The following is a 72,089-nucleotide window of genomic DNA, read 5'->3' on the forward strand; positions in this document are numbered from 1 at the left end:
AAAATTAAAGAAAATTTATTAAAAGCAACAAGGGAAAAGCAACAGATAATATACAAGGGAAACACCATAAGATTATCAGCTGATTTATCAGCAGAAACACTATAGGCTAAAAGGGATCAGCATGACATATTAAAATAATGAAATGAAAGGCCCTAGAAGAAAGAATACTCTAACCAGCAAGGTTCACACTCAAGTTTGATGGAAAAATCAAAAGATTTACAGACAAGCAACAGCTAAGGCAATTCAGCACCACCAGAACAGCTTTGCAAACAAATGTTAAAGGAACTTCTCTAAGCACACACAAAAAAATGATCACAACCAGAAACAAGAAAATTACAAATGGAAAAGCTCACCAGTAAAGGCAAACAGAGTTGTTGCCATTGTTTAGTTGCCAAGTTTTGCCTGATTCTTTGTGACCTCATGGACTGCAGAATGCCAGGCTACCCTGTCCTTCACTATCAGTCAGAGTTTGTTCAAACTCCTGTCCATTGAGTCAATGATGCCATCCAACCATCTTATCCTCTGTTCCCCCTTCTTCTCCTGCCCTCAATCTTTCCCAGCACCAGGGTCTTTTCCAACAACTTGGTTCTTTCCATCAGGTGGCCAAAGTATTGGAGTTTAGGCTTCAGTATCAGTCCCTCCAATGAGGGATTTCCTTAAAAATTTCCTCTCCATTCCCCTGCAATGAGTTGATTTCCTTTAGGATTGACAGGTTTGATCTTCTTGATGTCCAAGGAACTCGCAAGAGTCTTCTCCAACACCACAGTTTGAAAACATCAGTTCTTCGGCGCTCAACCTAGATTATGGTCAAACTCCACATTGCTACATGACTACTGGAAAGGTGTGAAATCATTTGCACACAAATATAATATGAAAAGCAGCAACCGAGATAGAGGAGAGCAGAAATGCAGTATATTGGAAATGCATTTAGAATTAAAAGACAAACAACTTTGTTTATATGCAGACTGCTATATCAAAACCTCATGGCAACTTGAAACCAAAAATCTATTGGGTTGGCCAAAGAGTTCATTCAGGTCTTCAGACAAACCCAAATGAACACTTTGGCCAACCCAATACAACAGATACACACACAGATAAAGAAAAATGAACTCAAACATGACACTAAATGTAGCCACCAAATCACAAGAGAAGAGGACAAAAGAGGAAGAAAATAGGCCTACAGAAACAAACCTGAAACAGTTACCAAAAATGGCAATAAGAACATGGATATCAATACTTACTTTAAACATAAGTGGATTAACTGCTCCAACCAAAAGACATAGACTGGCTGAATGGATAAAAACACAAGACCTGTATATATGTTGTCTTTAAGAGATCCACTTCAGTCCTAGGGACAAATACAGACTGAAAGTGAAGAAATGGAAAAGTGTATCCCATGCAAATGTGAATCAAAGGAAAGGTGCAGTGCGGGGAGCGAGCTCCGCCCCTGGCAAAGGTCATGAGGAAGGAGGCTTGGCATATGCAAAGGCGGGATCAAGCCTCAGGAGTCTCCCTGGAAATTCTCGAGCAATCTACCCCCAAAACCAGAGTCTGCCTACTTTCTGCTTTGTGCTTTCACCTGTCCCCCACTACCTCTCTCTGAAAAAAAGAGTTAGCTTACAGCTCCAGTTAATAATTCCTGGGTGTGACAGTGTTTCAACATACAAACTCCCTTGGAAGTCCTCTAGCCTGCCTGAATAGGTTTTTCCGGCCACATGTGATTGCTCAGAGCCTCCAAACTGTGAGAGGCATGAGATGTTCTAAACTGTTTAAATACAGATTCCTTTGAGCAGTCAAAAGATTGATTAGAAATTGTATTGGTGAAGGGATTTTCACTTGTTGGGCCAATATTTGCTGCTAAGTCTCCATATCCCTTACCTGCTGTGTCCCTGGCAGTGTATTGATTAATATAATTGGTGTAAATAGTAGCTTTAATGTTTGTAACCTGGGACCCTTGAGTTAATTATTTTTCTTGTTATAGCCCACCACACCTTTGCTCTGTAGGCATGCAACTTTATCTAATGCTTTTTGGAGGCTGGCGCCTGACTTTAGAATAATCACCTTTAGAGGAAAAGGCCTCCGGGCCAGAAGATGATGCAAATCACCTAAAATTTGCATATGATAAGTTTGCAGGAAGAAAGCCTGGCTTACTGCATGACTCTACCCCTTCCCCCATTATCCTCTATGCATAACTTAAGGTATAAAAACTACTTTGGAAAATAAAGTGCAGGCCTTATTCACCCAAACTTGGTCTCACCATGTCGTTCTTTCTCTTACCTTCTGGCTGAATTATTCAGCCTCTTTTCTCCACTGAATTTCCTCACTGAGCTATCCTTATTCTATTACTCTTTATATCCTTAATTAACGTTTAATTAAGCAGTTGTTTCCTGATCCTCGCCAACGCCGTCCCCGCTTCGAATTCCCTGGATCCACCGGGGCTGGACCCCGGCAGTGCAGTAGCAATACTCATGTGAGACAAAATAGACTTTAGAATGCTGCTGCTACTGCTACTGCTACTGCTAAGTCGCTTCAGTCGTGTCCGACTCTGTGCGACCCCATAGACAGCAGCCCACCAGGCTCCCCTGTCCCTGGGATTCTCCAAGCAAGAATACTGGAGTGGGTTGCCATTTCCTTCTCCAATGCATGAAGGTGAAAAGTGAAAGTGAAGTAGTGCAGTCCTGTCCGACTCTGAGGAACCCCATGGACTGCAGCCTACTGGGCTCCTCCATCCACGGGACTTTCCAGACAAGAGTACTGGAGTGGGGTGCCATCGCCTTTTCCGAGACTTTAGAATAAAGACCATTAAAAAGACAAAGAAGGACACTACATAATGATCAAGTGATCAACCCAAGAAGAAGATACAGTAATTGTAAACGTATACACACCCACGAAATTAAAAGACGCTTACTCCTTGGAAGGAAAGTTATGACCAACCTAGATAGCATATTCAAAAGCAGAGACATTACTTTGCCAACAAAGGTCCGTCTAGTCAAGGCTATGGTTTTTCCTATGGTCATATATGGATGTGAGAGTTTGACTGTGAAGAAGGCTGAGCGCCGAAGAATTGATGCTTTTGAACTGTGGTGTTGGAGAAGACTCTTGAGAGTCCCTTGGACTGCAAGGAGATCCAACCAGTCCATTCTGAAGGAGATCAGTCCTGGGTGTTCTTTGGAAGGAATGATGCTAAAGCTGAAACTCCAGGACTTTGGCCACCTCATGCGAAGAGTTGACTCATTGGAAAAGACTCTGATGTGGGGAGGGATTGGGGGCAGGAGGAGAAGGGGATGACAGAGGATGAGATGGCTGGATGGCATCACTGACTCTATGGACGTGAGTCTGAGTGAACTCCGGTAGTTGGTGATGGACAGGGAGGCCTGGCATGCTGCAATTCATGGGGTCGCAAAGAGTCGGACACGACTGAGCAACTGAACTGAACTGAACTGACACACCCACTGTAAGAGAATCCCAATACATAAGTCAAATACCGCCAAAATAGGAGAAGGGAAAATGACAGTAACACATTAATGGACAGATCATCCAGAAAACAAATAAGGAACCACAGACCTTAAATAACATGTTAAGCCAGATAGACTTAATTGATACTTATAGAGCATTCCACTCAAAAGTAGCAGAATACACATTCTTCTCATGTGCACAAGGGAACATTCTCCAAGATTCACCACATGCTGGGCCACAAAGCAAACCTCAGTAACTTTAAGAAAATCAAAATCACATCAAGCATCTGCCCCAACCACAATACTATGAGATTAGATATCAACTACAAGAGGAAAAAAAAAAGTGTAAAGCAGGTGGAGGCTAAGTAATATGCTACTAAATAACCAGCGGGTCACAGAAGAAATAAAATAGAAAATCAAAAAACACTTGGAGACAAATGAAAATGAAAGCACAATCATCCAAAACCTATAGGATGCAGCAAAAGCAGTTCTAAGAGGAAAGTCCATAGTGATATAATCTTACCTCAGGAAGGAAGAAAAATCACAAACCTAAGAAAACCTGACATTATACTTAAATGCACAGAAAGAACGAGCAAAACTCAGTTAGCAGAAGGGAAGAAATCAAAAAGATCAGGACAAAAATAAATGAAATAGAAATGAAGAAAATGATAGGAAAAAACTCAGTGAAACTAAAAGTGGTTCTTTTAGAAGAAAAACAAAATTGATAAAACTCTAGCCAGACTCATCAAGAAGAAAAGGAAGTGGGCTCAAATTGATGAAGAGATAAATGAAAAAGAAGTTACAACAGATAACTTAGAAATGAAAAGAATCATAAGAGACTATTGCAAGCAACTACAAACAACATGCCAACAAAATGGACAACCTGTAATAACCGGACAAATTCATAGAAACAAACAATCTCCCAAGACTGAAGCATGAAGAAACAGAAAATATAAACAGACTAATCACCAGTATTGAAATTGAAACTGTGATTATAAAATTCCCCCTATATGCCACATTTTAATCTATTCATCTATCTATGGATGGGCATATAGGTTGCTTCCATAGCTTGGCAATTATAAACAAGGTTGCAGTGAGCATTCTGGTGCATATATCATTTTGGAATTAGTGGTTTTGTTTTCCTTGGATATATACCCAGGAGTAAAACTAATGGTTAATGTGGTAGTTCTACTTTTACTTGGTTTTTTGTTTTGTTTTGTTTTGTTTTCCCATAGACGTCAGAAATTGAAGAAAGATTCCTTTCCGAAATATCCAATGGCTCTGCTCAAACTCAGGGAGAAAGTTGGAGGGCCATTAGGATGCAGGTTGACAATAAACTGGTATGTAACAAAATTAGTCATAGTGGAATAACACTGTGTCAAAACAGAAAGGGCTTCAGCTATGAAGCCAACCACAACCAAGTTCAAATCCTAATTGAGTCACTTTCCAGCTATGTGACTTTGAGCTGTTCATATCTATTCTGAAACTCATCTGCAATGTGGCTAAGGATCAACTGTTAAGACTGACTGAGAAATTGCAATTAACATTTTGGAACACAGCAGTTGTGCAATAAAAGGTAAAAACATCTATGAGAATCAGAAGATCAACTGCAGTACTGAATGCAAAGTCACGAATCTGCCACTTGCAACAGCAAATACTTCTTAGAAAACCATAGTTAGGGTCTTTAGTTTTTCACTTGAAGAATTTGTTAGACATTCAGAAATCACCTTTTGCCCTTCATGAGAATTTACTTAGCAGACTTTGCAATTATCACCAGACTTAAATATTATGTAAATGATATAAGAATGTAAACAGCACATCAAAAGATAAATGAGTGCACCTAGAATTAAAGACCTAAAGACACTTATCAGGTGAGAAAGAACAATCAGGGATAACACTGAAATCAGGCACAAGGCTTGGCACTGCTAAGGTGAGATAGGAGCTGGGGGGTTAGTTTAAGTGGGGCTTGCACTCACTCCCTTCACCTCCATCACAGAAAGTATATATGACAGAGTAGAGCACACACAACTCGGGGTCTTAGCTATCTACTGAACCAGTCATTCACTCTGTAAGCAAATACTGAACACTAGTTAGTGCCTGGTTTGAAAAATGCAGAAGTGGAAAAGACATGCTCCCTGCCTTCAAACAACTGATGATCTAGAGGAGGAAAGACGCAACAGTGGTGACAGCAACACAAACGAGACGTGACCAAAGCAGTGACCTCACCGAGCCGCAGGAAGAGTGAGAACACAGATGAGGAGCTTCAGGTCCATCAAGACTGAGCATGAAACAACAGAAGCATGTGCTTAAACTGAATTCTGAAGAATGGGCGGGAGTACCCTAGAAAGGCAGGATGGTGGGGACTGACATAGGCATGGTGACTTTGTGACTTCACACATAGACCATAACAGGAGTGCAGAAAGTATAAGAGGGTGGCAGATAGGAAACCACTGTGAGCAGAGATCACACACTCTGTCTTTCTTGCACATCATCTAAAAATGCCTAGCAGGATGATTGGCACACATGTTCACAGGAGATAAATATTTATTATGAAATCTCATATTATCTGAAGATTTAATCCCATACGCAATAGAGCAGAATCGGAAGTACACTTTGTCTATGGTTAAGGGAGAACAGTGAAGACCTAACTTTACCAGAGCAAGGAAAACAGACAGGGCTTCTTTTCATCTAAGAGCTGGAAAAAAATCTCAGATATTATCCAATGCAATGTTCAATGATCAGCCAAAAAATAGCTTTTGACTTCTAATTCAGTATTCTTTGGGATCACTGAGTTTTTGAGAACAACATTAATGCATCATACAATGTGATATGAAGACATGGAGACACCAAAAAGAAAAAATGGTTGTGCAATGCATCCAGCTAATCAGCAATGTTCAAACTACTGTGCAATTGCACTCATTTCACAAGCTAGCAAGGTAATGCTCAAAATCCTTCAAGCAAGTCTTCAGCAGTATGTGAACCAAGAAATTCCAAATGTACAAGCTGGATTTAGAAAAGGCAGAGGAACTAGAGATCAAATTATCAAAAGCTGTTAGATCATAGATAAAGCAAGGGAATTCCAGAAAATATCTACTTCTGCTTCATTGACTACACGGAGCCTTTGACTGTGTGGATCACAACAACTGGGTAATTCTTAAAGAGATGGGGATACTAGACCATTTTACTCGCCTCCTGTATGTACAACGAGAAATAACAGAACAGGATGGGGAGATGGATTGGTTCAAAATAGGGAAAGGAGTACATTAAGGCTGTATATTTTCACCCTGCTTGTTTAACTTCTATGCAGAGAATATCATATGAAATGCCAGGCTGGATGAATAACAAGCCAGAATCAAGATTGCCAGGAGAAATAACAACCTCATGCATGCAGATGATATCACTCTAATGGCAGAAAGAGAAGAGGAACTAAAGAGCTGATTGATGAAAGTGAAAGAAGAGAGTGAAAAAGCTGGCTTAAAATTCAACATTCAAAAAATGAAGATCATGGCATACAGTTTCATCACTTCATGGTAAATAGAGGAAGAAACAGCAGAAACATTGACAGATTTTATTTCCTTGGGCTCCAAAATCTGCAAATGATGACTGCAGCCACAAAAGTAAAAGATACTTGTTCCTTGAAAAAATAGCTATGACAAACCTAGACAGTGTTTTAAAAAGCAGAGACATCACTTTGCCAACAAAGGTCCATATAGTCAAACTATGATTTTTCCAGTAATCATGTATGGATATGAGAGTTGGACCATAAAGAAGGTTGAGCACCAAAGAATTGATGCTTTTGAACTGTGGTTTTAGAGAAGCCTCTTGAGAGTCCCTTGTACAGCAAAGAGATCAAACCAGTCAATCCTAAAGGAAATCAGCCCTGAATATTCATTGGAAAGACTGATGCTGAAGTTGAAGCTCCGATACTCTGGCCACCTGATGTGAAGAGCTGACTCATTGGAAAAGACCCTGATGCTGGGAGAGATGGAAGGTGGGAGGAGAAGGGGATGATAGAGGATGAGGTGAGACAGAGGATGGCATCACTGACCCAATGGGCATGAGTTGGAGCAAATTCCAGGAGATAGTGAAGGACAGGAAGCCGGGGGTGCTGCAGTCAGTGGGGTCACAAAAAGTTGGACATGACTGAGTGAACAACAACAATCAATAATGAGGGTTAGAACCCAGATGCCTTGATTAATATTTGCTTTATCACAGTTTAGGCACCACCTGTTTGAATAGGCAACCACCAGCACCATGACTCTCAGGATCTCTAATTACAGACCCATTCACAATTCACAACGGTACAATTTATGTTTATGGGAAGAGTTTCAGCTTCCAGTTTATCTTGAATAAAACTAAGTCTGTGGAAAGCAAACAGAAAGTGTCAGGATAAATGAGGCCAGCTTACAATGATGAAAAGATGGTTTTTGAAAAACCCACATTCTCTGGCCTTGTCATATTACTGATTCATGCCTTCACACATAAAAGTGGGGTTTGTCTTATATTCTGATTAGATGGTACCTTGAAACTTCTGAGCCAAAAGTAAGAATTGTTTTCTTCATTGAAGGATGGTGGTAACTGATTTTTCACCAGGAAATTTTAAAAGCAGAGCAATCATGTTCTTTACATATATTTGATCCTTTCATCAGTAGTCCCTGATAAATGGCAAATTGATATTATCTAAAACACACTTAATGGAACAAAGAGTCTAGTACTAGAACTGGGAGATGAATGAATCATAAGGTGTGGCAATTCAAGAAACTCTAAAAACCTATTTGTTCAGTAAAATCATCTGGGAGACGTAGAAAATGCAGAATCTGGAAACCCCATCTTGAACCAACTGAATCAGAATTTCCACAGGCTGATACCCAGAATTCAACATTTACAAAAGCTTTCCAGGTAACTCATAATTATCTAACCACCCAAGTAAATGTTTGCAACATTTTTCAGAACATAAGATTCTAAGTTCAATGATGGCATCAACTATGGCAATCAATCACAATCCTGCATGAGATATAAGAACTAGACCTGCTGTGCTTTTCCTTCCTCCAGGTATTTCATCTTTATAGGACCCTGCCTACTTATTCATTAAACAATAATTATTAAATGCCTATTCTGCTAGACTTGAGAATATGATAGTGGACACAATAGAAATGATTATTTTCTCATGGAGCCTGTTGCTGGAATACTACAAGAGATCCATCCAGGAAATTTTCCTGAATTTATATCTTGACTTTTTTTAATCTCACTTTTTGCACTTGCTACAGATAAGCCTTTGGGCTTCCTGGTCCAAGTGGTGGAGACCAACTGTGGTCAATAGCTCTTAAATTTACATATCCTCCATTCAAGATAATAGCTAATTCCAAAAGAAGTTCTCTGGCTCAGCTGGAGTTGAGTAGCTCTCCTTAATCATCCTCTGTGGTTTAGAAGAGAAGAGTCACATTACAGAGACAGAGTTGCTCCAACTGAACTACATCATCAGAAGCTGGGGCAATTCTATTAGAAAGAGATGATGGATAAACAATTAAATACATTTCAACAGCACTTCTCTGAGGACAATTCATTTGGGCTGCTTACTGTCTGAATTTTGGCTCTGCCCAAATAATTAAGCTCTTATAGTCATTCTTTCATTATTCACTCATAAAACATTTATTATGCATAGACCTGTCCCAAGGATTAAAGAAGCAAGAATTGTGTAGAGGTTAGCAGTGAACACAAACAGGCACATAATGAACATTAGTGTGTAGCGAAATATTCTAAGTGCCAAGAAAACACAAGAGACTTAAAGAAATCTCCACATTTTCCTTAAATGAGTCTTAATAGATATATAGACTTTGTCCTGGCCAGGTAAAGTAAGAAGGTTCCCAAACAAGTCATACAATAGAAACAAAGTTTTTGTGCAGCAGAAGGAAGTTTCACAGTTGAGAAGTGTAACTATGGCTAGAAGACTAGTCATTGTGTAAGTGATTTTCCAGTCCTGCCACCATAAGCTGTGAAAATAAGGGGAAGTTACTAAAGCTTTTAGTGCTTGTCCCATAGGAGTGTTGTGAGAATTAACTTTTCTAATGCATGTGAAGGGTTTAGAATACTGCTGGCACATCTTTGGTGCTTAATAAATGTTTTATTATTGTTACCATTGTCAAATCATTATCACCATCATTTCGAACAAATGTGCTGTTTCTGGGGGTTTTCTTTTACTTGTGAGAGGAGAGCCCGTTTTGTTTATCATCATACCACAGATATTGTGGTTTGGACGTGGCCCACAGTGCAAAGGAATAAGTTCAAAGATCACGTACATTCGGTTACTGATAAGGTAATGGTAGATGCCATAGACTTAGCTGAGGAAAAAAAAAACACATGCTGTTTTTACAGAATCATACACTCCCACCATGAATTACCAACTCTACTTGGTTCTACTTGGAGTGTATAAACCAGAATCCAACTTCATTTTTTCAGAATAATGTTCCAAAGCATGAATCAATCTCAAAAACAGCACCACATCACAGAGACAGCTAAATTCCAACTTTAGAATTATTTCCTGTGTATTCTTAAGACTTTGGCTCAAGAGATGAGACCAATGCTCCCTTGTTTTAGTAGGAGTTAGAGAATTTTTTCTATTCCTGCCAATCCTTTATCTCTTCCGTCAATTACCAACCATGAGGACATTATCATTTTGAACCAGAAAAAGCCATCCCCAAACCACTATCTTTATGGATTCTTTTATCGCTAGCTTTGCCAAAGACCCCAACCTTGCTTCTTCTGTACAAATAGGGCTCTTTCTATTAAATTTTGCCAGTCACTGTATAGGTGGTTAGACATAAAGGTCATGATCCTTAGTAAGTGTCCCTGGGTGAAACTCAGATGATTAAAATGAACACATACAATGTTGTAGGAAACAGCACAAGGCGGGCACAAAATAGATGCTCATTGTGAGCATGTTCAGATGAATTTTGTCTCTTACACTGAGCCATAAGACACTAATTATATTTGACTGGCTTGATGTTTAAAAAACAGCAATTATATGTGATTCAACCTAATGAGGGTTCTGATGGGATTAATCATTGGGTATTGTTGGAGTATGGGGAAATAGCTACATGGACTAAAGACCTGGCTTTTAAAAATTCAACTTTTTTCCTTGTTAGAAAAGCAATATATCAGAGAAGAATCTTAAAGAATAAGTTCATTTGCACAATCTCTCCACTTTTACTGCCACTCCTCATGGGCAATCCATCATCACCTCTCCTTTGGAGTACTGCAAGAGCTTCTTAATTGCCTTCTCCGCTTTCATTCTTCTTGAACTTGGGCATAAACTTGGGTGAGCATACATGTACACATGTACACACGTACAATGGGCATGAGTTTGAGGAAGCTCTGGGAGACATCAAAGGACAGGGAAGCCTGGTGTTCTGCAGTCCACGGGGTCACAAAGAGTTGGACATGACTGAGCAACTGAACAGCATAAAAGAAATAAAAGCAAAACTAAACACATAGGAGACTTCCCTGGTGGTCTAGCAGTTAAGGGTTCACCTGCCGATGCCGGGGACACAAATTCAATCCCTTGTCCAGGAGGATCCCACATGCCATGGAATAACTAAGCCACAACTACACCACAACTACTGAGCCCACACTCTAGGGCCTACAAGACAACTGCTAAAGCTTGTGTGCCTAGAGTCCATACTGCACAGCAAGAGAAGCCACTTCAACAAAGACTACCCCTTGTTCACTGCAACTAGAGAAAGCCCATGCTCAGCAATGAAGACCAAGCACAGAGAAAAATAAAATAAATAAACAAAAATAAACCAATGGGACCTACTTAAAAGCTTTCCACAGCAAAGGAAACCACAAACAAAACAAAAAAGACAACTCACTGAGTGGAAGAAAATATTTACAAATGATATGAGCAAAAAGGGATCCAAACAACATAAACAGCTCATATAACTCAACCTCCAAAAAACAAGCAACCCAGTTAAAATATGCGCAGAAGAAATGAATAGACATTTTTCCAAAGAAGATATGCTGGTGGCCAACAGATATATGAAAAGATGCTCAACATCGTTAGTCATCAGGGAAATGCAAATGAAAACCACAATGAGAATTAAAGAAAAGGAAAAAAGAAAGAAAAGACAAAACCCCAAATTGTAAATAGAAACAAGAACAAAGTAATATATACACAAAAGAAATGAAAACAGAACCAAAAACAAAGCAAAACACAAGAGAACAACTAAAGAAACCAAAAAATAAATCAAACAATTGTTAAAATGCTAAAAAAAAGTAAATAAAACAAAACCAAAGCAGAGTGCCAACTGAAGAACAAAACAAAGAAAACAAGAGACAAAAATTATCAGAAATCATTAAAAAATAATTAAAATGATTGAAAGATGAAATCTTCACACTTTTGGAAATAGGGATGGCCCTTGAGAATTTGGGCTTCCCTGGTGGCTCAGATGGCAAAGCATCTGCCCACAATGCAGGGGAGACCCAGGTTCAATCCCTGGATTGGGAAGATCCCCTGGAGGAGACGGAAACCCACTCCAGTATTCTTGCCTGGAAAATCCCATGGACAGAGGACCCTGGTAGGCTACAGTCCATGGGGTTGCAAAGACTTGGACACAACTGAGCAACTTCACGTTCTTGAGAATATTATACTAAGTGAAAAAAATCTAGCAGAGAAAGACAGCTACCATATGATTTCAGTCCTTTCTGGATGCAAACGTGAAATGTTAACAACAAACATACAGTGCAGAGGCTACTCGAGTGGACGTGTTGGGAGGACGGTAAAACAGGTCAAGAAGGTCATCTGTATGCTGACTAATGGAAAATAAAACTTTTGGTGGTGAGCATGCTGTACTGTTTCAGAAGTGGAATTATAATTTTCCACACCTGAAATTTACATAATGTTATAAACCAACGTAACCTCAATAGGGTGCTACAAACATTTTAAAGTCAAAAATGCTTTTTTCAGAAATGTAAAGCCCTTAGGGAGAAATAACAGCTGTCAAAAGAACAATTTGCTGTATGACTGAGGGAATTCAAACAGGGGTTCTATGGTAGTCTAAAAGGGTGGGATGTGCACATGTATACCTGTGATGGATTCATTTTGATATTTGGCAAAACTAATACAATTATATAAAGTTTAAAAATAAAATAAAATTAAAAAAAAAAAGAAATGTAAAAAAAAAATAAAATAAAAGGGTGGGATGGGGAGGGAGACGCAAAGGATATGGTCATACCTGTGGCTGATTCTTGTTGATGTATGACAGAAAGCCACAAAATTCTGTAAAGCAATTATCCTTCAGTTCAAATTTTTAAAAAAAAAAAAATTTTTTAAGTAATCTGAGAAAAGCAGAATAAAAGGAAAATTTCCAATCTTAACAACAATAAAGAAAGAACATTTCCCAATTCCAGGAGGCGTTCATATCCTCCTAGAGGTTTTGCAAGCTTCTGCTTATGTGTTGAATTAAAACAACTCTTCCTTTCAATGGGGGAGAGCTAATGAGCCTGACCCAGAATGATGCCAGTGCAGGCAGTCAGCAAAGAAGGAGCCCAGCCCCTCCTCCCAGGGGTCAGGCCACACCATCCTCTGGGCTGTGATTGGCTCCAGCTCTTGACTAAGAGACACTTGATGAATAAGAACTCTGCTAAAAGATCAGCCAGCAGAGAGAGAGAAGAGAGAAAGGTAGACTAACATTCTGGGGTGCGGGGAAAGGTAGTACAGTCTTCATCAGGACAAAAAAAGACTCAGGACAGAGAAGTGAGAAGCTGGGAAGGAGTTTACTATCAGGTTTGCCAAGAGTCAAGTAGGCTAAAAAGTTTTCTGTGTAGGCTTCTTACTTCATGGAATAAAAGGAGAGGGAAAAGGTCATTCTGTAGTTCAATCAGGTGAGAATTAGAAATTCCAGGTGTCAAGTCAGAAATTCTAAAAGTACAAAGACAATGACGTTTGAAGAAAAGCCTGAGGGCAATGGGAGCCTTGTGGATGAGAACCAGCTGGACCTGAGTGCGAAGCATCAGGCAAATGGGAAACCAGCAGCAAGTGGGAGAGCCAAGCTCCCTGCAAGGCAGGAGGCAAACGCAAAGTGCGGCTTGCCCAGCAAAAGCCTCAGCACGTACACCTGGCAGGAGATCCAGAGACACAATCAGAAGACTGACAAGTGGCTGGTGATCAATCGCAAGGTCTACGATGTTACTGGCTGGGCGGACAGGCATCCCGGTGGGCGGCGGGTCCTCAACCACTGCGCTGGGGAAGACGCCACGGTAAGGAGCTCAAAGTCTGCCCTCTCTCTCTCCCTGTCCCAGCTGCTGGGTGGCTGGGACCTTGACTGTCTTTCCAAAAGCATTTCAAGTACACGTTCAAGTTCCATGATCACTCATCTCCTCCCAAACCAATTTTTCAGGATTCCTATCCAGAAAAACCTTGAAAGCTAATTAAGCCTCAAGATCTAGCTATTATTTGCACTAGGTTGGGGGTGGGCTCAGATGCTGACAGTAGATACTATGTGTATTTCAGGTTTTAGTTTTTGTTCTTGGCATTATGTTTTTTTGTTTTGTTTTGTTTTGAAATGTAGTTATTGTCTTATAAGAAGAAAATTACAAATAGGTGAGTAAAATCTGGAAAAGACGTCTTCACCCAAGTAGAAATTTCTCAGACTCCTACAACTGGAGTGCATGAAACAGACAGCAGTTCATCTGGCAAGCATCAAAATGTTGGACAATGTTTAAAGCATACAGTGACACAGGCTTTTAGACTTTGTAGAGTTCTTTTTTGTCCTGTAGTTCATTCAGTGTGATACAGGTAATACAGCCCACTTTTATGGAAGAAGTAACTGAAATCAGAATGGTTAAGTGACTGACCCAAGTTCACCCAGCCAGCACATCTCAGGTTCAAAATACTTATCTTTCTTAACTTTCAGTCTTAACCACTTTCCTTCACTGTTTTTTCTCATAACTTTCCTCCTCCAAAATAGCTGAAAAAATAGACTTTCAGTGGATGCCTAAAATACCACGCATCACATATGTTAAGTAGCTTTCAGTTCAGTTCAGTTCAGTTGCTCAATTGTGTCCGACTCTTTGCGACCACATGAATCGCAGCACACCACGCCTCCTTGTCCATCACCAACTCCCGGAGTTCACTCAAACTCCTGTCCATTGAGTCGGTGATGTGATCCAGCTATCTCATCCTCTGTCGTCCCCTTCTCCTCCTGCCCTCAATCCCTCCCAGCATCAGGGTCTTTTCAAATGAGTCACCTCTTCGCATCAGGTGGCCAAAGTATTGGAGTTTCAGCTTTAGCATCAGTCCTTCCAAAGAACACCCAGGACTGATCTCCTTTAGAATGGACTGGTTGGATCTCCTTGCAGTCCAAGGGACTCTCAAGAGTCTTCTCCAACACCACACTTCAAAAGCATCAATTCTTTGGTGCTCAGCTTTCTTCACAGTCCAACTCTCACATCCATACAGCCACATTCAACTCTTTGCAACCCTATGGACCACATCCCGCCAGGCACCTCTGTCCTTGGGATTCTCCAGGCATGAATACTGGATTGGGTTGCCATGCTCTTTTCCAGGGGATCTTCCTGACCCAGGGATCGAACCTGTATCTCTTACCTCTCTAGGAATGGCAGGAGTGCTCTTTACCATTAGCACCACTTGGAAGCCTTAAGATACCATAGACACATTCAAAGGCATGACCTCACTTAAACCTCACCATAAGGAAAGTGAATGGTGTTCCCATATTAAAGATGAAAAAAACTGATGCTAAAACATGAAAATAATGTATCTCACAGTCCACAAATAACAGCGACAAATTCTTAAATCAGATAGTTTTTTTTTTACCATAAAGCCCTTTATAGCTGATCTTAAAAATAAAATTCCCATTTAATATTGAAGAGGGATGTTTCTCAATCCTTAAATACATTTAGGAATCCCTTCTAAAATATTCTATAAGAAAGTTGGTTTTAGCCCAATTAGGAACTTTTTCTCCATATTATACACATGAAGAAATGGAGAATAAAAGGTGTTAAATAAACTAATTCAAGATTAGAAAATTAGCATATTATAGAAATTTAAACAGATTATTTTTATGTTACCCTGGCTCCGAGGTTAAAGCGTCTGCCTGCAATGCGGGAGACCTGGGTTCAATCCCTGGGTTGGGAAAATCCCCTGGAGAAGGAAATGGTAACACACTCCAGTATTCTTGCCTGGAGAATCCCATGGACAGAGGAGTCTGGTGGGCTACCGTCCACGGGGTTGCAAAGAGTCGGACACGACTTCACTCTCACTTTCACTTATTGTTTTCATGTTAGTATATAATTTTTCCAACTGGTTTCGGAGCATAGGATTAAAAATACTGATTCATGAAGCTCTGCTCTGTGAGTGTTACCTGACTGATAAAAACAGAATACACAAACATATGGCAAGTTTGCAAAGTAAGGAAGATTTTGTTTTTTGACACTAACAACGTCTTCTTTCCCCAATTCTCATTTTCCCCAAATTTCTCAACTTCTCTGTCTAATCAGGGTCTTCTACCATCTTCTTGTCTTGATTATGCAGTCAGAGGAATGCCTTTATGAACAGACCCTTCCACATCCCCACCACTCCAATCTGATCTGATATTTTTAAACCAAAGCTCAACCTTTTCCTGGGAAAGTGTGCATGAGCTTGTAGTCCATGGTGGGAGTCTCACATGTGTCAGGAAGACCCTAAGAAGCCAGAGAGCTGAGGATAGAAGAAGCCAAGTTACAAGCATTTGTGTAAGAATTGGGAGAAAAATTAACAAAAATAAAGGGGAAACATACTTGTTGATGAATGACAGAAAACCACAAAATTCTGTAAAGCAATTCTACTTCAATTAAAAAAAATAATAAAGTGGCAAAAAAGAGGAAAAAATACCACAGATCTCATCTCCACAACACAAAGGAAATGTGGACGATGCTTTTCTAACACAAGTCACAGAATCAGCTCAGAAGCTGTGTTGGAAAAATATGTACCTTCAACCACCTTGCATATAACTGGTAGACATAGCTTGCAGAAAGCAGCTCAGCTGATGAATTTGCAATTTGCTGGTGAGTTTTTATCTTCCAGAAGTTAGAGAAAGACCATGATTCTGCATCTAATTCTAGTCAACAAGAAATAATTAATTAATAAAATAGAAACAATCAGAACCTTATGGGAAAATACCCACAACACCTCAGGATTTGTGTCTTAAGGACGAACACCCTAAGTGTGGTCAGTCATGTACCCTGGACTTTGAGAAGGCAGATCCAGAATGTTCAGAGAAAAGTCTCCAGAGGATGGCTAGAGAAGAATGGAAGGGTGCCAGGAGAATTCTGACAACCATGGTATTCCATGGCCACTCAGAGTACATGGAGCCTGAGGTGCAGTATACTGGTTATACAAGCCTGGGAAAGTCCCTGAGATGCTCTGGAACTCAGCTTCATCATCTGTGTAACGGGAACGGCCTTACCCATCTAATTAGGAAATGAGACTAAAGCTTGTAAAGTGTTTAGCATAATACCAGATGCACTTTTCATTAAATCATAGCTATTGTTATTCATATCACACCTCCATAGACTCAGATGTGTAAGTCACATTTCCTGTTTACCACCTGCTTAGAAATCCTGATTGTTTGTTGCCAACTGGGAACAGAGGAGTATGTGGTGGAGAAACGGCATGATTCTAAGGAAGGAGGGAAGAGCATGAAGTCAGAGAACCTGAGGTCAGACGCTCTCTCTCTACAGCCCAAAGTGTTTGCAGGCTGTGCCCTGAAAGGCAAATGTGCACCAACATATGATCTCTATGCACAAGCCCTGGCCCATAGCTACACCTTCCCAGAGCGGGGCATCTTTCCTTATTTACACAGAAACTCTTCTCCAAGCCTCCATCCTTCTCAAGAAAAGTACCTAATGATACCAAGATAGCTTGTTCCATAGGGTCACTATTCATTCATTCATTCATGTGGTCAATCATTCTAAAACTTTTTTAGGTGTCCAGTCTAATGACTAAGAGTACAAATTTGAAAATAAAACTGGTGTGGTTTGCATCTGGGCTCCACCACTTACTAGGAATGTGCTGAGGAGCTTGCTGAAGCTCTTGGAGCCTCAGCTCCTTTATCTAGAAAGTGGGATAATGATACTTCTATCTTAGTATGGTTGTCAAAGTCAGCAGAGATAAAATAAAGGTTTTCTTCTTATACCTGGCACAGATTAAATATTCAAAAAACGGTGTTTAGTATTACTTAGATAAGTAATTACTGAGATAAGTTGTCATTTTGTCCAAGGAATTTTACTAGGAAAAATAAGTATTATACAAAACACAGGCACATCAATTCCTGTTATTGCACACATTATTTATCTGATATTTTCAAATTATATGGTTTAAACCTAATGTACAGTGCTAATAACTAAAGTTGAGGCTCAGATCTTCTCACCTAGAAAAGCTTACCTAGGGAAAGCCAGAAACAACCTATAAGCCCAACAAGAAGAGTTAATTATATAGATTACAATATGCCCATATGAAGCATGCTGCATGCTAAGTTGCACTAAGTTTCTTCAGTCATGTCTGACTCTGGGCAACCATATGGACTATAGCCCACTAGGCTCGTCTGTCCTTGGCGATTCTCCAGGCAAGAATACTGGAGTGGGTTGTCCTGTCCTCCTCCAGGGGAATCTTCCCTACCCAGGGATCGAACCTGCATCTCATATGTCTCCTTCATTGGCAGGTGGGTTCTTTACCACTAACACCCACCTGGGAAGTCCCAAGTTTTATAAGTAAGTCAACAATATTTCTGGGCTCCACAAAAGAAGCAAGCACAATCTTATGAGGTGTGGACAAGAGCAACATGTTCAGAACAAAGAAGTCAGGGTTATTATCCAACGTGCACAGTCAGCCACCTCCTTGTGTCTGAACATCGTGCTCTGAGAGGGACACTGAGAAACTTGAACTCTTCATCAGAGTAAAAATCCAATATGACAGGAAAAAGATGACAAAAACTTAGAGGAAATACAGCAAAATGTGTTTCAACTGCTTGGAAGACTGCAAGGTGGAAGACGTTAGAGCTGTGTGCAAGTCCAAAAGACTCATATGGAATCAGCAGAGGCAAGGCTGGGGCGGGGCAAGAGAGGATGTGTACAGAGGTGGCATATAAATCAGGTTCACGTCGTGAATAAGCACGAGCAGAATTTGTGTCCCAACTTGGCCACATCCTTTGCTTAGCACAATCCTGGTCAATATGATGGCTTGAGGATGAGAAGAGGGGAAGGAGGAAGAGAGGATGAAGGGTGTGGGAGGTAAAGAAAGAGACAAGAGAAGGAGAAGAGGGAGAAAGGGTCTTGAGTTCTGAGCGAAGGACTCTGGATTTTACCATCACTGTAGGTCTTCCTCTCCTCCCACTGCAGGTAATGACACTTCTCTAGCCCAGCATCCCTCCCTACACCCAATCCTACAAGGAAACCTAGCTGTTTGTAAAAGGAAAGTTGTCATCAGTAATAACTGCATCTTTTGTGGGCTGTCAACATTTTTTTACTTTAAAATTAAATTTTAATTTGATTCTCATTTGAATGATGGTTGAAGTTGAAAAACAGTTACAAGAGCAAAGAGACAAGTGCACTTAAAGTGCTAATGGGTGACAATGGCCATGAAGAGGGACTCTTTTTCAAACATCAGCCTGGTAGTTAAGTAAAGGTTGAAGATCAAGAAGAGTTAGTCAAGGCAGAATGGATACAGGTATCCGTATGGCTGAGTCCCTTTGCTGTCCACCTGAAGCTATCACAGCATTGTTAATAGGCTATAGTCCCATGTAAAATATTTTTTTTTAAAAAAGAGTCAAAATGAAGGAAGGAGTCCAGGGAACATGCTGAAGTCCTGAATAAGGCACTGACAACAGAAATGAGGAAGAGAGGATGGATAACCAGGAGACATAATTTATAATAGGGGATAAGTGGCTGGGTAAGTAAGCAGGAGTAAGGAGTCTAAACTGTCTGATGGATGCCTTATGTAGGTAGGTGGGTGGCAGTTGCCATTACGAGATAATGAAGCCAGGAAGATGAGCAGGTTTGGTGGGGACAGTGGAGATAGAGAAAGTCTGGCCTGGAGCTTAGTTAAGTATATCACAGGAAAAAATCTCAACTAAGGAAAGTTCTCAAATGATAGAGTGAGTTATTACAAATAATAATAATAACCCTCTGTTTATCCATGTAGGTGGAGGGGAATCTTGGTGACTTCATGTAAACATTCTCCACTCCAAAGTGGCTCTTTTCCACAACGAAGGCAAAGACTATATTCTCCCCATAAATTAGCCTACTCAAAACTTGTGATCTCCCAGAAATACGAGGGACCTTGATTTAGCATTTGCCTTGAAACAGGTGAGATCTGAAAAGGAACCAGAAAAGGAACTACCCAAAGGTGTAGGAATGGGTGTCTGTGGCTGGGTATTGAATATTCTGGTGAGTTTTTTATTTTTATTTTTTTGGCTGTGCTGCAAGGCGGGTGGGACCTTAGTTGCCCAACAGGGATGGAACCCACACCCTCCATTGGAAGCATGGAGTCTTAACTACCAGACTGACAGGGAAGTCCCCTGTGAGCTTTTTGAGATAAGTAAATCAAAATCTATGTTCTAGTTATATTGTTTTGTGACTATATACATATATTCACCATGGGTGGGTGTTTTATTTTTCTGAATTTGGGGAAGTTTCAACCCACTTCAGATGAACCAAATAATAATAATATAAAAGTATCATCATTTAATGGCATCTGATTCCAAAGTTTAAGCTCTTTGATGCTAGGCTAAGTCTTGAGCAAGGTTTTGTAACGACTGAATAAATGAGCCTATGGAGCAGACTAAGTAGTGTCCACAGTTAGAAAACAAATCGAAGCTTCCGAGATTAAGCAATTTTCCCAATATAAACAACATACTGCACTGCTCCCTATACTGTATTTTGGTGTAAATTTAATGGGCACACACTTTGATTGATTGCAGAACAATATTTGGCAAATGGAGTGTCTCCTGAATTTCAACCCACACATGCCCTCTAGGCCAAGTGCCTTGATGCGGGGCACAGCCTGTATACAGTAGTTAAGATGTAAGGACATGATCCTTCTCAGGCCTTCTCACTTTACATACTTGTCTCTCCCACTAGGGATCATACTGCTCTTCCAATAAAGGACATCTTTCCAGCCCCCATTAAATAACAGCAAAAAATCAGCAGGATTTCCAAAGTCACTGTGAAAGCAAAGATAATCACATCTTTCCTCTGTGTTGATACTGTTTGGGAAATAATCAGTGTTAAGAAGAGCTACAGTATAAATTTATGAATAGGTTAGGAAATAGAGATGATGGTTGAGAAGTGAATCAAAAGATAACAGATGAAAATGAGAAATGATAAAGTAGTTAAAAGTCAGAAAATAGAGATGCTGAGAGTGGGGAAGAGACAGCAATGCTTAAGACCCATATCCTTTGAACTCAATACTTCTCAACTTTCTCCTTTTTAGAGAAGTCATATACTGCTCTATTCATTCACCCTTTCCTTGTTCATCAGACATCTCTTGATTACATGTCATATTCCAGGCACAGCGAAAAACATCAGGTATAATTTAATCAATAGTGCATGGTCCCAGTCTTCCAAAAAGTCAAAAGGCACTGGAGAAGGCCTTTGTGAATACAAAGATTCACTGCAACATCATTTGAAAAACTTTAGGAACAAAGTGTAATGGGAGCCCAGAAGAGATCATAAATAACTTTCCTGACTGTGTTAGGAAGGCATATTTCATCTGGATGTTCAAGAATGAGAAGGAACTTTTAAGCAGAAAAAAAAAAATGGAGGAAAGCAGTCAAGGCAAAGGGAGCAGTATGTATCACAAAGCTTCAGAACTATACAGGGTCATGGAATGTTTACTGAGTAGGGAGAGTTCCATTGGACAGGATGAGGCATGAAGGGTATGGTGAGAGGTAAACCTGGAGAAGTAGGTTGGGGCCACAGACAAAGTGATGCACGTCGTTAAAACCTAAGATGGGGAAATACTTTACTAACTGCCTAGCATGCATATACTGATCTTAACATCCTCCCAAAACAATCTTGTGTCATCCTTCTTTCAGGAAAAGAACTGTACATATTAAGGCTGGAATGGACCTTTATGGCTTCCTGGCTTTAAAGCCACATAGCCTTGAGTTCAAATCCTGGCTCTCCCACTTACTGTGGCAATGTTCTGAGATTTGGAATCTTTATATGTATAACAAACATGATGGAACCTCACAGAAGTAAGTTGATATTTATGAATTGGCTCATAGAGCACCTTGTACACAGGATACACTAAAAAAAATGGTATTACTCCCTCTCCCTTTCATTTACCCCTGGACTTTCCTCAGGAGGAACACACTTGCCAAATAATGTTAATTGAAAAAAAAAAAAAAACAATAACTCATTTTTGAAGGTCTTTTGAGAAGGAGATTTCACAACGTACTCAAGTATCTAGACTCTAATAGGGAATTCCTTCAAACAATATTCTAAGACTACCTAAGCCACTTTTGTACTGCCCATTAATACAATGAAAAGAGTTCCACACAGCAGGGAAATTCTTATTCTTCTGGAAAACTCTGTAGGTCTTCAGGCTCTGTTGTCGCAGTATTGACCTGTGAATCTTGCTGAAGAACAGAAGAAACAGTGAACCCAGAGGAATATTAGCATCAGCACACTGTTCCAGGGCTCTGGATGACTGCTCAGAGTAAGATGCAAATGCAGGGCCTCACACCTCCTCTACACTCTGATCTTGATCCCTCAGAATGTTTCTCACCCTCATCTCTTCCTTAACAGCAGGCAGAACATGATTTTTCAGTATGGGCCACCCTGAAATGTTTTAGTCACATAGTTAATCACCGAATGACTCTCATCCTGGTTAGGTAAACTAACTTTAGGGTCATTGAATGTGACAATGAAAACACATCTTTGAGAGCAGCATTTCCCAAGGCGGTCAGAGAAAGTGTACAAAGGCAGAATGAACAATAGAGCCTGGACTGGTTCTAGCAGATACAAATCCCTTCTTACATCACTGAATCTAGAAAAGTGATTCTAAAGAGTTGATACTGCACCCTTCTGAATAACCTCATTCATTATATATATACACATACAAGCCTACACATATGGACATGCTTTATGTGTCGGCTTGTATGTAGTTCTAGATATATCTAAAGTTGCTTTAGATTTTGAAGATGGAGGGTTCATTGTATTCACTAAAACAATTCAGAGCTCACTCTGAGTGGAGTATGGAAAGAAACTCTCTGAACAGTTATATTTTACTGAAGAGAAGGAAGGCAGGTAGCTCTTATCGAGGTGTGTCTTAGTCACTCAGTCATGTACAACTCTGTGCAACACCGTGGACTGTAGCCCACTAGGCTCCTCTGTCCATGGAATTCTGCAGGCAAGAATACTGGAATGGGTTGCCTTTTTCTTCTCCAGGGGATCTTCCCAACCCAGGGATCTAACCGGGGTCTCCTGCATTGCAGTCAGATTCTTTATCATCTGAGCCACCAGGGAAGCCTAGAGGTATATATATAGGAAAGAGAACTAATATGTTTGAGAATTTACTATAAACCTCTCAGATTCTAATCAATTCACTTAATTTTTATAATAACTTTATAAATTGAGTAGCTATTACCTTCACTCCCGTGTTAGGGAAGAGAAAACAGGAGCATGGGCTGGTCAAGAGACTTGTCCACAATTGCACAGCAAGTGTAGAACTTAAGTGTAGGAAGGCTGCTCGGGGATCCAGTTTCCTAATCAGCACTATGCAACACCACCACTCCAGGGTATTGTGTATGGATTCCACATATTCAAATTAAAACCTTGGTTATTTTTCTTCATATTAGTCATTCCTATTCTCAAAGCCATAATAGCAAGAAGTCCAGTATCTTACACTTGGGGAAGCCTCCTTCCCCCTAAAGCAGTTTAAATCCCTGGAGAAAAAAAAAAGTCTATCTCTTATTTCCAAACTTAAGCAGGACATGAGAACCAACACTGCTTCTCATAGCCACTTGGAGTTACTACTTAACATGGGAATGGAGTTGGAAAAAATATAGTTGGTCAGCTCTATTTTGTGCCTGTCTCCAGCCCCTACAGAGAATGCCATGGTGTTTTTTGTTTGTTTGTTTGTTTTGTTTCTGTTTTTTTTTTTTAGAAAGAGTGCTAAGGCTCCTTCAGTGATAAACTTAACCAAGAAAGTGCCACTTTAGACAACTAAGGATTCGAGGGCTTTGCTCCCATGCTCTCTTAGATGTTTGTTATCATCAACTTTAACTTGTCTTTCCTTGGAAATAACTTAATTCAAGGACCTCTGTCCCCTGGTCCTTGACCAAGAACCAAAAGGGAAACTCTGAGAGATGTGATTTGCATAGGCAGTCTTGGTTGCTGCATGCTCCAAACAATGTGGGCAACTCCCACACCAAGCCTGAGGTTTGACTCTAAAGATTCACCATGGCCCATAATCTCAAAGCCAACTACTGCTTCTGGGCTCAATAAAATAAACAACGATCTCTTCCAATGCTTGGAGATCAACTTTCTACCCAGGACTTGCCTAGTAAGCCATGTACTCAGTGGGTGGATCTCCAGTGTGAGGCTTTCATAGAGGAATTTCAAGGGTAATTCTGATCAACGAACTGGAAGTGTCAACCTAGAGTTAGAAGTAAATGCTCTATAAGATAATCTTTGCTGATTCGTAAGATCGGTACAGAATGAGGTAAGAAAGGGGAGATAATCTGTGTGTAAGCGTGTCATTTTTAAGCCTCTAACAGTTCTCTCTGATTCACAGGACGTCTTCAGAGCCATGCATCCAGACCCTGACATTGTGCGGTTGTACCTTAAACCACTGCTCATTGGAGAGCTTGCTCCAGAAGAGCCCAATCAGGAGAGAAACAAAAACGTGAGTGAGGTCTCGGGACTCAAGAGTATGTGGAGGGATGGGGATGAGGTATATTACAGGGCCAATTTATCATTTTCTGTGGGAAACCAGCCATCCTGCCTGGGAGGGCCTGCAATGGCATAAATGAGAGGATTCCAAGTATTTCAAAGCAGTGTCATCCTCCTGAGATCCTCAGAATTCTTAAACCTCTGAGAAACAAAGGAATGGGATGCGTGCCCTGTGCCAAACAGTAATTCCATGTTTCTAACCACCTACTTCTTGGCATGAAACTTACACATAACTTCTCTTTTTCCATGACTGCTTATAATTCTTTGATGTTCCCTGTTAAACCAGTTTCCATGAGAGCAGAAACTATGTCAATTCTGCTCATCCCTGAGTCCTCAATACCTACTGGCACAGGATTGGACCTGCAGTAGGAATTCCATAAATAGCTGTTGAGTCAATGATGTGACTATATCCTAGCTATAGTTCTTTTTACAATTGGAGAAATTACAGTTCCAGGAGAATAAACTACCCTCTGAAAAGCAAAGAACAGGAACTCCAGTTCACCTCTCTCTGGCTCCAAACCTTTGGGTATTCCCCACGAAAAGCACCACTTTTCTTTTGCCAAGACTTTGGTTGACTGAAAAACTGTCTTCAGAAGGCAGGGCCTCCATAAGACTAGACTTCACTAGAATGGTTGCGCTTAAAGGGATTTTAGCTAATATTAAGCACTGTGGGGGTTTTTTTGTGGTTTTTTTTGTTTGTTTGTTTGTTTGTTTTTTGCACTTCATGTTTTAAAACAGCTTACAGTTGTACCATTCTTTTGAAATATTTTGTACAAAGTGGTGAACCAGATATCACTGTGCGGCAGAAAGAATAAGAATTACATTTCCACTTAAAGAAATGAAGAAACAAACTCACAAGGGGATAGGAGGAATCTGAGGAGAGAGGACTGGTTACGTGCAGGCCCAAGACGAATACTTAGGCTGACTCCTGGGGCCCATGTGCATCCCTCAAGGCTGTGTGTCAGGAAGCAATGCACTGTACTGAGACGAGTGGGCCACCAGGCACACAGCCTGGACACATAGCCCTGTTCCTATGACAAGGTGTAGGAGCCGAGCTGCCGTTGTTCGGTCAGTGAGTCATGTCTGACTCTTTGTGACCCTGTGAACTGCAGCATGCCAGGCCTTCATGTTCCTACACTAGCTCCCAGAGTTTGCTCAAACTCATGTCCATTGAGTCCATGATGCCATCCAACCATCTCATCCTCTGTCTCCCTCTTCTCTTCCCACACTCAACCTTTCCAGGCACCAGGGTCTTTTCCACTGAGTTGGTTCTTCCCATCAGGTGGCCAGTGTATGAGCTTCAGCTTAACCATCAGTCATTTCAATGAATATTCAGGGTTGATTTCCTATAGGACTGACAGGTTTGATCTCCATGCTGTCCAAGGGACTCTCAAGAGCTATGGGGAGGGAGGAGGGAGGAGGGTTCAGGATGGGGAGCACATGTATACCTGTGATGGATTCATTTTGATATTTGGCAAAACTAATACAATTATGCAAAGTTTAAAAATAAAATAAAATTTTAAAAAAAAGAGAGTCTTCTCCAACACCACAGTTCAAAAGCAACAATTCTTTGGTGCACAACCTTCTTTCTGGTCCAACTCTCACATCTATAAATGACTACTGGAAAACCCATAACTTTGACTATATGGACCTTTGTTGGCAAAGTAAGGTCTCTGCTTTTTAATATGCTATCTACGTTTGTCACCGCTTTTATTCCAAGGAGCAAGCATCTTTTAATTTCATGGCTGCAGTCACCAGCTGCAGTGATTTTTGGAGCCCAAGAAAATAAACTCTGTCACTGTTTCTATTATTTCACCATCTAGTTGCCATGAAGTGATTGGGCTGAATGCCATGATCTTCATTTTTTAAATGTTGAGTTTGAAGCCAGCTTTTTTACCCTCCTCTTTCACTTTCATCAACAGACTCTTTAGTTCCCCTTCACTTTCTGCCATTAGAGTGGTATGATCTTCTTATCTGAAGTTGTTGATATTTCTCCCAGCAATCTTGATTCCAGCTTCTGCTTCATCCAGCACAGCATTTCACATGATGTACTCTGCATATAAATTAAATAATCAGGGTGACAATATACAGCCTTGATGTACTCCTTCCCCAATTTTGAACCAGTCCATTGTTCCAAGTCTGGTTCAAACTGTTGCCTCTTGAGCTGCATACAGGTTTCTCAGGAGGCAAGTCTAGTACTCCCATCTCATTAAGAATTTTCCACAGCTTGTTGTGATCCACATGGTCAAAGGCTTTAGCATAGTCAGTGAAGCAGAAGTAGATGTCTTTTGGAATTCCCTTGCTTTCTCTATGATCCAACAGATGTTAGCAATTTGATTGCTGGTTCCTCCGTATTTTCTAAATTGAGCTTGAATATCTGGAAGTTCTCAGTTCATGTACTGTTGAAGCCTAGCTTGGATAACTTTAAGCATTACTTTGTTAGCGTGCAATTGTGCAGAAGTCTGAACATCATTTGGCATTGCCTTTCTTTGGGATTGGAACGAAAATTGATTTTTCAAGTCCTGTGGCCACTGCTGAGTTTCCCAAATTTGCTGGCATATTGAGTGCAGCACTTTCACAGCATCATCTTCTAGGATTTGAAATATCTCAGCTGAAATTCCATCACCTCTGCTAGCTTTGTTGGTAGTGATGCTTCCTAAGGCCCACTTGACTTCATATTCCAGCATGTCTGGCTCTAGGTGAGTGATCACAACACCATCGTGGTTATCTGGGTCATTAAGATCTTTTTTGTACAGTTCTTCTGTGTATTCTTGCCACCTCTTCTTGATATCTTCTGCTTCTGTTAGGTCCATATGGTTTCTGTCCTTTATTGTGCCCATCTTTGTATGAAATTCTCCCTTGGTATCTCTAATTTTCATGAAGAGATCTCTAGTCTTTCCCATTCTATTGTTTTCCTCTATTTCTTTGCATTGATCACTGTGGAAGGCTTTCTTATCTCTCCTTGCTATTCTTTGGAACTCTGCATTCAGAGAGGTATATCTTTCTTTTTCTGCTTTGCCTTTCACTTCTTTTCTCAGCTATTTGTAAGGGCTCCTCAGACACCACTTTGCCATTTTGCATTTCTTTTCCTTGGGGATGATTTTGATCACCACCTCCAGTACAATGTTATGAACCTCTGTCCATAGTTCTTCAGGCACTCTGTCTACCAGATTTTATCCCTTGAATCTATTTCTCACTTCCACTGTATAACTTCAAGGGATTTACTTCAGGTCATACCTGAATGGCCTAGTGGTTTTATCTACTTTGTTCAATTTTAGTCTGGATTTTGCAATTAGGAATTCGTGATCTGAACCACATTCAGCTCCTGGTCTTGCTTTTGCTGCCTGTATAGAGCTTCTCCATCTTTGGCTGCAAAGAATATAATCAATCTAATTTCGGTATTGACCATCTGGTGATGTCCATGTGTAGAGTCATCTATTATGTTGTTGGAAGAGGGTGTTTGTTATGACCAGTGTGTTCTCTTGGCAAAACTCTGTTAGCCTCTGCCCAGCTTCCTTTTGTACTCCAAGGCAAAGCTTGCCTGTTACTCCAGGTATGTCTTGACTTCCTACTTTTGCATTCCAATCACCTATGATGAAAGAAAGCTAAGCGCTGAAGAATTGATGCTTTTGAACTGTGGTGTTGGAGAAGACTCTTGAGAGTGTCTTGGACTGCAAGGAGATCCAGCCAGTCCATCCTAAAGGAGATCAGTCCTGGGTGTTCATTGGAAGGACTGATGCTGAAGCTGAAAGTACAATACTTTGGCCACCTGATGCAAAGAACAGGGATTTGAAAAGTCCCTGATGCTGGGATAGATTGAAGGTGGGAGGAGAAGGGGATGATAGACAATGAGATGGTTGGATGGTATCATCGACTAAATGGACATGAGTTTGAGTAAGCTCCAGGAGTTGGTCATGGATAGGGAAGCAGCGTGCAGCAGTACACTGGGTCTCAAAGAGTCGAACACGACTGAGTGACTGAACTGAACTGATGATGAAAAGGACATCTTTTTTGGTAATAGTTCTAGAAGGTCTTGTAGGTCTTCAGAGAGCCATCCAACTTCAGCTTCTTCAGCATTAGTGGTCAGGGCACAGACTTGGATTACTCTGATATTGAATGGTTTCCCTTGGAAGTGAACAGAGATCATCTTTCTTTTTTGATTTTGCACCCAAGTACTGTATTTTGGACTCTTTTGTTGACTAGCACACTTGTGTGATCTATTAAAGTTATCTATGGCCACCAGAATTATGATGTTCACGGGGCCTTTCAAGATGAGCCCATCCAGACTTTTCCCAGGCATTGGATCATTTAAAAGTATCAGTGAATTTTGAAATGAATTTTCTTCCTTCTAGGATTATGTTCATAGCTCTTTTTTATTATTATTTCAAATTTTTCTTCTCTTTTACATCTGAACAATCCAGTTTTCATTCTTATACCCTGGTCACTTTCTCAACAGTCTGAGTTTCAAACCCATTATAGTCATTAAGCTAAGGAGATATTTCTTCCCAGGCCTTTCACTGACTCTTGAGTATGATGTGCAAGTTTGTAAATCAGTGCTAGCACTTGACCTACATACATAAGCACAGTACATGTACACAGAATCAGGACTCCTCCAGCCAATGAAAAGTGAAAGTGAAGGTGCTCAGTCATGTCCGACTCTTTGTGACCCCATGGACTGCAGCCCACTAGGCTTCTCTTTCCATGGGATTCTCCAGGCAAGAATACTGGGGTGGGTTGCCATTTCCTCCTCCAGGGGATCTTCCCGACCCAGGGGTGGAACCTCGGTCTCCCACGTTGCAGGGAGACGCTTTACCCTCTGAGCCACCAGGGAAGACACACTCACTAATACCACAGGAGACCCTGTCTCATTCCTGTAGAGCTCCTGAGCATCTCACAGGAAATGCATCCTTTCAGCTAACCTAAGTGAACTCTATCTTTCATAAAGGAGTCTTTTGCACACGCTAAAGACTGGCATATTGATATGCCAGTCATAAAGCCACTGCCTGGGATTAGGATACCTAACTTACCTGAGCAGCCATGAGAAGAAAAGAAATGGATATTGTGATAAGCCAGCGACTTATCTATGTTATCAGCTGATAACATAGAAAGTAACACAGATCCATGTAGATAGCAAAGTTCCCCAAAGTATAATCAGAGATCAAACAACACGTTAATTTAAAAAGGCAACTATTATTAATAGATACACACTTCTACATATAAAACAGACAAACAACAAGGACCTACTGTTTGTCAGGGATCTATATTCAGTATCTCATAATGATCTACAATGGAATAGAATCTGAAGAAACAATATGTATACATAAACATATATATATGTTTATATATATATATATATATATATATATATTTGCTGTACACCTGAAACTAACACAACATTGTTAATCAACTAAACTTCAATAAAATTTTTTGTTCTGATAAGTAGAAAATTAATTTTGCGGGTTTTCCCCTGGCAGCCCAGTCATTAAGACTTCTCTTTTCAATATAGGGGGTGCAGGTTTGATCCCTCATCAGGGAGCCAGGATCTCACATGCCTCACAGCCAAAAAATAAAATAAAATAAAAGCAATATTGTCACAAATTCAATAAAGATTTCAAAAGAAATGATCTGCATCAAAAAAATTTTTTAATCATTTTTAAAAAGAGAATTGTTAGAGATATGTATCTCTTCATTGAACCCCCCACTCCCCAAAAAAGAAATAAATTATAAGTCCCATAACAATTTGAGGACAGTTTACAAATCACTACTCATCTGTCTCTTCTCCAGAAAAGAAAAAAATTTTCATAACTTGTTTTAAGCATTTTGCTTTTATGTTAGTTTTTTAAGGTTTGGGTTTTTTGTTTAAATTATGCCTAATTATACTTATTAAATAAATAAATATCTATTCATAAAATTAAGGTATCATAGATTAAATTATTAAAATAGATTAATAATTATGTTGATCTGTACTCCCTCTCCACTGAAGGAACTAATTCTTTTCTTGCATATTTATCTCACAGTCCCAGTTGGTAGAAGATTTCCAAGAACTGCGGAGGACATTAGAGACCATGAATATGTTCAATGCCAACCTGGGGTTCTTCTTCCTTCACCTCGCCCAGGTCTTGATTTTGGAGGCCCTGGCTTGGGTAATAGTGTGGCATTTTGGCAGTGGCTGGCTTATCACAATATTCATTTATTTTCTTCTCACAGTTGGTCAGGTGAGTAGGTATCCCAAGCCCAGGCAGGCTCTATGGGAAGCCTCAGAATTTTTTATTCTCTCTTTACACTGGTGCCAGTGGCTGCCTGGCACTTCCTGGCAAGCTAGTCATCAGTGTCTGACACCAATAAGTTTTCAAAACCTACAGGGCCCCAGTTCTCTTATCTGTAACATGGGGTAACAATTTTTTATGGAAATATTCTGAGGAGAACTAAAGAAGTTACTCTGTAGAGTACCTAGCACAGAAACTGGCACGTGGTAAATATCCTTGAGAGTTGCTGCTCTTTGCCCGACATTATCCACACAATGTCAGTAACTGAAGTTCCATTCTAGGCCATGTAACCTTCACCTTTGTCTTTCATTCATTAACCAACCAACATTTTTCATGGTTGTTCAGTGATTTTATTAAGACTATAGGCACATACATGAACTTATTTTGTTTTCTTTTTAATCGCTCAGTTGTTTCCAACCTTTTTTGACCCCATGGACTGTAACTGGCTCCCCTGTCCATGGATTTCCTCAGGCAAGAATACTGGAGTATGTTGCCATTCCCTTTACCAGGGAATCTTCCTGACCGAGATCAAATCCAAGTCTCCCATATTGCAGGCAGATTCTTTACCATCTTAGCCACCATGAAGAAAGGAAGCCCCACATTAATTTACACCTATATGTGTGTGTGTATATATATATATGTGTGTGTATATATATATGTGTGTATATATATATATATATCACTATTTATACATGATGTTTCATAATAAGAGATTCTACTAAAGATGTTATCTATCTGTATTTTTTTTAATTCCCTGAGACCCTAGCCAAAAGCCTCATTTCACCAATACTTATCAATACATCAGTCTATGAAGAGAGTCTATTTATTATTACATGATAATAGGATCATGTATTCTGCCAGAAATGGCAATCAGCAACTGGCGTGTAGCAGGGCAATTGATAAATCCTTTGAATGAAGCACAGATCTCTGAAGATGGCCTTCTATGACCACAGCACTGTATTGTGGACACAAAGGGAAACGCACCTGACCCTGCCCTTGGGAAACAGTCATCCAGGGGAGGAGCTGGTCATTGAAATATCTAGACAGGATACAAGGCAGAAGGAAAAGAAACAAGCATGTGCTCTGGGAGCAGAAAGAGGCATCTAATTCTAATTGAGGCAATTGGGGATGATTTCATGGAGAATTAACATCAGTGTTAATTACAAAATTTTATATGCTAATTTTTTTCTCGAAAAGTCAACTTGCTTTATTCTTTGAAAAGCAACTTTTAGAGTCAATAAAGGAAACAAATATTTGTTTGACTGCTTAGCATTATCAGGAATTTTACATGTATTTTGGCTGCACGACAGCTGAATGAGCAAGGTTTATTATAATCTCTGCTTCTCAGACAAAGAACTGAGTTCAGAGCTACCAACTAGCTTGCCAAGAGTTGTATAATTTGTAAAGTGGTGAAGGACAGTTTAGAGCCCAAGTTAGCCTGACTTGAAAGGCATCCTCTTTCCATTCCACACTGGAAGATTCTGACAGTGGAGAGAAGAGCATTCAAGGCTGAGAGAACCACCTGTGCAAAGGCACAGAGATGGGAAAGAACTCAGCAAGTGTGACAGATACACACTTGGCTTGAGGTCAGACAAGATCTCCCACTGTTCTCATGGGTTCCCAAACCTACCAGTGGCCTCACTTACTACTTTCTTCTTACCTTGTCAACTTCTCTGACAGTAACCCTGTCTCTTCTAGGCTCAGGATTCATTTCTGCAACATGACATGGGACACCTTTCCGTATTTAAGAAGTCCAAGTGGAACCGCCTGATGCAAAATTTTGTGATTGGTCATCTCAAGGTACAGAATGTTCCAGGAGTATGATGGGATTCTGAAAGTCATTTCACTAAGCAGTGGTTTCTACATACTTATCAGCAAAAAATATTACTACACACCCCACAAGTAGATGTAAATATACTAACAATGTACTGACTATACATATTATATATATATATATATATATATATATATATATATATATATATATATAAAATTCAGTTCAGTTTAGTTCAGTCACTCAGTCGTATCTGACTCTTTGTGACCCCATGAATCGTAGCACGCCAGGCCTCCTTGTCCATCACAAACTCCCGGAGTTCACTCAAACCCATGTCCATCGAGTCGGTGATGCGATCCAGCCATCTCATCCTCTGTCGTCCCCTTCTCCTCCTGCCCCCAATCCCTCCCAGCATCAGAGTCTTTTCCAATGAGTCAGCTCTTTGCATGAGGTGGCCAAAGTACTGGAGTTTCAGCTTTAGCATCATTCCTTCCAAAGAAATCCCAGGGCTGATCTCCTTCAGAATGGACTGGTTGGATCTCCTTGCAGTCCAAGGGAATTTCAAGAGTCTTCTCCAACACCACAGTTCAAAAGCATCAATTCTTCAGCGCTCAGCCTTCTTCACAGTCCAACTCTCACATCCATACATGACCACAGGAAAAACCATAGCCTTGACTAGACGAACCTTTGTTGGCAAAGTAATGTCTCTGCTTTTGAACATGCTATCTAGGTTGGTCATAACTTTCCTTCCAAGGAGTGAGCGTCTTTTAATTTCATGGCTGCACTCACCATCTGCAGTGATTTTGCAGCCAAGAAAAATAAAGTCTGACACTGTTTCCACTGTTTCCCCATCTATTTCCCATGAAGTGATGGGACCGGATGCCATGATCTTCGTTTTCTGAATGTTGAGCTTTAAGCCAACTTTTTCACTCTCCACTTTCACTTTCATCAAGAGGCTTTTGAGTTCCTCTTCACTTTCTGCCATAAGGGTGGTATCATCTGCATATCTGAGGTTATTGATATTTCTCCTGGCAATCTTGATTCCAGCTTGTGCTTCTTCCAGCCCAGTATTTCTCATGATGTACTCTGTATATAAGTTAAATAAATAGGGTGACAAAATACAGCCTTGACGCACTCCTTTTCCTATTTGGAACCAGTCTGTTGTTCCATGTCCAGTTCTAACTATTGCTTCCTGACCTGCATACAGATTTCTCAAGAGGCAGATCAGGTGGTCTGGTATTCCCATCTCTTTCAGAATTTTCCACAGTTTATTGTGATCCACACAGTCAAAGGCTTTGGCATAGTCAATAAAGCAGAAATAGATATTTATACACACACACACATAACATTATAACATATATGCTAAAACTAGAATTTTAAATGTTTAAGAGAAAAAGTTTATTTTTATTAAAAAGTTCTGTTTTTTTCTTAGCCAATTATCTATTTGGCCCAATCCCTGGTACACCATTGGAGGAGGCAATGGCACAGCACTCCAGTACTCTTGCCTGGAAAATCCCATGGACAGAGGAGCCTAGTAGGCTGCAGTCCATGAGGTCACTAAGAGTCGGACACGACTGAGTGACTTCACTTTCACTTTTCACTTTCATGCATTGGAGAAGGACATGGCAACCCACTCCAGTGTTCTTGCCTGGAGAATCCCAGGGATGGGGGAGCCTGCTGTCTATGAGGTTGCACAGAGTCGGACATGACTGAAGCGACTTAGCAGCAGCTGGTACACCATTAAAGAACCACCTCTCAGGAGATATACCCTATAAAGTCATGAGTAGGGATATTCTTAGAAGGGGTCTGGACATGCACTTCTGGGAGGTTATGGGAATCCAGCAAACTATTTAATCCTGGGAGGACTATGTACAAATAAAAGAAAAGATGCAGAACAGATAAAAGTTTAACAAAAGAGAGAACCAAGGGAAGTTAGATTGCTCTGTTTAAGAGTTGAGGGTTGCAAAACCCAGATTGCTGGAAAAAGCAGGGGCAATTGGTCTTATCCCCCTCAGATATGCTCCAGGAGGACAGGCACACTATCCTATGCACCCCTGAAATACAGTGCCTAACAGAGTGCCTAACACACAGTAGGCCTTCAATAAGCATTTGTTGAATGCATGAAGGAATGGATGGATGGGTGGAATGATGGATGGATAGATGGACAGATGCTAGATAATAGTACAAGGGTTGATGAAAGCGGGTTTTAGCCCTGGCTCTGATAACGCTCACTGTGCAACCCTGAACAAGTCAGATTCTATCTCTGGCTCTCAGTGTTCTCATCTCTAAAACTAGGACTTCAACTGGATATCAGCCTTTCTATGATGTTCTAGGATTTGATGAGAAACCAAATGACAGAATGATCTCTGTTCATTTCCAAGGCAAACCATTCAGTATCACATTAATCCAAGTCTAGCTAACTTTGCTAGCCTTTGCCCTGCTTCATTTTGTACTCCATTTCAGTATTCTTGCCTTGATAACCCCACGAACAGTATGATATGGCAAAAAGATATGGCATTGAAAGATGAAGTCCCAGGTCGCTAGGTACCCAATATGCTACTTGAGAAAAGTGGGGAAATAACTCCAGCAAGAATGAAGAGACAGAGCCAAAGTGAAAAAGATGCTGAGCTATGGATGTGGCTGGTGGTGGAAGTGAAGTCCAGCACTGTAAAGAGCGATATTGCATAGGAACCTGGAATGTTAGGCCCATGAATCAAGGTGATTTGGAAGTGATCAAACCAGAGATGACAAGAGTGAACATAGACATTTTAGGAATCAGTGAACTAAAATGGACCAGAATGGGCAACTGTAATTCAGATGACCATTGTATCTATGACTGTGGGCAGGAATCCCTTAGAAGAAATGGAGTAGCCATCATAGTCAGCAAAAGAGTCCAAAATGCAGTACTTGGATGCAGTCTCAAAAATTAAAGAATGATCTCTGTTCATTTCCAAGGCAAACCATTCAATATCACAGTAATCGAAGTCTATGCCCCAAACACTAATGCCGAAGAAGCTGAAGTTGAATGGTTCTATGAAGACCTACAAGACCTTCTAGAACCAACACCAAAAAAAAGATATCCTTTTCATTATAGGGGACTGGAATGCAAAAGTAGGAAGTCAAGAGATACTCAGAGTAATAGGCAAGTTTGGCCTTGGTGTACAGAATGAAGCAGGACAAAGGCCAACAGAATTTTGCCAAGAGAACACACTGGTCACAGCAAACACCCTCTTCCAACTTTATTACTCCTGTATATATTCCAAATATATTCATTTTAACGTGAAAGAAATATAAAAATTATTAACATATGTTACATTTCTTTTTTCATTCTGAGGCTTTGAATCTAGTATGTATTATATCCTTACACAGCCCGCCTCAATTTGACTGGTCACATATTAAGTGCTCAGTGGCCACACACAGATAAGGGCTACTCTACTGAGCACTGCAGATCTAAAATACACATTAATTGATTTTTGAGAAATGTCAAATATGCAATAAAAACTATGACTATTGCTTATTCTTCTATAAATGATTAACATAATAGGGGAAGAGAAGAGAAATTGAATGTCTCAGTATGCCAGAATTCTACACACAGCATCTCATGTCTCCTCAAACAACCCATGCAGGTAAATGTCATTATATTATACTATATTTACTGAAGGTGAAATTGAACATCAAAGGGTAGATAATTTTCCCAAACCACACAGAAGCATTTATACATCTGGTGGATGCAACTAAGTTGATGTGCTTCCAAATCCTTTTCTCTGTTAAAACCTTTAGATTTTCACTGAAAGAGAGAAAATTCCAAACAAATTAATCAGAGATGACATGAGCTCGGCATCAACTAAAATACTTTTATTCTCATTTATATTTAATGAGATCATTGAAGCTTGAACATGTGATGATCAGAGGCAAGCCCCCATAGGAGATGACTTCAGATCCATGACTCTTTAAAATATTCATTGAAGAAGGAACCCTGGTGCCATTTCCGCCCCCCCCCCCCCCCGCCCCCGAACTAATTAGTTTTAGAGCTGAAGTTTCTTTATTTATAAAATAAGAAGTGTACTATCTGCTCTACCTATTTCATATTTCTTTTTAAAATGAGGACAATAAAAAGATAGATGGAAAAACATTTCATTTCAATGGTTTTTATTCTTCTTCATTATCAGGAGTTGTTTTAGCCTGGAATTTATGTTCCTGGATAAGATAATTATTTGCTGGTAGGCTTTTAGAGCCTCTAGCCAATGAATCATTCTGTGACCCAGGAATGGGGGGCGGCATGTTCCGGGAATCCATATCCTAATTAAACTTTGGAGATGTAGGCATAAAACTCTGATTGTTACTATTCAAGTGCTGCTGCTGCTGCTGCTGCTGCTGCTGCTGCTAAGTCGCTTCAGTCATGTCCGACTCTGTGCGACCCCATAGACGGCAGCCAACTAGGCTCCCCCATCCTTGGGATTCTCCAGGCAAGAAAACTGGAGTGGGTTGCCATTTCCTTCTCCAATGCATGAAAGTGAAAAGTGAAAGTGAAGTCGCGCAGTCGTGTCCAACTCCTAGCGACCCCATGGACTGTAGCCCACTAACCTCCTCCATCCATTGGGTTTTCCAGGCAAGAGTACTGGAGTGGGTTGCCATTGCCCTCTCCAATTCAAGTGCTAGTCATGTCCAACTCATTGCAACCCCATGAACACAGCACACCAGGCTTCCCTGTCCTTCACCAGTTCATAAAGTTTACTCAGACTCATGTCCATTGAATCAGTGATACCATCCAACCATCTCATCCTCTGTCATCCCCTTTCCCTCCTGCCCTCCATCTTTCCCAGCATCAGGGTCTTTTCCAGTGAGTTGGCTCTTTGCATCAGGTGGCCAGGATTGGCACTTCAGCTTCAGCATCAGTCCTTCCAATGAATATTCAGGGTTGATTTTGTTTGGTTTTGAAAAACTCTGATAAGGAAAGATATTTCAGGAGAGAAATCTTGCAGCTAATGAATGTTCTCTTCTTCTCAGGGTTTCTCTGCAAAATGGTGGAATAACCGACACTCCCAACACCATGTAAAAACAAACATCTACCCCAAAGACCCAGATGTTGTTTTTGGCCCATTTTTTGTTGTTGGAGATTTACAACCTGTCAAGGTATGTTTACAAATCCTAAGCACTAGAGAAATGTTCCAGGAAGTGGTTCTTGGAAAGGTCTACACCTTTGTCTTGAGGAGATCAGGCTGGAGATTCTGGCTTCAAGCATGTTTTCAGAGCATCTCTTCTTTTAACTCCAGGATATAAATTTTAAATAAGTGAATCTGGTGTTGTAAGAAAAGAAGAAAATGTGGAATGAATAACTCTATGATCTTAAAAGTCATTCAGGCTAAATCACTCATAGAAGGCATGGCAGTACATTCAACAAGTGCTAAATCATGAACCATCTACATATCTAGTTATGTCAACTAATTCTAGCTGTTGGAAGAAACTAAGCTGTTATTTTAATTTAGGTCCATTTTGGCTCATTTATACATGAAACTCCAGAGAAGGCAATGGCACCCCCACTCCAGTACTCTTGCCTATAAAATCCCATGGACAGAGGAGCCTGGAAGGCTGCAGTCCATGGGGTCGCTGAGGGTCGGACACGACTAAGCGACTTCACTTTCACTTTTTCACTTTCATGCATTGGAGAAGGAAATGGCAACCCACTCCAGTGTTCTTGCCTGGAGAATCCCAGGGACGGGGAAGCCTGGTGGGCTGCCGTCTATGGGGTCGCACAGAGTCAGACACTACTGAAGCGACTTAGCAGCAGCAGCAGCAGCATACATGAAACTCAGCTCAAATGCTTCATAATACACAGGACCTCGACTCTAGTTCAGACTTCTTAAGGAAAAGAAAAAGGAAGGCAAACTCCAGGATGTCTCAGCTTAAAACCTCAGCTTAAAAACCAGCATGTAAGGATTATTACCAAGATGTTTATAGTCTGCTTTCAACACAGAAGGTATAAGGATAATCACAGAAAGGTATCTTTCCTTGAGAAGAAATGATGGATCCTGGGAATTAAGTGCTTAGGAAGAGGTTCTATCTCCTTCTGGAAGAATTTAGGAGGAATTTAGGAGGAAACAAAGGAATGTAGCTTGGTCACTTTCTGCCTGGACTTTGTGGTAACCAGGATTGTGTAACTCTCTCAAAATAGGTTTTCCCAGTCTTGGAAATTAGGGGAAAGTCTTCCAATTAGGGAAAAGTCTCCTGCCAAGATATAAAGAAAATAAAAGAAAGAAAGAAACCTTGACTGTAGTCTTCAGTCAGTTGTCCTTCCAAAGACTCCACAAACAAGTCAGAGCTCTCTGAAGTTTGCAAACTCCTAAAGTGAAGTCATTCAGTCATGTCTGACTCTTTGCGACCCTATGGACTGTAGCCCCCCAGGCTCCTCCACCCATGGGATTTTCCAGGCAACAATACTGGAGTGGGTTGTCATTTCCTTCTCCAGGGATCCAACCTGGGTCTCCCACATCGCAGGCAGACTTTACAGTCTGAGCCACCAGGGAATCCCTGTGAACTCCTCGGCTGATCACTAAACTTATGACACTTTGACTTCTCTCCTCAGTCCCTCGCAGCAATGGAGACTTGTCTCACGGGAGTTCATGAGGCAGTCTGGCCCCCTCCAGAAGCCCCTTCTGTAGAACTGTATCCAGTTCACATGCTGCCTCTTCACAGAGGGTGGAGACACCATCACTTCTCCATCATTCGAGAGACATATCCCGCGAGGCTTAGGTTTCTGTTTACTATAATTTCAAAGCCAATGCACACCATATTACTTACAATCATTTAATCTTTCCCAGCATCAGGGTCTTCTCCAATGAGTCACCTCTTTACATCAGGTGGCCAAAGTATTGGAGTTTCAGCCTCAACATCAGTCCTTCCAATGAACACCCAGGACTGATCTCCTTTAGGATGGACTGATTGGATCTCCTTGCAGTCCAAGGGACTCTCAAGAGTCTTCTCCAACACCACAGTTCAAAAGCATCAATTCTTTGGTGCTCAGCTTTCTTTATAGTCCAACTCTCACATCCATACATGACCACTGGAAAAAACATAGCCTTGACTAGACGGACCTTTGTTGGCAAAGTAATGTCTCTGCTTTTTAATATGCTGTCTAGGTTGATCATAACTTTCCTTCCAAGGAGTAAGTGTCTTTTAATTTCATGGCTGCACTCACCATCTGCAGTGATTTTGGAGCCCCCAAAAATAAAGTCAGCCACTGTTTCCACTGTTTCCCCATCTATCTGCCATGAAGAGATGGGACCAGATGCCATGATCTTCATTTTCTGAATGTTGAGCTTTAAGCCAACTTTTTCACTCTCCTCTTTCACTTTCATCAAGAGGCTCCTTAGTTCCTCTTCACTTTCTGCCATAAGGGTGGTGTCATCTGCATATCTGAGGTTATTGATATTTCTCCCGGCAATCTTGATTCCAGCCGGTTCTTCCTCCAGCCCAGAGTTTCTCATGATGTACTCTGCATATAAGTTAAATAAGCAGGGTGATAATATACAGCCTTGACGTACTCCTTTTCCTATTTGGAACCAATCTGTTGTTCCATGTCCAATTCTAACTATTGTTTCCTGACCTACATACAGGTTTCTCAAGAGGTAGGTCAGGTGGTCTGGTGTTCCCATCTCTTTCAGAATTTTCCACAGTTTATTGTGATCCATAGAGTCAAAGGCTTTGGCATAGTCAATAAAGCATAAATAGATGTTTTTCTGGAACTCTCTTGCTTTTTCAATAATCCAGCGGATGCTGGCAATTTGATCTCTGGTTCCTCTGCCTTTCCTAAAACCAGCTTGAACATCTGGAATTTCACAGTTCACGTATTGCTGAAGCCTGGCTTGGAGAATTTTAAGCATTTCTTTACTAGCATGTGAGATGAGTGCAATTATATGTTATCATGCCTTAAAATGAGTAAAGCACAGCATGAGATCCACTGATGGAAATAAAGGAGGAAAGATGACATAAAGGTTATGACTATGTGTTTTATAATGTAACCATTCAACAGATATCTGTTAAATGGATGAATGGATACAAGCAGACTGAGCTTTAAGCAGAATTCTAAGCACATAGGTTGAAGAAGACCTTGAAAACTTATCAGAAATATTTCTCCTCCATCACCTTTCCATTCCACCCCAGGGCAAAAATTTTTAAATGGCTCCCATGGAAATAATAATAAACTATCACAACCCCTGAATTCAAATGGAATAAACCATCCCTGCAAGAATTGCCCACATTTAAATAAAGAAAAAGTCACCAAAATATTTCCTCCCCCTTCAGTTCTGGTTCCTCAGTGCCTTCAGTTTGACAGTAAATGAACTCTGACCAGATAGCTCTTTCTATAAAGACTCTACACACACACACACACACACACATGCATGCATGCACACAGACACACACACACAGAGAGATACACGCACACACACAGACACACACACGCACATGCACACACACGCACACACACAGGTACACACACACGAACACATGTGCACACACAGACACTGACATACGCACATCCACACAGACACACGCACACGTACACCACCCACACAGACACACACATATGCACACACACACGCACACACACACATAGACACACACACAGACAGACACACATGTGCATGCATGTGCGCACATACACACACACACAACCTTGAGTATAATAACAGAAGTCTATATTGTTCTTACTTCAGTTTTATTCTCTCTTCCTTCAGTATGGCAAGAACAAAATCAAATACATCGACTACGAGAAGCAGCACCTGTACTTCTGCACGGGTGAGTCACCAGGGAGCCACAATCCTTGTCATCCTATTTCCTTGAAGCAAACAGTTGTCAAGCCAGAAGGCATGACTGAAATCCTCCCACAGAGAGACGATCTCAGGTCTTGTGCCTCAAAAAAGCAGCATGTTTTATTTCAGACTTACTTGGGTGAAATCTGAAGAGGAAAACAGAAGAGCGATTAGGCATTCTTAACGGGCATCTCATCACTCTGGCTACTGTACAGGGAAGGAGATGCTCCAAGAAGGATGGGAGGCAGGATGCCAATCAAGGGGTCTGGTATCTGTGACTCTCGTCCTGGATAAACTAAATACAATACTTACCAAGAAGAAAAAGATAGTGGTGTATGGATAGGGGGAAAATTAGGAAAAGAATGCTCAAGCACTGACAGTAGGTGCCGGAAAAAGCAGAGTCTCATGATAAAAGTCGCCTGTAGAGCTTCTGTGTGGAAGAAAGTTGACTGTTCCCACAGCTTACGTACAGCTGTAGAAGGTATTTTAGTGGACAGATACGCACACACACACACACACACACATAATAAGACAGGTCTGGATATGTTCTAGGCTTGAGAGAAAATAAGGTAGCTTAATAAGGCTAATATCAATAAAAATATTAGAAGCAAAAATGTTTTGCTCTTAACCTAGTCAAACTCATGATAGCCCACAAAGAAAAGTTTAGGACCCCAAAATATGCTCATCTGAAACATGCTTACTCATTTGGAAAAGAAACCCAAATTAGAGAAGATTGCAAACATTTCCTGTAGATCAGTGGTTCTCAACTAATAGCATTGCTGCCCCTAGTGGGACATTTGACAGCGTACAGATACTTTTTTGATTATCCCAACAAAGAGGGAGGAATGGTATTGACACCCATGGGGCAGAAGCCAGGGATGTTATGAAATGTCTTACAGTACACAGAACAGCCCTGAACAATAAGAATTATCTGACCCAAAATGCCAACAGTGTTAAGATAGACAAAGTGTTGCAGATGATCTGGCTTGCCCAAACATTGGCCACCAGTGTTCATCTGTCTCGTGCCTGACCGGGATGGCCTGTGAGTCCTTATTCTGAGACATGAGGCTCAACCACCACTGCAGCCTCTTCCAGAGCTAGAATTCTGAGGACTTATCCTAATGCAGTTATTCTCTTTCATGACCAAAAAGGGTGTGGAGGACATTGGTGCCCCAGTTTGAAAGGGAACTCTTCCAGCCCAGACAGATGTGTATTCACATAAGAAAAAACTGTTGGAGTCTCTTGTCTGAACTCTCCTCCTGTGTGTAGTGAAATAATACAGCCTTAGCTTATGAGGAATGGATGAATATTGTAGCTTCACTGCAGAATGCCCAGCTTACAAACCACATCGTCCTCAGGAGCTGTTTCATTTTGTCATTTTCTTTCAAATGTCTTCAGTGTAGTATGACAGGTACAAATGTGTCATATTCAACCTGTCAGAGAGAGATGAGGCTTGACATTTCATAAAGGTGGCGAGACAGCTTTCATGCAGATTGCTGTAGTAGGGAAAGGTAATTCAGTATAGGCTGAGCTCAACTCGCCAGAAATGAAAGGTGGGAGACTTTTAAAACATGGGAACATGCTAAAGGAAATTAGTGAAAGAGGATAAAGGGAGGGGAAGCTGGTCATGTGGTTAAGCCACATGTGTCTTCTCACTGGTGCTTATCAAAGTCAAACTCCTACCCTCCCAGAGGCTGCAGGACAGAGCCCGATCCTCAAAGATTGTACTTCAAAGGATGACTACCAAGTCCTTGAGAAAGACACTCTGGATCAGGGACAATCCAGCCCAGAGGGACAGAGTAAGAATTTTATAATTGTAAGTTTTCTAACAATGATTGAAGGAAAGGAGGTCAGAAGCCTACTGAACAAGCAGTAAGTTCTCTGGACAGTCTTGAACTTTCTCAAGAATTTTAAGGGTGCTAGAGTCATCCCAGGAGCACAGCCTTGAACTGTTCTTAGAAACTATTTCTAGCATTTTTGCGAGTCTCTTAGTGTGTAGGGTGGACAAAATCATTTATGCTGACAGTTCGCAGGCTTTCAAAGTTTACAGGTCAAGTTTGAAGCCTCGTCAGGAAGGGGGCTCCAGAGCATCTGACTCAAGTTTGATCAAGAAGAGAGTTGTCGAAATGTGAAGGGTCTCCATGAGACTCCTACCTGCTCCAGGCAACTTCACTGGTCCTGGGGGAGATGCAGGTAAATAACTTATCTGGCCAGACTCAGTATGCCTGCTCTGTATCTGCCACCTCGACATATTGTGACAGGGCCCAACGCAAAGTATCGTGAAGGATTGAAGGATTCCAGGGACCTTGAGAAAACTTGAAAGCTCACAGCAGAAGCCCTGCCAGGATGCCTTCATCAGGAATGACTCAGATCTTCAAACCCTCCCTAGTCTCTTTAAGGGAGTTTGAACCAAAGTCCCGGTTCACCCTCAGAGACTCTAAAAGCCCAGGAGCATCCAGGATGTGGTTGTGGATCTCCACCTTGCATCCTTCTCAGGGGCAATATTCCAGGGGTAGCATGTTAAGGAGATCAACTCCTACTAGCCTCCACAGGAATCATATCTGCTCATTTGTTCACCATCTTCTTGTTTTTTTTTGTTTGTTTGTTTGTTTGTTTGTTTCAGTTGGGGCCGCCCTTCTCATGCCAGTATATTTGAACCTGGATTCCATTAGAGCAATGTACCGCAGAGGGTACTGGGAGGTGAGCAACTCAATTGTTTCTCTAGAGCTAGATCAGGCTGGTAGGAAAGGGGAAAGGTAAATGCTTAGTCCTTTCCAGACATAGCTTCCTTGAGTATCAGGATATAAGATTTAGCCAGTTTTATTTCCACTAGCTTAACTTTCAAGCACTTCTTTCCACAGGACATTGCCTGGGTCAGCACCTTTTATATCCGCTATTTCATCACATTTGGCCCTTTCTATGGAATCTTCGGAACCCTGGTGCTCATATACTTAGTCAAGTAAGAAAACAATAATATCTCCTACTCTTATTACCTGGATGTTCCTCTTACCTTTCTTACTTGATCTATTTATGATTAGCAATGATTAGCAGATTATGACACCAGACTGCATTCTTGTAGCTGAGACAGTTCCAAGAAAATGTGGGATAAAACAGCTGAAATAGTTGAATGAGTTTCTTGGAAACTGCATTTGCCCAATCTTGCCTTTTTTCTCACGTGATTAATTCCCAATTACAGAAGGCAATGGCACCCCACTCCATTGCTCTTGCATGGAGAATCCCATGGACGGAGGAGCCTGGTGGGCTGCAGTCCTTGGGATCGTGAAGAGTCGGACAGGACTAAGCGACTTCACTTTCACTTTTCACTTTCATGCATTGGAGAAGGAAATGGCAGCCCACTCCAGTGTTCTTGCCTGGAGAATCCCGGGGACAAAGGAGCCTGTTGGGCTGCCATCTATGGGGTCGCACAGAGTCGGACACGACTGAAGCAACTTAGCAGTAGCAACAGTCCCTTACCATCTGAGGAGGATTAGTCCCTGGACCCACCTCAGTTACCAAAACCCAAAGATATTCAAGCTCCATAGTCATCTATCCATATATGTGGTTCCACTACTGTGGATTCATGCAACCACTAATCTTGTAGTACTCTGGGTTTACTTAAAAATATCCACATTTAAGTGGACCTACATGTTTCTCAAAGGTCAACTGTATTCTGCCTGATCACCAAGTCCTTCAAACTGTAATCCAGCTGGGCATCATAATTCTTACCAAAGATAATAGGAGGCCAGTTTTTTAAAAAGTTATTTTATGACTAGAGATTTTCCCCAAATCAAAATGACTTTAAACTGAATAACCCTCTTCAACTTCCCAATTTATTCCTTCCTCATTCATTTGCATTACTATTCATAACAATAACGGTAGCTACTACACATCAGGCAATTTGCTAAAGGCTTTACATGCATTATCCTATTTGATGTAATCAAAAATGCACAACCAGGCAATGTAGATAGTATCAATTTCATTGTTCTGATAAGAGAACTAAAGTTCAGAGAAATTAAATCACTTACTCAAGAGCAAGGGCCAGTGGCAGTGCCAAATCAAAACTTGTACCCAGTTCTGTCTGATGACAACAGCCAAGCTGTTAATCACATTGCACATATCCTTAAATTGTTGTTGCTTTAGTCACTAAATCATGTCTGACTCTTTTGTGACCCCATGGATTGTAGCCTGCCAGGCTGCTCTGCTCTGGGGATTTCACAGGCAAGAATACTGGAGTTGGTTGCCATTTCTTTGTCCAGGGGATCTTCCCAAGCCAGGAATCAAACCCAGATCTCCTGCATTGGCAGATGGAATCTTGACCACTGAGCCACCAGGGAAGCCTGACCTTCAGCTATCTAGGTATCTTCTGAGCCTTGTACCAATGCCTACAGAAAATACTGGGGACACTGCTCTGGTACAGTAGGCTGCAAGACAGGTAGTGTGACTGAATACTTAGTATATCATCTTTAGATATAAAAGGTCTGCAAAGATGAAAAACAAACAACCACCACATGATTGGAACCTTTGAGTCACTGCCATTTCCTCTACTGCTCAGCCAGATCTGCCAGTGGTTATGCAAGCCCAGTGAGTGGAACTGAAACTCCCCAAGGAGTGATCATATCTTCTTCTTATTCTCTTAAAGGCTTCTTGAAAGTCTCTGGGTTGCATATGTTACCCAGATGAGCCACATACCAATGAAAATGAGCACAGAGGAGAACCAGGACTGGTTCAGCTCTCAGGTAATAATGCTGTTCTGGGAAAGCATCCACCAAAGCATCCTGATTACCGTCTGCTGACCTCAAATGATGTTTATTGGAGGCTTGCCAGGGGTCAGGCACTGTCAACTGTTTTGCTACATCTCATGTAGCTATGTGCTCAGAATATTCCCACTTTACAAATGATAACATTGAGGTATGAAGAAGTTGCACAATTTGTGCAGGATCACACAGCTAATAAGTGGCAGAAATAGGTTTTATTTATTTATTTGGCCACACTGTGTGGCATGCAGGGTCCCAGTTCTCCTACCAGGGATCAAACCTGTGTCAGCACACACTCTTAACCAGTGGACCAGTGGGAGTTCTCTAGAAGCAGGTTTTAAACCTCGGCAGTTTGATTTCAGAAGCTTTGCTCTTAGCTAAGGCTTAATAAACTACAGTCCAGGGGCCAGTCTAGCCCAGTCTGTGTTTTTGTAGTTTTACTGGAACACAGCCACACTCATACATTACATATTCTCTATGATAGCTTTCATTCTAAAACAGCAGAACTGCATAGTTGTGATGCAGAATTGAAACATTTACTGTGCTGCACTTTACAGGCAAGGTTTACTAAACCTGCTTCAACATGACACAGTCTTTCAACGAATCTCACACTCCTAGAATAACAGAAGGGAGAACCCTGGAATCCCCCTCATTTCATTGTATAGATAGTGGGGCCCAGAGAGGAGACTCAGCATTCTCGGCAAGTGTGCTGTTAATGATTAAAAGATTCATGACCCATGCAGAATACCACTGCCTCTTAAGCCTGACACTGGCTATGCCGTGATTAACTGGAGAATCCAGTCATCATACTGCTTCCTTTTCCATGCTCATTTCCAAATTCAGTGGACATTCCACACAGTAGTGGTTCTCAATCTTTTTGGTCAAGAAACCATTCTTTCTTTTTGGTCAAGAAACCACTCAAAACTTATCGAGAACATCAAAGAGCTTTCGTTTGTGGAGGTTATATCTACTGATACTTACTGTATTTGAAATTGAAACTGACAGTTTTAAAATATCTATGAATTAATTTTAAAATAATAGGATAAATCCAATAAAGGTTAACATCAGAGTGATGAAATCATCCCATGCTTAGTAGCCCCTGGAAAAACCCATGCTATAAGCATGCATGAATGAGAATGAAAAAGCCAAATACTGCCTCAGAAGTATTATGGGAATCATTTTGACCTTGAAGATCCTCTGAAAGTGTCCTAGGGAACCCCAAGATGCTCTAAAGCACACTTCGAGGACTGCAAAAATAACATTCAAAATGCCAACAACCCTAACAAGAATTAAATCTCAGAAAGGCACTGAATAAAATCACATTCATAAGCATTCTAAGTAGTCTGGAGAATCCTATGAACTTCTTCTCAGTCTGCCTTTGTACAAAATAAAATACATTAGATTAAAAAGGAAGCTACTTGTATATATTAATAAATGTATTTCTATGCACAAAACCCTTGATTAAAGCCCTTGCATGCTTTATTCCCCATTTAGAAGTTCTTTACATCTATTCTGTGGTAATAATATTCAAACTCCTATAATTTCTACCAGAGTCCTACAATCCTGCTTCCATCTGCCAAAGTCCTTACTCATGACACCTTAGTCTTTTGATGTTGAGGGCTGATAGTGACTTAGTCCTCTCAAATCCTATTTACTTCTTCATATCTATTGCCTTATCTATACTTTTTAGCAAAATGTCTTATTTACTTCATAATTGTAAGGTCCCTGAGACCTGGGATTTATTTTTATCCCTCATGGTTTGTTACACAAAATATGTACTCAGTCAGTACTTGTTGAATGATAGATAAATAAAAGAGTAACAATCTCTTGTTGACATGAGTTGATTTACATCTAATGTAAGCTTTTTCTTTGCAGGTCTTGGCCACCTGTAATGTTGAACAGTCCTTTTTCAATGACTGGTTCACTGGGCACTTGAACTTCCAAATTGAGCACCAGTAAGAGAAATAGTTTATGATAAAGGGAAGGGGCTGTCACTAATAACTGTCCTCCATATAGTCCAGAGCACTAGACTTGCAATCTTAAGGGAAAAAAATGAACCAGGATTCTCTAAAGGATGCTATTTTTCAATTAACAACAACGATAAAGAAAGAAGAAAGAAATGAAGGAAGTGTCACAATTGCGAGTTCAGTTCAGTTCAGTTCAGTCAGTCTTGTCTTACTCTTTGCGACCCCATGAATCGCAGCACACCCAGCCTCCCTGTGCATCACCAACTCCCGGAGTTCACTCAAACTCACATCCATCGAGTCGGTGATGCCATCCAGCCATCTCATCCTCTGTCGTCCCCTTCTCCTCCAGCCCCCAATCCCTCCCAGCATCCAAGTCTTTTCCAATGAGTCAACTCTTCGCATGGGGAGGCCTAAGTACTGGAGTTTCAGCTTTAGCACCATTCCTTCCTAAGAACATCCAAGACCAATCTCCTTTATTTTTTTTTTAATTTTATTTTATTTTTAAACTTTAAAATATTGTATTGGTTTTGCCAAATATCGAAATGAATCCGCCCCAGGTATACATGTGTTCCCCATCCTGAACCCTCCTCCCTCCTCCCTTCCCATACCATCCCTCTGGCTCGTCCCAGTGCACCAGCCCCAAGCATCCAGTATCGTCCATCGAACCTGGACTGGCAACTCGTTTCATATATGATATTATACGTACTTCAATGCCATTCTCCCAAATCATCCCTACCTCTCCGTCTCCCACAGAGTCCAAAAGACTGTTCTATACATCAGTGTCTCTTTTGCTGTCTCATATACAGGGTTATTGTTACCATCTTTCTAAATTCCATATATATGCATTAGTATACTGTATTGGTGTGTTTTTTTTTTTTCTGGATTACTTCACTCTGTATAATAGGCTTCAGTTTCATCCACCTCATTAGAACTGATTCAAATGTATTCTTTTTAATGGCTGAGTAATACTCCATTGTGTATATGTACCACTGCTTTCTTATCCAATCACCTGCTGATGGACATCTAGGTTGCTTCCATGTCCTGGCTATTATAAACAGTGCTGCGATGAACATTGCAGTACACGTGTCTCTTTCAATTCTGGTTTCCTCAGTGTGTATGCCCAGCAGTGGGATTGCTGGGTCATAAGGCAGTTTTATTTCCAGTTTTTTAAGGAATCTCCACACTGTTCTCCATAGTGGCTGTACTAGTTTGCATTCCCACCAACAGTGTAAGAGGGTTCCCTTTTCTCCACACCCTCTCCAGCATTTATTGCTTGTAGGCTTTTGGATCATGGCCATTCTGACTGGCGTGAAATGATACCTCATAGTGGTTTTGATTTACATTTCTCTGATAATGAGTGATGTTGAGCATCTTTTCATGTGTTTGTTAGCCATCTGTATGTCTTCTTTGGAGAAATGTCTATTTAGTTCTTTGCCCCATTTTTTGATTGGGTCATTTATTTTTCTAGAGTTGAGCTGTAGGAGTTGCTTGTATATTTTTGAGATTAGTTGTTTGTCAGTTGCTTCATTTGCTATTATTTTCTCCCATTCTGAAGGGTGTCTTTTCACCTTGCTTATAGTTTCCTTTGTTGTGCAGAAGCTTTTAAGTTTAATTAGGTCCCATTTGTTTATTTTTGCTTTTATTTCCAATATTCTGGGAGGTGGGTCATAGAGGATCCTGCTGTGATATATGTCGGAGAGTGTTTTGCCTATGTTCTCCTCTAGGAGTTTTATAGTTTCTGGTCTTACATTGAGATCTTTAATCCATTTTGAGTTTATTTTTGTGTATGGTGTTAGAAAGTGCTCTATTTTCATTCTATTACAAGTGGTTGACCAGTTTTCCCAGCACCACTTGTTAAAGAGATTGTCTTTAACCCATTGTATATTCTTGCCTCCTTTGTCAAAGATAAGGTGTCCATATGTGCGTGGGTTTATCTCTGGGCTTTCTATTTTGTTCCATTGATCTATATTTCTGTCTTTGTGCCAGTACCATACTGTCTAGATGACTGTGGCTTTGTAGTAGAGCCTGAAGTCGGGCAGGTTGATTCCTCCAGTTCCATTCTTCTTTCTCAAGATAGCTTTGGCTATTTGAGGTTTTTTGTATTTCCATACAAATTGTGAGATTATTTGTTCTAGCTCTGTGAAGAATACCGTTGGTAGCTTGATAGGGATTGCATTGAATGTATAAATTGCTTTGGGTAGTATACTCATTTTCACTATATTGATTCTTCCAATCCATGAACATGGTATATTTCTCCATCTATTAGTGTCCTCTTTGATTTCTTTCACCAGTGTTTTATAGTTTTCTATATATAGGTCTTTAGTTTCTTTAGGTAGAAATATTCCTAAGTATTTTATTCTTTCCGTTGCAATGGTGAATGGAATTGTTTCCTTAATTTCTCTTTCTGTTTTCTCATTATTAGTGTATAGGAATGCAAGGGATTTCTGTGTGTTGATTTTATATCCTGCAACTTTAGTATATTCATTGATTAGTTCTAGTAATTTTCTGGTGGAGTCTTTAGGGTTTTCTATGTAGAGGATCATGTCATCTTAAAACAGTGAGACTTTTACTTCTTCTTTCCCATTTGGATTCCTTTTATTTCTTTTTCTGCTCTGATTGCTGTGGCCAAAACTTCCAAAATTATGTTGAATAGTAATGGTGAAAGTGGGCACCCTTGTCTTGTTCCTGACTTTAGAGGAAATGCTTTCAATTTTTCACCATTGAGGATAATGTTTGCTGTGGGTTTGTCATATATAGCTTTTATTATGTTGAGGTATGTTCCTTCTATTCCTGCTTTCTGGAGAGTTTTTATCATAAATGGATGTTGAATTTTGTCAAAGGCTTTCTATCTCCTTTAGAATGGACTGGTTGGATCTCCTTGCAGTCCATGGGACTCTCAAGAGTCTTCTCCAACACCACAGTTCAAAAGCATCAATTCTTTGGCGCTCAGCTTTCTTTATAGTCCAACTCTCACATCCATACATGACCACTGGAAAAACCATACCTTTGACTGCTGCTGCTGCTGCTAAGTCGCTTCAGTCGTGTCCAACTCTGTACGACCCCATAGATGGCAGCCCACCAGGCTCCTCCGTCCCTGGGATTCTCCAGGCAAGAATACTGGAGTGGGTTGCCATTTCCTTCTCCAATGCATGAAAGTGAAAAGTGAAAGTGAAGTCGCTCAGTCGTGTCTGACTCCTAAGGACCACATGTACTGCAGCTTACCAGGCCCCTCCATCCATGGGGTTTTCCAGGCAAAAGTACTGGAGTGGGTGCCATTGCCTTCTCCCATAGCCTTGACTAGACGGCCCTTTACTGGCAAAGTAATATCTCTGCTTTTGAATATGCTGTCTAGGTTGGTCATAACTTCCCTTCCAAGGAGTAAGCATCTTTTAATTTCATGGCTGCAATCACCATCTGCAGTGATTTTCGAGCCCCAAAAAAATAAAATCTCAAGTAAATGGAGTGAAATCTTGGAAAAGTATCAGTGACTCAGTTTCCAGATTTCTATGGGCTTAGGAATTGGTGATTTCCTTGCATTTTCTTTGTTGGCAAAACCTAAGAAAAATCAGGACACTTGGGTAACCAACTTGTGTTCAAATTTAACTACGTTATAATTCAAATATTTACTTATCTGTGTCTTTAGAGCCAAGTTTACAAAATAACTAATGAAGTGGAGTCCCTGCTGCAATTTCTAAATGGTATCTGGAAATACTTAACCAATGGGTCAGTTACAAAGAGGAAACAGGTAGTTCACACCTTGATGCAAGTTAAAACATTGAGAGACAATTTCTCCAGAGTATCAGGGGAAAGGCTTTCCACATTCTCTTTGTCTAAGCCATGTGAGTCTATGATAGTCAAAGAAGGAACAAGACCTTTATTTGTTCAAGGATTTTTTTTTCATTCTATTTCTCATATTAGGGCTTGAAATTTTCAGCAAAACAAAAAAAGGACTATTACTCATAGTTTTATTAAAGGAGAGGTTTACATCCAAGACGGTCATCTGGCTGACTAATGAAAACTTGGGATTAAAAATCCATCTCTCCTCACTTCTTATTCCTTTCCTAGGACTTTTAGCTATTTACCATGACTTAATATACGTCCATCTATTCTTGCTAAGGAAGTTAGAAAGAGAGACTAAGACAGAGATTAGCAGGAGCAGGGTGGGCGGTTCAGTATCTCTAGTTCTATGGGTAGTTCTAAAGAGTGGGTAGTTCTAAATGGTAGAAAGTTCTAAATGATATACTTTCATTGGATCAGGCCAAAAATAAACAGTTGATGGAGCTAAAACATATTCCCTTAGTTCTTCCTAAACATCTGCCACCCAGAAGGATTGTAGAGGTTTAAGGAATAAGATGAGTCTGCCAGCAAGTTTTTTAACTTCCCAAAACAAAAGTATTGTGGAAGGTCAAGGTTGGGTCTGCGTGGCTGATACCATTTTATTTTGTAAAAGGGGAAAGGGAACTTTGGGTTTCTCCTTAGGTCTGAGAAGTTTTACATCTCCTTTCTCTGTTTCCTAGTCTATTTCCCACAATGCCACGCCATAATTATCACAAGGTGGCACCTCTGGTGAAGTCACTGTGTGCCAAGCATGGACTACCATATGTGAATAAGCCCATATTGAAGGCATTTGGAGATATTATCAGGTAATAACAGTCCCTCAACCCACAGCTCTCATTTCCCTTCACTGTTGGTTCCCAGACTCTTCACTGCTTTATGAATCATTCAGCCAATAACTGTTTATTAAGGAGAATTCATGTGCCCAGCATGGAGATGAGGCGCTATACAGAACAACACTAACACAGAAATGATAACAGTCATTCCTACCATTTAGCTGCTGCCTTCTGGGTACTTAGTGAAAATACCTTGATTCCCTACTAAATTTCAAGCTTCTTATAAGCCAGGGTTCTGTATTATTTGTCTCTGTATCACCCAGAGCCTTGACATGCTTTAGAACTTAACCGGTGGGAGGGACTCTCAAATCATCTGGTCCGGGGCTACAAACTAAGGTGCTTTCAGGGTCTGGTGGGACAGGCAGGGGTGACTCTTCCTACAGGAACTGAGAATTCATACTCATCCTGAAGCATTCACAGTTCCCTGGAGGATCCTTTGCTCATCAAATTAACAGCCAAAACCTTGGTTGTATAATTTATCTTAAAATTAGGAAAAAGAAAAGCAAGGGTATCTTTTTAATATGAATAAATAAACCAGCAAGCCTAGAGCTGGTCAGATCTGACCCCTGAACAGTGACCCATCTTCACTCTCCACCACTGCCCTCCTCCTTTCCTGCCCTCCCGATATCTGGCCTCCCTTCAGCCACTACATAACTCCCTGCCCCTTGCCATGACACATCCTTGGTCACTTTTTCTCCTACCTAGAAAAATCTCCCAACTTGCCACCCCCCTCCTGTCACCTTCTCAAGTTCCGTTCACTCTCCAAAGCTCACCTGAAAGGTCTTTTCTTCATCTCGGTCCTCCTTTGCCCCCAAGACTAAACCCGTCATGTGCTCTCACAGCACCTGTTTCTCTTCATTTCTGATCCTTATTACAATCATGATTTAATAGCATATTGGGTAATAAATTATGTGATATGTGTCTCCCAATATAGACCACAGCTCCAGGTGGAAAGACTCTCACCACTCCTACTCACAGGTGTATCACCAGAGCCTAGAAAAGTCTTTAACTTTATAAAGTAGGAGAGGTAGGTGGATACAGGTTAGGTTGGTATAGCTATATGATTTACCTTGTAGAAATTCAGTAGAGATTTTTCTTTTAATATGGAGAAAAGAATAAGTGATGCTTTGGAGTACAGAAGAAAAATAATTGAAAGAAAAACTCAGTCTCTTCCATATAGAAATGCTGATGGACTGTGGACTGCCAGGCTTCTCTGTCCCTGGGATTTCCTAGGCAAGAATATTGGAATGGGTTGACATTTCCTTCTCCAGGGGATCTTCCCAACCCAGGGATAGAAACTGTGTGTCTTGCATCTCCTGAATTAGCCGGAGGATTCTTACCAATGAGCCACCTGGGAAGCCAGAAAAGGTGGACTCATCTTCTAATACATAAGTCAGTGTATTTGATTCTCCACACTGGCAAGATAGAAAGACATTTTTCAGATATAGCTGAAAATGACAATGTTGCCCTGAATTAAGTAAAACAGCAAATGTTCCATGAAGTAGCTCCTTTGACCTGGGTCTCGCCTACTCACAATTTTGTCTGCTCCTCTCACAGGGCCCTGAAGAAGTCTGCAGCCCTCTGGATGGATGCTTACTACAGCCATCCAGAAACATAATGTGGATGTGCGTGAGTCTGTGTTAAAGAGAAAGCCACAGGCCCCAAAGTGTCACTTGTGCTAAAGCTCATGATACCAAACCTCTCTAATGCCTGACTTACTTGCAGTTTCAACCTTCCCCAAAGTGAAATTTTAATCATCTGTAACTCTTCTGATCAACTATCTGTATTTTTTTTGAATCAGCTATCTAGGAGGTAATCTGTTGTTCTTCATCCCTGCCCCCAGCCCAGAGGAAGAAGAGGATAAAACCCTTGTCATTCCCTCCCCATCATCAAAAAATTGTCTGCCCTAAATATACTTTGCTGAGAGCTTCCTTCCCCCTCTCTTCTTCTGATAAAAGCCTTCCATTTTCCCAACCCCTCAGAGCCCCATTTGATTAACTTTGTTCATAAATCACTGAATAAAGCCAATTCAATCATCAAATATACTCAGTTGAATTTTTGTTTTCTAACAGCTTGTTCAATAATCTTCCCAGAGGAGAAGACCCAAGGCCTGCTACTTTCACGACTTCCCAGATCACTGAGCACTGGTTAGAATTCAGATGATCCATCCTGCAGATCATTTCTGCCCTCTGCTCTTTGGCCACAGGAATAAAGATGGCTTGATTGGCCAGACCTCTGTCTCTGTAACCAAGCAGGACCCGATGGGGCCTCCTGGCAACAGCTCCCCCCAAAAGGCGATTTTGGCACATCCCCTGCTTTATTTCCTCTCTGAGGCACCAGAAAATAGTACTTGATACAAATTTCCTGAACTGTTTTGCATATAGGAACGCATCCCCCCATCCCCACCACCAAAAGGAGGAACTACTTTTTGACCATGAACACATAGCCCAAGGCCACCTAGAGCCTAAGAACTGAAGATGGGAACCCCTGTGCCTCACCATCAGCCAGTCAGAGAACTGTACACAAACTGATCCCAAACCCCGGGAACTCCCCCTCATGCGCCGTTACAAGCTGCTTTGCCAAAACCCTTCTGGGAGTCTAGACTTTTCAGGGCATGAGCCACCTCCTCCCCTTGCATAGCCCTGAAATAAACCTTTCTCTGCTCCAAACTCCATTTGAGTTTCTTTGGCCTCACTAGGCATCAGGTACAGGAACTTGTGTTGACATCCCTGCACACTAAGTGGCTCATGAAAGTTATGTTACAGCCCTACTTGCAGCTCTTCAATGGACTCCCATGGCTGCTCTTGGATGAAGATGAAACTTGGTGACTGCCAACAGACTATACATGTTGGTCCTCCCCCACGGAGCCTGCCCCACCTTAGGCTACTTGCGTCTTCTTCAGCCCAGGTGGTTTCCTTCCAGGCTCACATACTCTTCTGCTAAAGGGTCTTGGCTTCTGAATCCAGTGTCTGAACTACACTTTTACCATCCCTGCCCTTACTCCTCACCTGGTTAGTTGCCACTTACCTGCAATCCTGGAACCACAGAACCACCCCTAACTGGTTCTGTTTCTAACAAGTCACTGAGACTTTTTCAAAGACAAGAGAACTGGGGAGGAGCTAAGATGGTGGAGGAATAGGACGGGGAGAACACTTTCTCCCCCACAAATTCATCAAAAGAACATTTAAATGCCCAGTAAATTCCACAAAACAACTTCTGAATGCCGGCAGAGGACATCAGGCACCCAGAAAAGCAACCCATTGTCTTCAAAAGGAGGTGGAAAAAATATAAAAGACAAAAAGGAGACAAAAGAGGGAGGGATGGAGCTCCATCCCAGGAAGGGAGTCAAAAAAAGAGAAGTTTCCAAACACCAGGAAACATTCTCACTGCCGAGTCTGTGCCGAACCTTGGAAGCACAGAGGGCAACATAACAGGGAGGAAAAATAAATAAACAATTAAAACCCATAGATTACGAGCCCTACGGTAACTCCCCTAGCGGAGAAGCAGCGCAGACGCCTGCATCTGCCATTAGCAAGCGGGGGCTGGGCAGGGAGGCGCGGCACGGGCTGCATCGCTTAGAGTAAGGATCTGGCCTGAATACCCCGAGTGCTACCTGAGCGAAATAATTTGGGATATAGCCAACCAGACTGTGGGATATCTACCACGTGAAAAGCCAGCCCTAACCTAAGACACCGCCAGTCCCGCGCACGGAACAAAGGACTGTACAGAGATAACCGGCTGCAGACCGTCCCCCTCCGGTGACAGGCAGCCAGAACCGGAAGGGGGCAATCACAGCCCCAGAGAGACATTATCTACAAAACTGTAAGCAGGCTTCTTTGCTAACTAAAACTTCTTGGGGTTCTGGACAGTCAACATCCGCCTGAGAAGGTGCGACGGTTGTACACCCAGATAACCGAGCAGCGGGGAGGCGATAAGTCACAGCAACTGCACTCGCCAAACACCTCATCATTGAAAAACAAGTATATGTCTTGTCTTTCTTGTCTGAGCTGCTCGGACCCGGGAAGGGCACAAAACGCAGGCCCAACCGAGTCTGTGCCTCTGAGGACTACCCAAGTGTCTGAACCTGAGCGGCTTAGACCTGGGAGGTGCAAGCAGACCAGGGCCAGCCACGGATGGTTCCTAGCAGAGCAATCTAGAGCCTGAGCAGTGTGGGCAGGGAGGGTACACGTGCACCGTGAGCGGGGGCAGGCCCAGTGTGGCTGAGGCACTGCGAGCACATGCCAGTCTTATTTATTTGCAGCGTCCCTTCTCCCCACAGCACGACTAAACAAGTGAGCCTTAAAAAAAAAAAGGTGTCCACCACCGCCCCCTTTGTATCAGGGCGGAAATCAGACACTGAAGAGACCAGTAAACAGAAGAAGCTATAACAAAGGGAACTGCCTTGGAAGCGACAGGCAATAGATTAAAACCTCGTGGTTAGTACTGACTACCTAGGAAGGGGCCTGTAGATCTTGAGAAATATAAGCCAGAACAAGGAACTAGCTGAAAATGAACTGGACCCACAATACCCAAAACAACATCAGAGAAAGCCCTATATATTTTTTTTTACTATTTTTATGATCATTCTTTCTTTTTTAATTTTTTTTTAAATTTTAAGTCCTCTATTACTCCTTTAATTTTCACTTTTATAACCTACTATTACTTTGCAAAAAATAAAAAAGACCCATTTTTTTAAAAAGCAAACTTCATATATATTTTTTTTATAACTTTTGTGACCTCGTTTTTTTTTTTCTTCTTTTCTTTAACATTGTATTTTTGAAATTCCAAACTCTGCTCTAGATTGTTAATTTTAGCTTTTTTGTATTTATGAAATTAAAAGACGCTTACTCCTTGGAAGGAAAGTTATGATCAACCAAGATAGCATATTCAAAAGCAGAGACATTACTTTGACAACAAAGGTTCATCTAGTCAAGGCTATGGTTTTTCCTGTGGTCATATATGGATGTGAGAGTTGGACTATGAAGAAGGCTGAGTGCCGAAGAATTGATGCTTTTGAACTGTGGTGTTGGAGAAGACTCTTGAGAGTCCCTTGGACTGCAAGGAGATCCAACCAGTCCATTCTGAAGGAGATCAGCCCTGGGATTTCTTTGGAAGGAATGATGCTAAAGCTGAAACTCCAGTACTTTGGCCACCTCATGCCAAGAGTTGACTCATTGGAAAAGACTCTGATGCTGGGAGGGATTGGGGGCAGGAGGAGAAGGGGATGACAGAGGATGAGATGGCTGGATGGCATCACTGACTCGATGGACATGAGTCTGAGTGAACTTCAGGAGTTGGTGAGGGACAGGGAGGCCTGGCGTGCTGTGATTCATGGGGTCGCAAAGAGTCGGACACGACTGAGCGACTGATCTGATCTGATCTGATCAATTTTGTACCTATATTTTTTTTAATAACTTTTGTGACATTTTTTTTCTCTCTTTCTCTTCATCTTTTCTTTAACATTGTATTCCTGAAATTCCAAACTCTACTGTAGATTTTTAATTTATGCTTTTTGGTATTTGTTATCAATTTTGTACCTATATCTTCTTTATAATTTTTGTGACTTTGTTTTTGCTTTTGTTTTTTCTCTTTCTTTTTCTTCTTCTTTTCTTTAACATCGTATTTTTGAACTTCCAAACTCTACTCTAGATTTTTTAACTTTTGATTTTTGGTATTTGTTATCAATTTTGTAACTATATTTTCTTTATAATTTTTGCGACTTTTTTTTCTTTTACTTTTACTTTTTCTCTCTTTCTTTTCCTTCTTCTTTTCTTTAATGTTGTATTTTTTAAATTCCAAACTCTACTCTAGATTTTTAATTTTTGCTTTTAGGTATTTGTTAACAATTTTGTACCTTTAAGAACCCAGTCTTCAGTACCCATTTTTAACTAGGGAGCGAGATTACTGGCTTGACTGCTGTCTCACCCTTTGGACTCTCCTTTTTTCCCACCAGGTCGCCTGTGTCTCCTCCCTAACCCTTCTCTACTCTACCCTACTCTGTGAATTTCTGTGTGTTCCAGACGGTGGAGAACACTTAGGGAACTGATTACTGTCTGGATCTGTCTCCCTCTTTTCATTCCCTCCTTTTATCCTCCTGGCCACCTCTGTCTCCTTCCTTCCTGTTCTCTTCTCTGTATAACTCCATGAACATCTCTCAGCGCTCCAGTTATGGAGTGCACATAAGGAAGTGATTACTGGTTAGCCCGCTCTCTCCTCTATTGATTCCACCTCATGTCATTCGGGTCACTTCTAACTCCCTCCTCCCTCTTCTCTTCTCCATGTAATGCTGTGAACCTCTCTGGGTGAACCTCACGGTGGAGAATCTTTTCATCTTTAACCTAGATGTTTTATCAATGGTGCTGTATAGAAGGAGAAGTTTTGAGACTACTGTAAAAATAAGACTGATAACTGGAAGCAGGAGGCTTAAATCCAAACCCTGACTCCAGGGAACATTAATTGACAGGAGCTCATCAAATGCCTCCATACCTACACTGAAACCAAGCACCACACAAGGGCCAACAAGTTCCAGGGCAAGACATACCAAGCAAATTCTCCAGCAACACAGGAACACAGCCCTGAGCTCCCGTATACAGGCTGCCCAAAGTCAACCCCAAACCATAGACATCTCATAACTCATTACTGGACACTTCATTGCACTCCAGAGAGAAGAAATACAACTCCACCCACCAGAACACCGACACAAGCTTCCCTAACCAAGAAACCTTGACAAACCACCTGTACAAACCCACACATAGCAAGGAAATGCCACAATAAAAAGAACTCCACAAACTGCCAGAATACAGAAAGGACACCCCAAACTCAGCAATTTAAACAAGATGAAGAGACAGAGGAATACCCTACAGGTAAAAGAACAGGATAAATGCCCACCAAACCAAACAAAAGAGGAAAGAGATAGGGAATCTCCCTGATAAAGAATTCCGAATAATGATAGTGAAATTGATCCAAAATCTTGAAATCAAAATTTATCTGATAAATAGCCTGGAGACAAGGACTTAGAAGATGCAAGGAGGGTTTAATAAGAACCTAGAAGAAATAAAAAAGAGTCAATATATAATGAATAATGCAATAAATGAGATCAAAAACACTCTGGAGGCGACAAATAGTAGAATAACAGAGGCAGAAGATAGGATTAGTGAATTAGAAGATAGAATGGTAGAAATAAATGAATCAGAGAGGATAAAAGAAAAACGAATTAAAAGAAATGAGGACAATCTCAGAGACCTCCAGGACAATATTAAACGCTACAACATTCGAATCATAGGGGTTCCAGAAGAAGAAGACAAAAAGAAAGACCATGAGAAAATACTTGAGGAGATAATAGTTGAAAACTTCCCTAAAATGGGGAAGGAAATAATCACCCAAGTCCAAGAAACCCAGAGAGTCCCAAACAGGATAAACCCAAGGCGAAACACCCCAAGACACATATTAATCAAATTAACAAAGATCAAACACAAAGAACAAATATTAAAAGCAGCAAGGCAAAAAAACAAATAACACACAAGGGAATTCCCATAAGGATAACAGCTGATCTTTCAATAGAAACTCTCCAAGCCAGGAGGGAATGGCAAGACATACTTAAAATGATGAAAGAAAATAACCTACAGCCCAGATTACTGTACCCAGCAAGGATCTCATTCAAATATGAAGGAGAAATCAAAAGCTTCTCAGACAAGCAAAAGCTGAGAGAATTCAGCAGCACCAAACCAGCTCTCCAACAAATACTAAAGGATATTCTCTAGACAGGAAACACAAAAACGGTGTATAAACTCGAACCCAAAACAATAAAGTAAATGGCAACGGGATCATACTTATCAATAATTACCTTAAACGTAAATGGGTTGAATGCCCCAACCAAAAGACAAAGACTGGCTGAATGGATACAAAAGTAACACCCCTACATATGTTGTCAACAAGTGACGCACCTCAAAACAGGGGTCACATACGACTGAAAGTGAAGGGCTGGAAAAAGATTTTCCATGCAAATAGGGACCAAAAAAAGCAGGAGTAGCAATACTCATATCAGATAAAATAGACTTTAAAACAAAGGCTGTGAAAAGAGATAAAGACGGTCACTACATAATAATCAAAGGATCAATCCAAGAAGAAGATATAACAATTATAAATATATATGCACCCAACACGGGAGCACCGCAGTATGTAAGACAAATACTAACAAGTATGAAAGGAGAAATTAACAATAACACAATAGTAGTGGGAGACGTTAATACCCCACTCACACCTATGGATAGATCAACTAAACAGAAAATTAACAAGGAAACACAAACTTTAAATGATACAATAGACCAGTTAGACCTAATTGATATCTATAGGACATTTCATCCCAAAACAATGATTTCACCTTTTTCTCAAGCACACACAGAACCTTCTCCAGGATAGATTACATCCTGGGCCATAAATCTAGCCTCGGTAAATTCAGAAAAATTGAAATCATTCCAAGCATCTTTTCTGACCACAATGCAGTAAGATTAGATCTCAATTACAGGAGAAAAATTATTAAAAATTCCAACATATGGAGGCTGAACAACACACTGCTGAATGACCAACAAATCACAGAAGAAATAAAAAAAGAAATCAAAACTTGCATAGAAACGAATGAAAATGAAAACACAACAACCCAAAACCTGTGGGACACTGTAAAAGCAGTCCTAAGGGGAAAGTTCATAGCAATACAGACATACCTCAAGAAACAAGAAAAAAGTCAAATAAATAATCTAACTCTACACCTAAAGCAATTGAAAAGGAAGAAATGAAGAACCCCAGGGGTAGTAGAAGGAAAGAAACGTTAAAAATTAGGGCAGAAATAAATACAAAAGAAACAAAAGAGACCATAGCAAAAATCAACAAAGCCAAAAGCTTGTTCTTTGAAAGGATAAATAAAATTGACAAACCATTACCCAGACTCATCAAGAAACAAAGGGAGAAAAATCAAATCAAAAAATTAGAAATGAAAATGGAGAGATAAAAACAGACAACACAGAAATACAAAGGATCATAGGAGACTACTATCAGCAAATATATGCCAATAAAATGGACAACGTGGAAGAAATGGACAAATTCTTAGAAATGTACAACTTTCCAAAACTGGACCAGGAAGAAATAGAAAATCTTAACAGACCCATCACAAGCAAGGATATTGAAACTGTAATCAAAAATCTTCCAGCAAACAAAAGCCCTGGTCCAGAGGGCTTCATAGCTGAATTCTACCAAAAATTTAGAGAAGAGCTAACACCTATGCTACTCAAACTCTTCCAGAAAATTTCAGAGGAAGGTAATCTTCCAAACTCATTCTATGAGGCCACCATCACCCTAATACCAAAACCTGACAAAGATCCCACAAAAAAAGAAAACTACAGGCCAATATCACTGATGAACATAGATGCAAAAATCCTTAACAAAATTCTAGCAATCAGAATCCAACAGCAGATTAAACGGATCATACACCATGACCAAGTGGGCTTTATTCCAGGGATGCAAGGATTCTTCAATATCCACAAATCAATCAATGTAATACACCATATTAACAAGTTGAAAAATAAAAACCATATGATTATCTCAATAGATGCAGAGAAAGCCTTTGACAAATTTCAACATCCATTTATGATAAAAACTCTCCAGAAAGCAGGAATAGAAGGAACATACCTCAACATAATAAAAGCTATATATGACAAACCCACTGCAAACATTATCCTCAATGGTGAAAAATTGAAAGCATTTCCTCTAAAGTCAGGAACAAGACAAGGGTGCCCACTTTCACCATTACTATTCAACATAGTTTTGGACGTTTTGGCCACAGCAATCAGAGCAGAAAAAGAAATAAAAGGAATCCAAATGGGAAAAGAAGTAAAAGTCTCACTGTTTTCAGATGACATGATCCTCTACATAGAAAACCCTAAAGACTCCACCAGAAAATTACTAGAACTAATCAATGAATATACTAAAGTTGCAGGATATAAAATCAACACATAGAAATCCCTTGCATTCCTAAACACTAATAATGAGAAAACAGAAAGAGAAATTAAGGAAACAATTCCATTCACCATTGCAACGGAAAGAATAAAATACTTAGGAATATATCTACCTAAAGAAACTAAAGACCTATATATAGAAAACTATAAAACACTGGTGAAAGAAATCAAAGAGAACACTAATAGATGGAGAAATATACCATGTTCATGGATTGGAAGAATCAATATAGTGAAAATGAGTATACTACCCAAAGCAATTTATAGATTCAATGCAATCCCTATCAAGCTACCAACGGTATTCTTCACAGAGCTAGAACAAATAATCTCACAATTTGTATGGAAATACAAAAAAACCTCGAATAGCCAAAGCGATCTTGAGAAAGTAGAATGGAACTGGAGGAATCAACCTGCCCGACTTCAGGCTCTACTACAAAGCCACAGTCATCAAGACAGTATGGTACTGGCACAAAAACAGAAATATAGATCAATGGAACAAAATAGAAAGCCCAGAGATAAATCCATGCACCTATGGACACCTTATCTTTGACAAAGGAGGCAAGAATATACAATGGGTTAAAGACAATCTCTTTAACAAGTGGTGCTGGGAAAACTGGTCAACCACTTGTAATAGAATGAAACTAGAACACTTTCTAACACCATACACAAAAATAAACTCAAAATGGATTAAAGATCTCAACGTAAGACCAGAAACTATAAAACTCCTAGAGGAGAACATAGGCAAAACACTCTCCGACATACATCACAGCAGGATCCTCTATGACCCACCTCCCAGAATATTGGAAATAAAAGCAAAAATAAACAAATGGGACCTAATTAAACTTAAAAGCTTCTGCACAACAAAGGAAACTATAAGCAAGGTGAAAAGACAGCCTTCAGAATGGGAGAAAATAATAGCAAATGAAGCAACTGACAAACAACTCATCTCAAAAATATACAAGCAACTCCTACAGCTCAACTCCAGAAAAATAAATGACCCAATCAAAAAATGGGCCAAAGAACTAAATAGACATTTCTCCAAAGAAGACATACAGATGGCTAACAAACACATGAAAAGATGCTCAACATCACTCATTATCAGAGAAATGCAAATCAAAACCACTATGAGGTACCATTTCAGACCAGTCAGAATGGCTGTGATCCAAAAGTCTACAAGCAATAAATGCTGGAGAGGGTGTGGAGAAAAGGGAACCCTCTTACCCTGTTGGTGGGAATGCAAACTAGTACAGCCACTATGGAAAACAGTGTGGAGATTCCTTAAAAAACTGGAAATAAAACTGCCTTATGATCCAGCAATCCCACTGCTGGGCATACACACTGAGGAAACCAGAAGGGAAAGAGACACGTGTACCGCAATGTTCATTTCAGCACTGTGTATAATAGCCAGGACATGGAAGCAACCTAGATGTCCATCAGCAGGTGACTGGATAAGAAGGCAGTGGTACATATACACAATGGAGTATTACTCAGCCATTAAAAAGAATATATTTGAATCAGTTCTAATGAGGTGGATGAAACTGGAGCCTATTATACAGAGTGAAGTAAGCCAGAAAGAAAAACACCAATACAGTATACTAATGCATATATATGGAATTTAGAAAGATGGTAACAATAACCCTGTGTACAAGACAGCAAAAGAGACACTGATGTATAAAACAGTCTTATGGACTCTGTGGGAGAGGGAGAGGGTGGGCTGATTTGGGAGAATGGCATTGAAATACGTATAATATCATATATGTAATGAGTCGCCAGTCCAGGTTCAATGCACGATACTGGATGCTTGGGGCTGGTGCACTGGGACGAGCCAGAGGGATGGTATGGGGAGGGAGGAGGTTTCAGGATGGGGCGCACATGTATACCTGTGCAAGATTCATTTTGATATATGGCAAAACCAATACAATATTGTAAAGTTAAATAAAATAAAATTAAAAAAAATAAAACACACACACACACAAAAACAAACAAACAAAGACAAGAGAACCAAATGCAAGCCAGGCAGCCAAGGTGAGTGCAGAGGAGAGAACTATTGACCTCAAACAACATCCAGAACCAAAGGACCCACCACACCCCCAGGAAATCAAAGGATCAGGGCATGGCTGAAACTTGAATGCCAGAATCCTTTTAGAAGTGAAGGGCCCATGGTCCTTGAGGATCCCAAGTTGAAGCCTGAACCACATTTTACTATAGATGACCATGTTCCGAAGCTCACTAATGGCAACCTGCCCCACCAGCATTTGTGCAGACCAACCCAGCCACCATTAATTCATAAAAGTTTAACCAGACCCCAGATCAAAGACACAGATTTGAGGCCTGATCCCATCTCCTTGCCAGTGAGCCTCAAAATAAAACTTCTCAAAAGCTGGTACCAAAATGGCAACCCACTCCAGTACTCTTGCTTGGAAAATCCCATGGACAGAGAAGGCTGGTGGGCTACAGTCCATGGAATCACAAAGAGTTGGACATGACTGAACAACTGAGTATATATAGTATTGGCTTTTATGCACATCAAGCAGTGAGTCCTTTGCTTGGTAACAGTTTCAGGGAAGCTTCCCTATTAAGTCAAGGCCTCCTGTGATATACTGTGTAGCTCTGTAGTAATTACTAGAGATATAATCTTATATCCATTTGTGTAATTACTTTAATAATTTGTCTTCTATGGTAGCCTGCACCATCCATGAGATTAGCAACTGCCTCACATGATAGAGATGCTCAGTAAAGACGTGAATAAGGAAGGAAGGAAGAAAGGGGGTAGGTGAGGATAGGAAGGAGGATAGGAAAAATGAAGTGTCAACTTCTGGCACTTGCCTGCTACCTCTACAAGGAATAAATCATGAGCCATTGCAGCTGCTGACCTTCAACACGACCTGAAATGAATTCAGGGAGGAGATAAGGAATCAGGCACTGTGTTCTGGGAAAATTTGGCAGAAGGGTTACTCAGATAGTTAGATATTTCCAAGAGAAGATTTTATGAGCCCAAATCTTGCATCTCCTCACATCTGAGAAAAACACTAAGATCATTAATGGTGACATCTGATCCCTGTGACTAGCAGCAAGCTTCCGCCAAAATGTGTGCTTGACGGCATGTACCTTCTTCACTCAAACCACGTATATACTGACCGCCCCGCTGCTTCCTCTTTGGCACAGTTTCTCAGAGCTACCTGAAATCCTGTCTCCAGGGCAATAGTCCTCATTTTGCCACCAGTAAAACTTAACTCACAGCTCTCATGTTGTGCCTTTTTTTCAGTCTACAGGACAGAAGGAAAAAGGGAAGCCTGGGAGGAAGAGAGAAGGAGGGAGGGAGGGAAGAAATGAAGGACAGAAGAGGGAGAGAAGCGGGGGAGGAAGGGAGGGAAGGAAGGAGGAAGAAAAAGCTGTGTGTAAATGTTATTTCTTCTAATTAGACAGTAAGATTTCTTTCTCCAGGGGATTTTCCCCACCAGAGATTGAACCGGTATCTCCTGCATTAGCAGGCGTGTTCTTTACCAATAAGCCACTGGGGAAGCCCAGATAGTAAGATGAATTTTAGCAAGTATATGAAGAGTACTTTTATATTTTAACTCTGGATTATTAAAATTCTTACCAATACTTATGAGCATCTACCAAGCAGTAAGTACTGAGTTTGCACCCTTCATGTGTGGAATGGGTGTTATTCCATTTAACCCTCACAACAGCTCCACAGGGCAAGTCCTATAATTAATCTCATTTTATAAATAAAAACATGCTACTTTGGGAGGCCAGGCAACTTGCCTGATGGCATAGGTAGGAAAGGGTGAGTAGAGTTTCAGACCCAGGGATCTCTGATTCCATAGTCAATACTCATTAACATTCATACCAAGAAACCAAAAATAAAGGGAATTAAGTGGTATTACAAGCCGTGAGCAGTGGACACACTTGGAAAGGGCACACCCTTTCCTACCTGTGCCATCAGGCAAGTTGCTTGGCCTCCCAAAGTAGCATGTTTTTATCTATAAAATAAGATTAATTATAGGACTTGTCCTGTGGAGCTGTTGTGAGGGTTAAATGGAATAACACCCATTCCACACATGAAGAGTGCAACTCAGTACTTACTGCTTGGTAGATGCTCATAGGTATTGGTAAGCATAAGCTTCCTGGGAGCTGGTGGAATAAGCACAAAGGTAGTTATCTTTCCACCTCAGCAAGAACAGGCACGTGGGGAGGGGAAGACTGGAGGAACATGCGACAAGCATGGAAACAGTCCCCATTGACTGACTACTTCCCATCCTAAGAGTATTATCCAGCTCAGAGAAATTCACTGGGGGAGAATCAAGCAGAGATTTAACTTTTCAAGGGAGAGACACTGCGTTAAACATGGAAGAATGGAATGGAGAAATGGATCAGAGCTTTGGTGGTGACATGGCATGAATTCAACCCGGGGAAAGTTCACCTTACCTGTGGCTACCTTCACATGGATTTTCCCTGATATCCTATTTCCTCCAAAGCTTCACTCTTTTCCAAATGTGAAACATTCTGGCAGCGAGAAGTTGTATTTTCAGTTGGGCATGAAGTAAGGATGACCGACTGGATTAGAAGGCGGGAACCTCAGTCCTAATTTCAGCTCCTCAATGCCCTACCATGAAATTGGCCATGTCTCTCACACATTGCCTCAATCTGTAAAATAGGTGGGGTGCATGATATTACCTGGCCTATTTGCATCATAGCTTTGTTGGGACAGCTGAATAAAGTAAGCAAATAGAAATACTTTCATAAGCCAGGAACACCCATTCAGATGATGGTTGTTGTTATTAATGCAACTAGGGTTCCTTCCATCCTGGCCCCATCAACAGCAAGAGCAGCCACAAAGTCAAATAGACTCAAGGGACAGAAAGACACTGAACCATTTTAATGACGACAAGGGCACATTTCCTTAGATGAGAGTACTGTGAGTCACAAGTGAGAAAATTATTTCTCCTGTTACAACAGATAACACCTGGGCATCACCTTCCACTTCTGACTTTACTCAGTCCCCTGGAACCAGCAGCCAGATCTCAGGCTGGAAGAATAGTAGAGAGCCATGGGCTCTAGTTTTCCAAGCTTCCAGTCAATCATGTAAGTACACAGTTCTCTCCTGGAAATCATGCCAAATAGAATTATATCACTTGTTGCTTAATCAGTATATTGTAAAGGATTTTCTTGACTATTTCCCTGCTAATCATCTACCCTAAAGATACAGAAAGTACTAAATGAAATATAAAAAATTTAATGTGCTTTATTAACATCAATAAAGATTAAACATAAATTCTGTTGAGAGGAGGAACACTCAGATACCCTTTCTTTCTAAACTTCATTTATGAAAATGTGCAGTGTTGAAAGGATTTTACAATGAACATCTTTCTAACCATAATCAAAATTTTGAAGTTACATTTTTAGTAAACTTGTTTTATTTTATATCCATCTACCTCTCTATCCATTACTCTATCCTTTTTATGTGCTTCAAAGTAAATTTCCAGAGGCTTTTTAAAACTAAACCTCAGATTACGTAAACAACAAAGTTCATTTCTTGTCTTCAATAAAGAATTGTGTAACAGTTTCATCTTTGAGGGAGTTTTATGGGAATTTTGCTATGTTAAGGGAATATAACATGGTTAACATTGTGCAAAAGAAATTATTAACTCAAAACAGAATAAACCTTCTTGTGCATGCATTTATCCTCTATTTTTTGATTACTGATGTACGTAACTCCTTCATTCTCTCTCACTTGGCAGTATTTATTGATCACTTACCATGTGTCAGACTCAGGCCAGGTGACATGAACAAGAGTTGCAGCGGCCTGGGCTCTTGGAGCATACAATCTAGATAGGGGGGGGAAAGTCATTAAGAAAAGTAAATGGAAGAAACACCAAGATCATCACAAATGAAGAAAACAAAAGGCTGTGTGAGAGAGTGATAAGCAGGGACTAGTTTCAATAAGTGGATTATGAAAAAGTGACTGTGAGGATGTGAAGAAGACTGCCATGAGGTCTTAATGAGCAGCATCATTAGAAGTAGGTGCAAAGGCCCTGAGATGGTAACAAACTTCTGTTCAAAGAACACAGCTGCCTGTATGACTATGAAATAGTGTCCCAGGTTTTTCCCTCACTTTCACTTCAACTTCATTTCTTCAGTGTATTTTGCCTTGGCTCTTCAGAGGCCTTCAAAAACAATTTTCCAGATAAAGAACAAGGAAACTGCATAGCACATGAAATCATAGCCATTATCTTGTAATAACTTTTAATGGACTATAAACTGTAAAAGAGCTTCCCTGGTGATTCAGCAGTAAAGAATCTGCCTGCCAGTGAAGGAGTTGCAGATTTGATCCCCGGGTTGGGAAGATCCCCTGGAGGAAATGGCAGCCGGCTCAATTATTCTTGCCTGAGAAATACCATGGACAAAGGAGCCTGGCAAGCTAAGGCGTGTGGGGTCACAAAGAGCCAGATACAACTTAACAACTAAACAACAGCAACCAAAAAAACTATAAAAATTCTTAAGCACTGTGATGTTCACCTGAAACTAACAGAATATTATGAATAAACTATATCTCAATAAAAAAATAATAAAAGTAAATTTCTATTACTTTATTAATATAAGCATAGATTTCTCTTTGGAAAGCCTCCCAGATTTAACTGACCAGGTTAAATTTCATTTTACAAGACCTTGTGTCCTGTGCACCTCACTAATACAACTTGTTTTCTGCCTATGTGCCCACTGAACACTGAAAACTCCATGAGGGCAGTCGCCACCCTGTATGCTGCTACTCACCATTTTATCACCAGCCCCTGTCCAGTGTTTAGCACTGACCAGGTATTCAATAAATGTTTTAATAATAATTAGTTAATCTATCTTCTCATGACAAGCATTCCAAAAGTTGCTTGTAATTGCTGTCTAGACTCCAGCTGTCATTCTGATGCTCTCTGTTCCATATGGTGTCTACCCCTAACAAAAAAATAAATAAATAAAAAAACATGCCTTGTTTTTGTTGTGTACAACAGTACTGTGCAACTCTTTGAGACCCTATGTACTGCAACATGCCAGACTGCCTGGTCCCAAACCATCTCCCAAAGTTTACTCAAACTTATGTCCATCCACTGAGTTGACGATCCTCTGTCACCCCCTTCTCCTCCTGCCCTCAATATTTCCCAGCATCAGGGTCTTTACCAATGAGTCAGTTCTTCGCATCAGGTGGCCAAAGTATTGGAGCTTCAGCTTCAGCATCAGTCCTTCCAATGAATATTCAGAACTGATTTCCTTTAGGATAGACTGGTTGGATCTCCTTGCTGCCCAAGGGACTCTCAAGAGTCTTCTCCAACACCACAGTTCAAAAGCATCAATTCTTTGGCACTCAGCCTTCTTTATGGTCCAACTCTTACATCCATACATGACTACTCAAAAAACCATAGCTTTGGCTATATGGGCCTTTGTTGGCAAAGTGATGTCTCTGCTTTTTAATATGCTATCTAGGTTTGTCATAGCTTTTTGCCCAAGGAGCAAGTGTCTTTTCATTTCATGGTTGCAGTCACAACCCTCAGTGATTTTGGAGCCCAAGAAAACAAAGTCTGTCACTGTTTCCATTTTTTCCCCCATCTATTTGCCATGAAGTGATGGTACTGGATGCCATGATCTTAGTTGTTAGAATGTTGAGTTCTAAGTCTGTAATTAGGAACCCTCTGCTCAGTCAATTGAAAAAGGCTACAAAGAGTGACTTAGGTCTACTTCTCACTGGTACAAATATTGGCTTACACTAAAAGAATTTGCATTCTGCTAGATGATTTGTTGGAGAAGGACTAGGCAGAGCTGAAGAGATGAGAGAGTAAGGCTGCCCTAAACCACAATGTGAAATTTCCAGCCCTACACTTGGGCTCTCTTAATAGTTACAACATTTATTTCTCACTTACTCTCTGATCATGAGCTTGCTCCTTCCTTTCTAGAGAGTACCTCCTTTATTCATAGGTAATTTAATGAAATACAAGGAATTATTTGGGGTTATAAAGAGTCAATATGTTAGAGAGTCAGTACCTTGCCTACCCTGATCAGTTTTCATGGGCTACTGCATCAGCTTCCTAACTGTTCTCATTATTTACCCTTTTCTTCCATCATCAGCACAGTTGAACTCAGTGTCCTAGCTACCTAGGATCTCCCAGATATCTGCATGACAGGTATCTACTTATTCTCATGGTCTCCTTCCATCCAATCCAATTTATGCACAGAATCCCTGTTCCTCCCTCATCAGGTGAACCTATAATTCCCTAAGCACTAATCTGTTTTTGGTTCCTTCATAGTTTTCAACAACATATGAAATTATTTGTTATCTGATTTCATTGGAATATAAGCTTTAACATAAAAATCTGGTAAGTGAATGAATGTAAGTATACCCTTGTCATTTATAAAGTGTAAAGAGAATGGGAAAATATCATCAGGTCCTTGAGAGCAGTGGTTTTGGACTAATTTGTTATACCTCCAGCACCTAACCTGCCCTGAGTGCCTGTTCAATAAACACCTGTTCTTCAAGGACTGCTGCTTTTCTATTCAAGCACTGAACACATCTCAGAGTAGTCCTGCAGAGGATACAAAGTCCAGACCTGCTGGAATTTCTGTGGTAAAAAGCTACCAGCACTATCCAACTGAGTAGGATTTGGAGGACTTCAGACAATCCAACATGCAACAATGGAAAACTTTGTATTGTGGTTAAGGGGCACTGCAGGCACACGGAATATGGACCCACTAGTGTTTCACTCTCAAAGAGCTGACAATTTTATTAAGACAAGAATAATATACATTTAAGAGGAAAATAGAAACTATAATTAGCCTCCAGTTAAAATAAATAAATTTTTTTAAATGAACAAGAAAAAAAGAAAAAGAAGAAATTAAGATGGCTATGGACATGTCCAATGCAGAAAGGGCAGCAGGAAGCATGAGCAGGAGAGAGGAGGGGTTGTGGAAGGCAGGGAAGGGGGCTGCTGGGAGCCTGTGCCAGCTGCCAGCATCCACAGCTGCAGGTCCAGTGCTCCAACAGCAGGATACAAGGGGCAACAAGAAGCTCCCTGAGGAGCCACAGGCCAGGCCAGGCCTGAGGCCAGGGTATGCAGCCAGGGTAAGAGGCCTGCTTGGCTCATTCTCACTAGTCCTGGAGAAGCTACTGGAGAACCAGCACCCTCCTCCCCCACTACTACCACCGCCATGAGGCACGCCCCAGTAAAGATGAGTGGAAGGAAAAAACTGGAGGAAGAATGGGCTGAGACAGCCAGCACCATGGCCTCTCAGTCTCCCTCATGTGGCGTGCCTGTGACCAGACCTTGCCAGGTGACCGCGAGATATTCCACCTGCAGTATGTGGCCCCGGACAGGTTCCTGCTGGAGAAGGGCCTCCCCCAGGCCCCAGCCACCTGGCTGAGAACCTGCCGCTGCCCGTGGCCGAGCTGGAAGGGA

The 72,089-nt window shown here is 40.8% G+C and overlaps 1 protein-coding gene across 2 annotated transcripts; it reads left to right on the forward strand.

The window, feature by feature from the left end:
• Positions 1-13,388: 13,388 nt before the first annotated feature.
• LOC109570060 (fatty acid desaturase 2-like protein FADS2B) lies at positions 13,389-54,545 on the forward strand. Of its 2 annotated transcripts, none has more exons than XM_019975887.2 (12): positions 13,389-13,709; positions 24,247-24,357; positions 30,422-30,619; positions 32,369-32,470; positions 37,452-37,577; positions 41,180-41,240; positions 43,878-43,954; positions 44,101-44,213; positions 45,894-45,990; positions 47,884-47,963; positions 52,493-52,618; positions 54,203-54,545. In XM_019975887.2, the coding sequence occupies exons 1-12, from the start codon at positions 13,389-13,391 to the stop codon at positions 54,261-54,263; spliced, it is 1,473 nt and encodes a 490-aa protein (XP_019831446.2). In that variant the 3' UTR covers positions 54,264-54,545. The 2 variants fall into 2 exon arrangements, with proteins under 2 accessions (XP_019831446.2, XP_070659313.1); XM_070803212.1 differs by having other exon boundaries at positions 44,116-44,213.
• The last annotated feature ends 17,544 nt before the right edge of the window (positions 54,546-72,089 follow it).

The sequence above is a fragment of the Bos indicus genome, chromosome 15 (assembly GCF_029378745.1).
Source record: "Bos indicus isolate NIAB-ARS_2022 breed Sahiwal x Tharparkar chromosome 15, NIAB-ARS_B.indTharparkar_mat_pri_1.0, whole genome shotgun sequence".
NCBI lineage: Eukaryota > Metazoa > Chordata > Mammalia > Artiodactyla > Bovidae > Bos > Bos indicus.

Coding starts and splice junctions, on each gene's coding strand:
- LOC109570060 (XM_019975887.2), top strand. CDS start 13,389: ATGACGTTTGAAGAAAAGCCTGAGGGCAATGGGAGCCTTGTGGATGAG. Junction 13,710..24,246: donor GCGCTGGGGAAGACGCCACG/GTAAGGAGCTCA, acceptor TCTGATTCACAG/GACGTCTTCAGAGCCATGCA. Junction 41,241..43,877: donor GCACCTGTACTTCTGCACGG/GTGAGTCACCAG, acceptor TGTTTGTTTCAG/TTGGGGCCGCCCTTCTCATG.